The sequence below is a fragment of the Pleurodeles waltl genome, chromosome 6 (genome assembly GCF_031143425.1).
Source record: "Pleurodeles waltl isolate 20211129_DDA chromosome 6, aPleWal1.hap1.20221129, whole genome shotgun sequence".
Lineage (NCBI taxonomy): Eukaryota > Metazoa > Chordata > Amphibia > Caudata > Salamandridae > Pleurodeles > Pleurodeles waltl.
In genome coordinates this window covers 999,911,273-999,983,361 of record NC_090445.1, presented here as the reverse complement: position 1 = coordinate 999,983,361, position 72,089 = coordinate 999,911,273, and positions in this window count along the sequence as shown.

Genomic DNA, 72,089 nt, shown 5'->3' with positions numbered 1-72,089 from the left:
GCCCGCGACAGGAAACGCCCCAAAGCGCAACGTGGACACAGCCAAATTGGTGAAGGAAAACAGAGGTGTTTATTGCAAAGTGCCTACCTGTAGATTTTGGCCTGTAGCTCAGCCGCCACCTAGGGAAACCTACCAAACCTGTGCATTTCTGAAAACTAGAGACCTAGGGGAATCCAAGATGGGGTGACTTGTGTGGCTCGGACCAGGTTCTGTTACCCAGAATCCTTTGCAAACCTCAAAATGTGGCTAAAAAAACACATGTTCCTCACATTTCTGTGGCAGAAAGTTCTGGAATCTGAGAGGAGCCACGAATTTCCTTCCACCCAGCGTTCCCCCACGTCTCCCGATAAAAATGATACCTCACTTGTGTGGGTAGGCCTAGGGCCCGCGACAGGAAACGCCCCAAAGCGCAACGTGGACACAGCCAAATTGGTGAAGGAAAACAGAGGTGTTTTTTGCAAAGTGCCTACCTGTAGATTTTGGCCTGTAGCTCAGCCGCCACCTAGGGAAACCTACCAAACCTGTGCATTTCTGAAAACTAGAGACCTAGGGGAATCCAAGATGGGGTGACTTGTGTGGCTCGGACCAGGTTCTGTTACCCAGAATCCTTTGCAAACCTCAAATTGTGGCTAAAAAAACACATGTTCCTCACATTTCTGTGGCAGAAAGTTCTGGAATCTGAGAGGAGCCACGAATTTCCTTCCACCCAGCGTTCCCCCACTTCTCCCGATAAAAATCATACCTCACTTGTGTGGCTAGGCCTAGCGCCCGTGACAGGAAACGCCCCAAAGCGCAACGTGGACACAGCCAAATTGGTGAAGGAAAACAGAGGTGTTTTTTGCAAAGTGCCTACCTGTAGATTTCGGCCTGTAGCTCAGCCGCCACCTAGGGAAACCTACCAAACCTGTGCATTTCTGAAAACTAGAGACCTAGGGGAATCCAAGATGGGGTGACTTGTGTGGTTCGGACCAGGTTCTGTTACCCAGAATCCTTTGCAAACCTCAAAATGTGGCTAAAAAAACACATGTTCCTCACATTTCTCTGGCAGAAAGTTCTGGAATCTGAGAGGAGCCACGAATTTCCTTCCACCCAGCGTTCCCCCACGTCTCCCGATAAAAATGATACCTCACTTGTGTGGGTAGGCCTAGCGCCCGCGACAGGAAACGCCCCAAAGCGCAACGTGGACACAGCCAAATTGGTGAAGGAAAACAGAGGTGTTTTTTGCAAAGTGCCTACCTGTAGATTTTGGCCTGTAGCTCAGCCGCCACCTAGGGAAACCTACCAAACCTATGCATTTCTGAAAACTAGAGACCTAGGGGAATCCAAGATGGGGTGACTTGTGTGGCTCGGACCAGGTTCTGTTACCCAGAATCCTTTGCAAACCTCAAAATGTGGCTAAAAAAACACATGTTCCTCACATTTCTGTGGCAGAAAGTTCTGGAATCTGAGAGGAGCCACGAATTTCCTTCCACCCAGCGTTCCCCCACGTCTCCCGATAAAAATGATACCTCACTTGTGTGGGTAGGCCTAGCGCCCGCGACAGGATACACCCCAAAGCGCAACGTGGACACAGCCAAATTGGTGAAGGAAAACAGAGGTGTTTTTTGCAAAGTGCCTACCTGTAGATTTTGGCCTGTAGCTCAGCCGCCACCTAGGGAAACCTACCAAACCTGTGCATTTCTGAAAACTAGAGACCTAGGGGAATCCAAGATGGGGTGACTTGTGTGGCTCGGACCAGGTTCTGTTACCCAGAATCCTTTGCAAACCTCAAAATGTGGCTAAAAAAACACATGTTCCTCACATTTCTGAGGCAGAAAGTTCTGGAATCTGAGAGGAGCCACGAATTTCCTTCCACCCAGCGTTCCCCCACGTCTCACGATAAAAATGATACCTCACTTGTGTGGATAGGCCTAGCGCCCGCGACAGGAAACGCCCCAAAGCGCAACGTGGACACAGCCAAATTGGTGAAGGAAAACAGAGGTGTTTTTTGCAAAGTGCCTACCTGTAGATTTTGGCCTGTAGCTCAGCCGCCACCTAGGGAAACCTACCAAACCTGTGCATTTCTGAAAACTAGAGACCTAGGGGAATCCAAGATGGGGTGACTTGTGTGGCTCGGACCAGGTTCTGTTACCCAGAATCCTTTGCAAACCTCAAAATTTGGCTAAAAAAACACATGTTCCTCAAATTTCTGTGGCAGAAAGTTCTGGAATCTGAGAGGAGCCACGAATTTCCTTCCACCCAGCGTTCCCCCACGTCTCCCGATAAAAATGATACCTCACTTGTGTGGGTAGGCCTAGCGCCCGCGACAGGAAACGCCGCAAAGCGCAACGTGGACACAGCCAAATTGGTGAAGGAAAACAGAGGTGTTTTTTGCAAAGTGCCTACCTGTAGATTTTGGCCTGTAGCTCAGCCGCCACCTAGGGAAACCTACCAAACCTGTGCATTTCTGAAAACTAGAGACCTAGGGGAATCCAAGATGGGGTGACTTGCGTGGCTCGGACCAGGTTCTGTTACCCAGAATCCTTTGCAAACCTCCAAATGTGGCTAAAAAAACACATGTTCCTCACATTTCTGTGGCAGAAAGTTCTGGAATCTGAGAGGAGCCACGAATTTCCTTCCACCCAGCGTTCCCCCACGTCTCCCGATAAAAATGATACCTCACTTGTGTGGGTAGGCCTAGCGCCCGCGACACGAAACGCCCCAAAGCGCAACGTGGACACAGCCAAATTGGTGAAGGAAAACAGAGGTGTTTTTTGCAAAGTGCCTACCTGTAGATTTTGGCCTGTAGCTCAGCCGCCACCTAGGGAAACCTACCAAACCTGTGCATTTCTGAAAACTAGAGACCTAGGGGAATCCAAGATGGGGTGACTTGTGTGGTTCGGACCAGGTTCTGTTACCCAGAATCCTTTGCAAACCTCAAAATGTGGCTAAAAAAACACATGTTCCTCACATTTCTGTGGCAGAAAGTTCTGGAATCTGAGAGGAGCCACGAATTTCCTTCCACCCAGCGTTCCCCCACGTCTCCCGATAAAAATGATACCTCACTTGTGTGGGTAGGCCTAGCGCCCGCGACAGGAAACGCCCCAAAGCGCAACGTGGACACAGCCAAATTGGTGAAGGAAAACAGAGGTGTTTATTGCAAAGTGCCTACCTGTAGATTTTGGCCTGTAGCTCAGCCGCCACCTAGGGAAACCTACCAAACCTATGCATTTCTGAAAACTAGAGACCTAGGGGAATCCAAGATGGGGTGACTTGTGTGGCTCGGACCAGGTTCTGTTACCCAGAATCCTTTGCAAACCTCAAAATGTGGCTAAAAAAACACATGTTCCTCACATTTCTGTGGCAGAAAGTTCTGGAATCTGAGAGGAGCCACGAATTTCCTTCCACCCAGCGTTCCCCCACGTCTCCCGATAAAAATGATACCTCACTTGTGTGGGTAGGCCTAGCGCCCGCGACAGGAAACGCCCCAAAGCGCAACGTGGACACAGCCAAATTGGTGAAGAAAAACAGAGGTGTTTTTTGCAAAGTGCCTACCTGTAGATTTTGGCCTGTAGCTCAGCCGCCACCTAGGGAAACCTACCAAACCTGTGCATTTCTGAAAACTAGAGACCTAGGGGAATCCAAGATGGGGTGACTTGTGTGGCTCGGACCAGGTTCTGTTACCCAGAATCCTTTGCAAACCTCCAAATGTGGCTAAAAAAACACATGTTCCTCACATTTCTGTGGCAGAAAGTTCTGGAATCTGAGAGGAGCCACGAATTTCCTTCCACCCAGCGTTCCCCCACGTCTCCCGATAAAAATGATACCTCACTTGTGTGGGTAGGCCTAGCGCCCGCGACAGGAAACGCCCCAAAGCGCAACGTGGACACAGCCAAATTGGTGAAGGAAAACAGAGGTGTTTTTTGCAAAGTGCCTACCTGTAGATTTTGGCCTGTAGCTCAGCCGCCACCTAGGGAAACCTACCAAACCTGTGCATTTCTGAAAACTAGAGACCTAGGGGAATCCAAGATGGGGTGACTTGTGTGGTTCGGACCAGGTTCTGTTACCCAGAATCCTTTGCAAACCTCAAAATGTGGCTAAAAAAACACATGTTCCTCACATTTCTGTGGCAGAAAGTTCTGGAATCTGAGAGGAGCCACGAATTTCCTTCCACCCAGCGTTCCCCCACGTCTCCCGATAAAAATGATACCTCACTTGTGTGGGTAGGCCTAGCGCCCGCGACAGGAAACGCCCCAAAGCGCAACGTGGACACAGCCAAATTGGTGAAGGAAAACAGAGGTGTTTATTGCAAAGTGCCTACCTGTAGATTTTGGCCTGTAGCTCAGCCGCCACCTAGGGAAACCTACCAAACCTATGCATTTCTGAAAACTAGAGACCTAGGGGAATCCAAGATGGGGTGACTTGTGTGGCTCGGACCAGGTTCTGTTACCCAGAATCCTTTGCAAACCTCAAAATGTGGCTAAAAAAACACATGTTCCTCACATTTCTGTGGCAGAAAGTTCTGGAATCTGAGAGGAGCCACGAATTTCCTTCCACCCAGCGTTCCCCCACGTCTCCCGATAAAAATGATACCTCACTTGTGTGGGTAGGCCTAGCGCCCGCGACAGGAAACGCCCCAAAGCGCAACGTGGACACAGCCAAATTGGTGAAGAAAAACAGAGGTGTTTTTTGCAAAGTGCCTACCTGTAGATTTTGGCCTGTAGCTCAGCCGCCACCTAGGGAAACCTACCAAACCTGTGCATTTCTGAAAACTAGAGACCTAGGGGAATCCAAGATGGGGTGACTTGTGTGGCTCGGACCAGGTTCTGTTACCCAGAATCCTTTGCAAACCTCAAAATGTGGCTAAAAAAACACATGTTCCTCACATTTCTGTAGCAGAAAGTTCTGGAATCTGAGAGGAGCCACGAATTTCCTTCCACCCAGCGTTCCCCCACGTCTCCCGATAAAAATGATACCTCACTTGTGTGGGTAGGCCTAGGGCCCGCGACAGGAAACGCCCCAAAGCGCAACGTGGACACAGCCAAATTGGTGAAGGAAAACAGAGGTGTTTTTTGCAAAGTGCCTACCTGTAGATTTTGGCCTGTAGCTCAGCCGCCACCTAGGGAAACCTACCAACCCTGTGCATTTCTGAAAACTAGAGACCTAGGGGAATCCAAGATGGGGTGACTTGCGTGGCTCGGACCAGGTTCTGTTACCCAGAATCCTTTGCAAACCTCAAAATGTGGCTAAAAAAACACATGTTCCTCACATTTCTGAGGCAGAAAGTTCTGGAATCTGAGAGGAGCCACGAATTTCCTTCCACCCAGCGTTCCCCCACGTCTCCCGATAAAAATGATACCTCACTTGTGTGGGTAGGCCTAGCGCCCGCGACAGGAAACGCCCCAAAGCGCAACGTGGACACAGCCAAATTGGTGAAGGAAAACAGAGGTGTTTTTTGCAAAGTGCCTACCTGTAGATTTTGGCCTGTAGCTCAGCCGCCACCTAGGGAAACCTACCAAACCTGTGCATTTCTGAAAACTAGAGACCTAGGGGAATCCAAGATGGGGTGACTTGCGTGGCTCGGACCAGGTTCTGTTACCCAGAATCCTTTGCAAACCTCAAAATGTGGCTAAAAAAACACATGTTCCTCACATTTCTGAGGCAGAAAGTTCTGGAATCTGAGAGGAGCCACGAATTTCCTTCCACCCAGCGTTCCCCCACGTCTCACGATAAAAATGATACCTCACTTGTGTGGGTAGGCCTAGCGCCCTCGACAGGAAACGCCCCAAAGCGCAACGTGGACACAGCCAAATTGGTGAAGGAAAACAGAGGTGTTTTTTGCAAAGTGCCTACCTGTAGATTTTGGCCTGTAGCTCAGCCGCCACCTAGGGAAACCTACCAAACCTGTGCATTTCTGAAAACTAGAGACCTAGGGGAATCCAAGATGGGGTGACTTGTGTGGCTCGGACCAGGTTCTGTTACCCAGAATCCTTTGCAAACCTCCAAATGTGGCTAAAAAAACACATGTTCCTCACATTTCTGTGGCAGAAAGTTCTGGAATCTGAGAGGAGCCACAAATTTCCTTCCACCCAGCGTTCCCCCACGTCTCCCGATAAAAATGATACCTCACTTGTGTGGGTAGGCCTAGCGCCCGCGACAGGAAACGCCCCAAAGCGCAACGTGGACACAGCCAAATTGGTGAAGGAAAACAGAGGTGTTTTTTGCAAAGTGCCTACCTGTAGATTTTGGCCTGTAGCTCAGCCGCCACCTAGGGAAACCTACCAAACCTGTGCATTTCTGAAAACTAGAGACCTAGGGGAATCCAAGATGGGGTGACTTGTGTGGTTCGGACCAGGTTCTGTTACCCAGAATCCTTTGCAAACCTCAAAATGTGGCTAAAAAAACACATGTTCCTCACATTTCTGTGGCAGAAAGTTCTGGAATCTGAGAGGAGCCACGAATTTCCTTCCACCCAGCGTTCCCCCACGTCTCCCGATAAAAATGATACCTCACTTGTGTGGGTAGGCCTAGCGCCCGCGACAGGAAACGCCCCAAAGCGCAACGTGGACACAGCCAAATTGGTGAAGGAAAACAGAGGTGTTTATTGCAAAGTGCCTACCTGTAGATTTTGGCCTGTAGCTCAGCCGCCACCTAGGGAAACCTACCAAACCTATGCATTTCTGAAAACTAGAGACCTAGGGGAATCCAAGATGGGGTGACTTGTGTGGCTCGGACCAGGTTCTGTTACCCAGAATCCTTTGCAAACCTCAAAATGTGGCTAAAAAAACACATGTTCCTCACATTTCTGTAGCAGAAAGTTCTGGAATCTGAGAGGAGCCACGAATTTCCTTCCACCCAGTGTTCCCCCACGTCTCCCGATAAAAATGATACCTCACTTGTGTGGATAGGCCTAGGGCCCGCGACAGGAAACGCCCCAAAGCGCAACGTGGACACAGCCAAATTGGTGAAGGAAAACAGAGGTGTTTTTTGCAAAGTGCCTACCTGTAGATTTTGGCCTGTAGCTCAGCCGCCACCTAGGGAAACCTACCAACCCTGTGCATTTCTGAAAACTAGAGACCTAGGGGAATCCAAGATGGGGTGACTTGCGTGGCTCGGACCAGGTTCTGTTACCCAGAATCCTTTGCAAACCTCAAAATGTGGCTAAAAAAACACATGTTCCTCACATTTCTGAGGCAGAAAGTTCTGGAATCTGACAGGAGCCACGAATTTCCTTCCACCCAGCGTTCCCCCACGTCTCCCGATAAAAATGATACCTCACTTGTGTGGGTAGGCCTAGCGCCCGCGACAGGAAACGCCCCAAAGCGCAACGTGGACACAGCCAAATTGGTGAAGGAAAACAGAGGTGTTTTTTGCAAAGTGCCTACCTGTAGATTTTGGCCTGTAGCTCAGCCGCCACCTAGGGAAACCTACCAAACCTGTGCATTTCTGAAAACTAGAGACCTAGGGGAATCCAAGATGGGGTGACTTGTGTGGTTCGGACCAGGTTCTGTTACCCAGAATCCTTTGCAAACCTCAAAATGTGGCTAAAAAAACACATGTTCCTCACATTTCTGTGGCAGAAAGTTCTGGAATCTGAGAGGAGCCACGAATTTCCTTCCACCCAGCGTTCCCCCACGTCTCCCGATAAAAATGATACCTCACTTGTGTGGGTAGGCCTAGCGCCCGCGACAGGAAATGCCCCAAAGCGCAACGTGGACACAGCCAAATTGGTGAAGGAAAACAGAGGTGTTTATTGCAAAGTGCCTACCTGTAGATTTTGGCCTGTAGCTCAGCCGCCACCTAGGGAAACCTACCAAACCTATGCATTTCTGAAAACTAGAGACCTAGGGGAATCCAAGATGGGGTGACTTGTGTGGCTCGGACCAGGTTCTGTTACCCAGAATCCTTTGCAAACCTCAAAATGTGGCTAAAAAAACACATGTTCCTCACATTTCTGTGGCAGAAAGTTCTGGAATCTGAGAGGAGCCACGAATTTCCTTCCACCCAGCGTTCCCCCACGTGTCCCGATAAAAATGATACCTCACTTGTGTGGGTAGGCCTAGGGCCCGCGACAGGAAACGCCCCAAAGCGCAACGTGGACACAGCCAAATTGGTGAAGGAAAACAGAGGTGTTTTTTGCAAAGTGCCTACCTGTAGATTTTGGCCTGTAGCTCAGCCGCCACCTAGGGAAACCTACCAAACCTGTGCATTTCTGAAAACTAGAGACCTAGGGGAATCCAAGATGGGGTGACTTGTGTGGCTCGGACCAGGTTCTGTTACCCAGAATCCTTTGCAAACCTCAAAATGTGGCTAAAAAAACACATGTTCCTCACATTTCTGTGGCAGAAAGTTCTGGAATCTGAGAGGAGCCACGAATTTCCTTCCACCCAGCGTTCCCCCACGTCTCCCGATAAAAATGATACCTCACTTGTGTGGGTAGGCCTAGCGCCCGCGACAGGAAACGCCCCAAAGCGCAACGTGGACACAGCCAAATTGGTGAAGGAAAACAGAGGTGTTTTTTGCAAAGTGCCTACCTGTAGATTTTGGCCTGTAGCTCAGCCGCCACCTAGGGAAACCTACCAAACCTGTGCATTTCTGAAAACTAGAGACCTAGGGGAATCCAAGATGGGGTGACTTGTGTGGCTCGGACCAGGTTCTGTTACCCAGAATCCTTTGCAAACCTCAAAATGTGGCTAAAAAAACACATGTTCCTCACATTTCTGTGGCAGAAAGTTCTGGAATCTGAGAGGAGCCACGAATTTCCTTCCACCCAGCGTTCCCCCACGCCTCCCGATAAAAATGATACCTCACTTGTGTGGGTAGGCCTAGCGCCCGCGACAGGAAACGCCCCAAAGCGCAACGTGGACACAGCCAAATTGGTGAAGGAAAACAGAGGTGTTTTTTGCAAAGTGCCTACCTGTAGATTTTGGCCTGTAGCTCAGCCGCCACCTAGGGAAACCTACCAAACCTGTGCATTTCTGAAAACTAGAGACCTAGGGGAATCCAAGATGGGGTGACTTGTGTGGCTCGGACCAGGTTCTGTTACCCAGAATCCTTTGCAAACCTCAAAATGTGGCTAAAAAAACACATGTTCCTCACATTTCTGTGGCAGAAAGTTCTGGAATCTGAGAGGAGCCACGAATTTCCTTCCACCCAGCGTTCCCCCACGTCTCCCGATAAAAATGATACCTCACTTGTGTGGGTAGGCCTAGCGCCCGCGACAGGAAACGCCCCAAAGCGCAACGTGGACACAGCCAAATTGGTGAAGGAAAACAGAGGTGTTTTTTGCAAAGTGCCTACCTGTAGATTTTGGCCTGTAGCTCAGCCGCCACCAAGGGAAACCTACCAAACCTGTGCATTTCTGAAAACTAGAGACCTAGGGGAATCCAAGATGGGGTGACTTGCGTGGCTCGGACCAGGTTCTGTTACCCAGAATCCTTTGCAAACCTCAAAATGTGGCTAAAAAAACACATGTTCCTCACATTTCTGAGGCAGAAAGTTCTGGAATCTGAGAGGAGCCACGAATTTCCTTCCACCCAGCGTTCCCCCACGTCTCACGATAAAAATGATACCTCACTTGTGTGGATAGGCCTAGCGCCCGCGACAGGAAACGCCCCAAAGCGCAACGTGGACACAGCCAAATTGGTGAAGGAAAACAGAGGTGTTTTTTGCAAAGTGCCTACCTGTAGATTTTGGCCTGTAGCTCAGCCGCCACCTAGGGAAACCTACCAAACCTGTGCATTTCTGAAAACTAGAGACCTAGGGGAATCCAAGATGGGGTGACTTGTGTGGCTCGGACCAGGTTCTGTTACCCAGAATCCTTTGCAAACCTCAAAATGTGGCTAAAAAAACACATGTTCCTCACATTTCTGTGGCAGAAAGTTCTGGAATCTGAGAGGAGCCACGAATTTCCTTCCACCCAGCGTTCCCCCACGTCTCCCGATAAAAATGATACCTCACTTGTGTGGGTAGGCCTAGCGCCCGCGACAGGAAACGCCCCAAAGCGCAACGTGGACACAGCCAAATTGGTGAAGGAAAACAGAGGTGTTTTTTGCAAAGTGCCTACCTGTAGATTTTGGCCTGTAGCTCAGCCGCCACCTAGGGAAACCTACCAAACCTGTGCATTTCTGAAAACTAGAGACCTAGGGGAATCCAAGATGGGGTGACTTGCGTGGCTCGGACCAGGTTCTGTTACCCAGAATCCTTTGCAAACCTCAAAATGTGGCTAAAAAAACACATGTTCCTCACATTTCTGAGGCAGAAAGTTCTGGAATCTGAGAGGAGCCACGAATTTCCTTCCACACAGCGTTCCCCCACGTCTCACGATAAAAATGATACCTCACTTGTGTGGGTAGGCCTAGCGCCCTCGACAGGAAACGCCCCAAAGCGCAACGTGGACACAGCCAAATTGGTGAAGGAAAACAGAGGTGTTTTTTGCAAAGTGCCTACCTGTAGATTTTGGCCTGTAGCTCAGCCGCCACCTAGGGAAACCTACCAAACCTGTGCATTTCTGAAAACTAGAGACCTAGGGGAATCCAAGATGGGGTGACTTGTGTGGCTCGGACCAGGTTCTGTTACCCAGAATCCTTTGCAAACCTCCAAATGTGGCTAAAAAAACACATGTTCCTCACATTTCTGTGGCAGAAAGTTCTGGAATCTGAGAGGAGCCACGAATTTCCTTCCACCCAGCGTTCCCCCACGTCTCCCGATAAAAATGATACCTCACTTGTGTGGGTAGGCCTAGCGCCCGCGACAGGAAACGCCCCAAAGCGCAACGTGGACACAGCCAAATTGGTGAAGGAAAACAGAGGTGTTTTTTGCAAAGTGCCTACCTGTAGATTTTGGCCTGTAGCTCTGCCGCCACCTAGGGAAACCTACCAAACCTGTGCATTTCTGAAAACTAGAGACCTAGGGGAATCCAAGATGGGGTGACTTGTGTGGTTCGGACCAGGTTCTGTTACCCAGAATCCTTTGCAAACCTCAAAATGTGGCTAAAAAAACACATGTTCCTCACATTTCTGTGGCAGAAAGTTCTGGAATCTGAGAGGAGCCACGAATTTCCTTCCACCCAGCGTTCCCCCACGTCTCCCGATAAAAATGATACCTCACTTGTGTGGGTAGGCCTAGCGCCCGCGACAGGAAACGCCCCAAAGCGCAACGTGGACACAGCCAAATTGGTGAAGGAAAACAGAGGTGTTTTTTGCAAAGTGCCTACCTGTAGATTTTGGCCTGTAGCTCAGCCGCCACCAAGGGAAACCTACCAAACCTGTGCATTTCTGAAAACTAGAGACCTAGGGGAATCCAAGATGGGGTGACTTGCGTGGCTCGGACCAGGTTCTGTTACCCAGAATCCTTTGCAAACCTCAAAATGTGGCTAAAAAAACACATGTTCCTCACATTTCTGAGGCAGAAAGTTCTGGAATCTGAGAGGAGCCACGAATTTCCTTCCACCCAGCGTTCCCCCACGTCTCACGATAAAAATGATACCTCACTTGTGTGGATAGGCCTAGCGCCCGCGACAGGAAACGCCCCAAAGCGCAACGTGGACACAGCCAAATTGGTGAAGGAAAACAGAGGTGTTTTTTGCAAAGTGCCTACCTGTAGATTTTGGCCTGTAGCTCAGCCGCCACCTAGGGAAACCTACCAAACCTGTGCATTTCTGAAAACTAGAGACCTAGGGGAATCCAAGATGGGGTGACTTGTGTGGCTCGGACCAGGTTCTGTTACCCAGAATCCTTTGCAAACCTCAAAATGTGGCTAAAAAAACACATGTTCCTCACATTTCTGTGGCAGAAAGTTCTGGAATCTGAGAGGAGCCACGAATTTCCTTCCACCCAGCGTTGCCCCACGTCTCCCGATAAAAATGATACCTCACTTGTGTGGGTAGGCCTAGCGCCCGCGACAGGAAACGCCCCAAAGCGCAACGTGGACACAGCCAAATTGGTGAAGGAAAACAGAGGTGTTTTTTGCAAAGTGCCTACCTGTAGATTTTGGCCTGTAGCTCAGCCGCCACCTAGGGAAACCTACCAAACCTGTGCATTTCTGAAAACTAGAGACCTAGGGGAATCCAAGATGGGGTGACTTGCGTGGCTCGGACCAGGTTCTGTTACCCAGAATCCTTTGCAAACCTCAAAATGTGGCTAAAAAAACACATGTTCCTCACATTTCTGAGGCAGAAAGTTCTGGAATCTGAGAGGAGCCATGAATTTCCTTCCACACAGCGTTCCCCCACGTCTCACGATAAAAATGATACCTCACTTGTGTGGGTAGGCCTAGCGCCCTCGACAGGAAACGCCCCAAAGCGCAACGTGGACACAGCCAAATTGGTGAAGGAAAACAGAGGTGTTTTTTGCAAAGTGCCTACCTGTAGATTTTGGCCTGTAGCTCAGCCGCCACCTAGGGAAACCTACCAAACCTGTGCATTTCTGAAAACTAGAGACCTAGGGGAATCCAAGATGGGGTGACTTGTGTGGCTCGGACCAGGTTCTGTTACCCAGAATCCTTTGCAAACCTCCAAATGTGGCTAAAAAAACACATGTTCCTCACATTTCTGTGGCAGAAAGTTCTGGAATCTGAGAGGAGCCACGAATTTCCTTCCACCCAGCGTTCCCCCACGTCTCCCGATAAAAATGATACCTCACTTGTGTGGGTAGGCCTAGCGCCCGCGACAGGAAACGCCCCAAAGCGCAACGTGGACACAGCCAAATTGGTGAAGGAAAACAGAGGTGTTTTTTGCAAAGTGCCTACCTGTAGATTTTGGCCTGTAGCTCTGCCGCCACCTAGGGAAACCTACCAAACCTGTGCATTTCTGAAAACTAGAGACCTAGGGGAATCCAAGATGGGGTGACTTGTGTGGTTCGGACCAGGTTCTGTTACCCAGAATCCTTTGCAAACCTCAAAATGTTGCTAAAAAAACACATGTTCCTCACATTTCTGTGGCAGAAAGTTCTGGAATCTGAGAGGAGCCACGAATTTCCTTCCACCCAGCGTTCCCCCACGTCTCCCGATAAAAATGATACCTCACTTGTGTGGGTAGGCTTAGCGCCCGCGACAGGAAACGCCCCAAAGCGCAACGTGGACACAGCCAAATTGGTGAAGGAAAACAGAGGTGTTTATTGCAAAGTGCCTACCTGTAGATTTTGGCCTGTAGCTCAGCCGCCACCTAGGGAAACCTACCAAACCTATGCATTTCTGAAAACTAGAGACCTAGGGGAATCCAAGATGGGGTGACTTGTGTGGCTCGGACCAGGTTCTGTTACCCAGAATCCTTTGCAAACCTCAAAATGTGGCTAAAAAAACACATGTTCCTCACATTTCTGTGGCAGAAAGTTCTGGAATCTGAGAGGAGCCACGAATTTCCTTCCACCCAGCGTTCCCCCACGTCTCCCGATAAAAATGATACCTCACTTGTGTGGGTAGGCCTAGCGCCCGCGACAGGAAACGCCCCAAAGCGCAACGTGGACACAGCCAAATTGGTGAAGAAAAACAGAGGTGTTTTTTGCAAAGTGCCTACCTGTAGATTTTGGCCTGTAGCTCAGCCGCCACCTAGGGAAACCTACCAAACCTGTGCATTTCTGAAAACTAGAGACCTAGGGGAATCCAAGATGGGGTGACTTGTGTGGCTCGGACCAGGTTCTGTTACCCAGAATCCTTTGCAAACCTCAAAATGTGGCTAAAAAAACACATGTTCCTCACATTTCTGTGGCAGAAAGTTCTGGAATCTGAGAGGAGCCACGAATTTCCTTCCACCCAGCGTTCCCCCACGTCTCCCGATAAAAATGATACCTCACTTGTGTGGGTAGGCCTAGGGCCCGCGACAGGAAACGCCCCAAAGCGCAACGTGGACACAGCCAAATTGGTGAAGGAAAACAGAGGTGTTTTTTGCAAAGTGCCTACCTGTAGATTTTGGCCTGTAGCTCAGCCGCCACCTAGGGAAACCTACCAAACCTGTGCATTTCTGAAAACTAGAGACCTAGGGGAATCCAAGATGGGGTGACTTGTGTGGCTCGGACCACGTTCTGTTACCCAGAATCCTTTGCAAACCTCAAATTGTGGCTAAAAAAACACATGTTCCTCACATTTCTGTGGCAGAAAGTTCTGGAATCTGAGAGGAGCCACGAATTTCCTTCCACCCAGCGTTCCCCCACGTCTCCCGATAAAAATTATACCTCACTTGTGTGGCTAGGCCTAGCGCCCGTGACAGGAAACGCCCCAAAGCGCAACGTGGACACAGCCAAATTGGTGAAGGAAAACAGAGGTGTTTTTTGCAAAGTGCCTACCTGTAGATTTCGGCCTGTAGCTCAGCCGCCACCTAGGGAAACCTACCAAACCTGTGCATTTCTGAAAACTAGAGACCTAGGGGAATCCAAGATGGGGTGACTTGTGTGGTTCGGACCAGGTTCTGTTACCCAGAATCCTTTGCAAACCTCAAAATGTGGCTAAAAAAACACATGTTCCTCACATTTCTCTGGCAGAAAGTTCTGGAATCTGAGAGGAGCCACGAATTTCCTTCCACCCAGCGTTCCCCCACGTCTCCCGATAAAAATGATACCTCACTTGTGTGGGTAGGCCTAGCGCCCGCGACAGGAAACGCCCCAAAGCGCAACGTGGACACAGCCAAATTGGTGAAGGAAAACAGAGGTGTTTTTTGCAAAGTGCCTACCTGTAGATTTTGGCCTGTAGCTCAGCCGCCACCTAGGGAAACCTACCAAACCTATGCATTTCTGAAAACTAGAGACCTAGGGGAATCCAAGATGGGGTGACTTGTGTGGCTCGGACCAGGTTCTGTTATCCAGAATCCTTTGCAAACCTCAAAATGTGGCTAAAAAAACACATGTTCCTCACATTTCTGTGGAAGAAAGTTCTGGAATCTGAGAGGAGCCACGAATTTCCTTCCACCCAGCGTTCCCCCACGTCTCCCGATAAAAATGATACCTCACTTGTGTGGGTAGGCCTAGCGCCCGCGACAGGATACACCCCAAAGCGCAACGTGGACACAGCCAAATTGGTGAAGGAAAACAGAGGTGTTTTTTGCAAAGTGCCTACCTGTAGATTTTGGCCTGTAGCTCAGCCGCCACCTAGGGAAACCTACCAAACCTGTGCATTTCTGAAAACTAGAGACCTAGGGGAATCCAAGATGGGGTGACTTGTGTGGCTCGGACCAGGTTCTGTTACCCAGAATCCTTTGCAAACCTCAAAATGTGGCTAAAAAAACACATGTTCCTCACATTTCTGAGGCAGAAAGTTCTGGAATCTGAGAGGAGCCACGAATTTCCTTCCACCCAGCGATCCCCCACGTCTCACGATAAAAATGATACCTCACTTGTGTGGATAGGCCTAGCGCCCGCGACAGGAAACGCCCCAAAGCGCAACGTGGACACAGCCAAATTGGTGAAGGAAAACAGAGGTGTTTTTTGCAAAGTGCCTACCTGTAGATTTTGGCCTGTAGCTCAGCCGCCACCTAGGGAAACCTACCAAACCTGTGCATTTCTGAAAACTAGAGACCTAGGGGAATCCAAGATGGGGTGACTTGTGTGGCTCGGACCAGGTTCTGTTACCCAGAATCCTTTGCAAACCTCAAAATTTGGCTAAAAAAACACATGTTCCTCAAATTTCAGTGGCAGAAAGTTCTGGAATCTGAGAGGAGCCACGAATTTCCTTCCACCCAGCGTTCCCCCACGTCTCCCGATAAAAATGATACCTCACTTGTGTGGGTAGGCCTAGCGCCCGCGACAGGAAACGCCGCAAAGCGCAACGTGGACACAGCCAAATTGGTGAAGGAAAACAGAGGTGTTTTTTGCAAAGTGCCTACCTGTAGATTTTGGCCTGTAGCTCAGCCGCCACCTAGGGAAACCTACCAAACCTGTGCATTTCTGAAAACTAGAGACCTAGGGGAATCCAAGATGGGGTGACTTGCGTGGCTCGGACCAGGTTCTGTTACCCAGAATCCTTTGCAAACCTCCAAATGTGGCTAAAAAAACACATGTTCCTCACATTTCTGTGGCAGAAAGTTCTGGAATCTGAGAGGAGCCACGAATTTCCTTCCACCCAGCGTTCCCCCACGTCTCCCGATAAAAATGATACCTCACTTGTGTGGGTAGGCCTAGCGCCCGCGACAGGAAACGCCCCAAAGCGCAACGTGGACACAGCCAAATTGGTGAAGGAAAACAGAGGTGTTTATTGCAAAGTGCCTACCTGTAGATTTTGGCCTGTAGCTCAGCCGCCACCTAGGGAAACCTACCAAACCTATGCATTTCTGAAAACTAGAGACCTAGGGGAATCCAAGATGGGGTGACTTGTGTGGCTCGGACCAGGTTCTGTTACCCAGAATCCTTTGCAAACCTCAAAATGTGGCTAAAAAAACACATGTTCCTCACATTTCTGAGGCAGAAAGTTCTGGAATCTGAGAGGAGCCACGAATTTCCTTCCACCCAGCGTTCCCCCACGTCTCACGATAAAAATGATACCTCACTTGTGTGGATAGGCCTAGCGCCCGCGACAGGAAACGCCCCAAAGCGCAACGTGGACACAGCCAAATTGGTGAAGGAAAACAGAGGTGTTTTTTGCAAAGTGCCTACCTGTAGATTTTGGCCTGTAGCTCAGCCGCCACCTAGGGAAACCTACCAAACCTGTGCATTTCTGAAAACTAGAGACCTAGGGGAATCCAAGATGGGGTGACTTGTGTGGCTCGGACCAGGTTCTGTTACCCAGAATCCTTTGCAAACCTCAAAATTTGGCTAAAAAAACACATGTTCCTCAAATTTCTGTGGCAGAAAGTTCTGGAATCTGAGAGGAGCCACGAATTTCCTTCCACCCAGCGTTCCCCCACATCTCCCGATAAAAATGATACCTCACTTGTGTGGGTAGGCCTAGCGCCCGCGACAGGAAACGCCGCAAAGCGCAACGTGGACACAGCCAAATTGGTGAAGGAAAACAGAGGTGTTTTTTGCAAAGTGCCTACCTGTAGATTTTGGCCTGTAGCTCAGCCGCCACCTAGGGAAACCTACCAAACCTGTGCATTTCTGAAAACTAGAGACCTAGGGGAATCCAAGATGGGGTGACTTGCGTGGCTCGGACCAGGTTCTGTTACCCAGAATCCTTTGCAAACCTCCAAATGTGGCTAAAAAAACACATGTTCCTCACATTTCTGTGGCAGAAAGTTCTGGAATCTGAGAGGAGCCACGAATTTCCTTCCACCCAGCGTTCCCCCACGTCTCCCGATAAAAATGATACCTCACTTGTGTGGGTAGGCCTAGCGCCCGCGACAGGAAACGCCCCAAAGCGCAACGTGGACACAGCCAAATTGGTGAAGGAAAACAGAGGTGTTTTTTGCAAAGTGCCTACCTGTAGATTTTGGCCTGTAGCTCAGCCGCCACCTAGGGAAACCTACCAAACCTGTGCATTTCTGAAAACTAGAGACCTAGGGGAATCCAAGATGGGGTGACTTGTGTGGTTCGGACCAGGTTCTGTTACCCAGAATCCTTTGCAAACCTCAAAATGTGGCTAAAAAAACACATGTTCCTCACATTTCTGTGGCAGAAAGTTCTGGAATCTGAGAGGAGCCACGAATTTCCTTCCACCCAGCGTTCCCCCATGTCTCCCGATAAAAATGATACCTCACTTGTGTGGGTAGGCCTAGCGCCCGCGACAGGAAACGCCCCAAAGCGCAACGTGGACACAGCCAAATTGGTGAAGGAAAACAGAGGTGTTTATTGCAAAGTGCCTACCTGTAGATTTTGGCCTGTAGCTCAGCCGCCACCTAGGGAAACCTACCAAACCTATGCATTTCTGAAAACTAGAGACCTAGGGGAATCCAAGATGGGGTGACTTGTGTGGCTCGGACCAGGTTCTGTTACCCAGAATCCTTTGCAAACCTCAAAATGTGTCTAAAAAAACACATGTTCCTCACATTTCTGTGGCAGAAAGTTCTGGAATCTGAGAGGAGCCACGAATTTCCTTCCACCCAGCGTTCCCCCACGTCTCCCGATAAAAATGATACCTCACTTGTGTGGGTAGGCCTAGCGCCCGCGACAGGAAACGCCCCAAAGCGCAACGTGGACACAGCCAAATTGGTGAAGAAAAACAGAGGTGTTTTTTGCAAAGTGCCTACCTGTAGATTTTGGCCTGTAGCTCAGCCGCCACCTAGGGAAACCTACCAAACCTGTGCATTTCTGAAAACTAGAGACCTAGGGGAATCCAAGATGGGGTGACTTGTGTGGCTCGGACCAGGTTCTGTTACCCAGAATCCTTTGCAAACCTCAAAATGTGGCTAAAAAAACACATGTTCCTCACATTTCTGTGGCAGAAAGTTCTGGAATCTGAGAGGAGCCACGAATTTCCTTCCACCCAGCGTTCCCCCACGTCTCCCGATAAAAATGATACCTCACTTGTGTGGGTAGGCCTAGGGCCCGCGACAGGAAACGCCCCAAAGCGCAACGTGGACACAGCCAAATTGGTGAAGGAAAACAGAGGTGTTTTTTGCAAAGTGCCTACCTGTAGATTTTGGCCTGTAGCTCAGCCGCCACCTAGGGAAACCTACCAAACCTGTGCATTTCTGAAAACTAGAGACCTAGGGGAATCCAAGATGGGGTGACTTGTGTGGCTCGGACCAGGTTCTGTTACCCAGAATCCTTTGCAAACCTCAAATTGTGGCTAAAAAAACACATGTTCCTCACATTTCTGTGGCAGAAAGTTCTGGAATCTGAGAGGAGCCACGAATTTCCTTCCACCCAGCGTTCCCCCACGTCTCCCGATAAAAATTATACCTCACTTGTGTGGCTAGGCCTAGCGCCCGTGACAGGAAACGCCCCAAAGCGCAACGTGGACACAGCCAAATTGGTGAAGGAAAACAGAGGTGTTTTTTGCAAAGTGCCTACCTGTAGATTTCGGCCTGTAGCTCAGCCGCCACCTAGGGAAACCTACCAAACCTGTGCATTTCTGAAAACTAGAGACCTAGGGGAATCGAAGATGGGGTGACTTGTGTGGTTCGGACCAGGTTCTGTTACCCAGAATCCTTTGCAAACCTCAAAATGTGGCTAAAAAAACACATGTTCCTCACATTTCTCTGGCAGAAAGTTCTGGAATCTGAGAGGAGCCACGAATTTCCTTCCACCCAGCGTTCCCCCACGTCTCCCGATAAAAATGATACCTCAATTGTGTGGGTAGGCCTAGCGCCCGCGACAGGAAACGCCCCAAAGCGCAACGTGGACACAGCCAAATTGGTGAAGGAAATCAGAGGTGTTTTTTGCAAAGTGCCTACCTGTAGATTTTGGCCTGTAGCTCAGCCGCCACCTAGGGAAACCTACCAAACCTATGCATTTCTGAAAACTAGAGACCTAGGGGAATCCAAGATGGGGTGACTTGTGTGGCTCGGACCAGGTTCTGTTACCCAGAATCCTTTGCAAACCTCAAAATGTGGCTAAAAAAACACATGTTCCTCACATTTCTGTGGCAGAAAGTTCTGGAATCTGAGAGGAGCCACGAATTTCCTTCCACCCAGCGTTCCCCCACGTCTCCCGATAAAAATGATACCTCACTTGTGTGGGTAGGCCTAGCGCCCGCGACAGGAAACACCCCAAAGCGCAACGTGGACACAGCCAAATTGGTGAAGGAAAACAGAGGTGTTTTTTGCAAAGTGCCTACCTGTAGATTTTGGCCTGTAGCTCAGCCGCCACCTAGGGAAACCTACCAAACCTGTGCATTTCTGAAAACTAGAGACCTACAGGAATCCAAGATGGGGTGACTTGTGTGGCTCGGACCAGGTTCTGTTACCCAGAATCCTTTGCAAACCTCAAAATGTGGCTAAAAAAACACATGTTCCTCACATTTCTGTGGCAGAAAGTTCTGGAATCTGAGAGGAGCCACGAATTTCCTTCCACCCAGCGTTCCCCCACGTCTCCCGATAAAAATGATACCTCACTTGTGTGGGTAGGCCTAGCGCCCGCGACAGGAAACGCCCCAAAGCGCAACGTGGACACAGCCAAATTGGGAAGGAAAACAGAGGTGTTTTTTGCAAAGTGCCTACCTGTAGATTTTGGCCTGTAGCTCAGCCGCCACCTAGGGAAACCTACCAAACCTGTGCATTTCTGAAAGCTAGAGACCTAGGGGAATCCAAGATGGGGTGACTTGTGTGGCTCGGACCAGGTTCTGTTGCCCAGAATCCTTTGCAAACCTCAAAATGTGGCTAAAAAAACACATGTTCCTCACATTTCTGTGGCAGAAAGTTCTGGAATCTGAGAGGAGCCACGAATTTCCTTCCACCCAGCGTTCCCCCACGTGTCCCGATAAAAATGATACCTCACTTGTGTGGGTAGGCCTAGGGCCCGCGACAGGAAACGCCCCAAAGCGCAACGTGGACACAGCCAAATTGGTGAAGGAAAACAGAGGTGTTTTTTGCAAAGTGCCTACCTGTAGATTTTGGCCTGTAGCTCAGCCGCCACCTAGGGAAACCTACCAAACCTGTGCATTTCTGAAAACTAGAGACCTAGGGGAATCCAAGATGGGGTGACTTGTGTGGCTCGGACCAGGTTCTGTTACCCAGAATCCTTTGCAAACCTCAAAATGTGGCTAAAAAAACACATGTTCCTCACATTTCTGTGGCAGAAAGTTCTGGAATCTGAGAGGAGCCACGAATTTCCTTCCACCCAGCGTTCCCCCACGTCTCCCGATAAAAATGATACCTCACTTGTGTGGGTAGGCCTAGCGCCCGCGACAGGAAACGCCCCAAAGCGCAACGTGGACACAGCCAAATTGGTGAAGGAAAACAGAGGTGTTTTTTGCAAAGTGCCTACCTGTAGATTTTGGCCTGTACCTCAGCCGCCACCTAGGGAAACCTACCAAACCTGTGCATTTCTGAAAACTAGAGACCTAGGGGAATCCAAGATGGGGTGACTTGTGTGGCTCGGACCAGGTTCTGTTACCCAGAATCCTTTGCAAACCTCAAAATGTGGCTAAAAAAACACATGTTCCTCACATTTCTGTGGCAGAAAGTTCTGGAATCTGAGAGGAGCCACGAATTTCCTTCCACCCAGCGTTCCCCCACGCCTCCCGATAAAAATGATACCTCACTTGTGTGGGTAGGCCTAGGGCCCGCGACAGGAAACGCCCCAAAGCGCAACGTGGACACAGCCAAATTGGTGAAGGAAAACAGAGGTGTTTTTTGCAAAGTGCCTACCTGTAGATTTTGGCCTGTACCTCAGCCGCCACCTAGGGAAACCTACCAAACCTGTGCATTTCTGAAAACTAGAGACCTAGGGGAATCCAAGATGGGGTGACTTGTGTGGCTCGGACCAGGTTCTGTTACCCAGAATCCTTTGCAAACCTCAAAATGTGGCTAAAAAAACACATGTTCCTCACATTTCTGTGGCAGAAAGTTCTGGAATCTGAGAGGAGCCACGAATTTCCTTCCACCCAGCGTTCCCCCACGTCTCCCGATAAAAATGATACCTCACTTGTGTGGGTAGGCCTAGGGCCCGTGACAGGAAACGCCCCAAAGCGCAACGTGGACACAGCCAAATTGGTGAAGGAAAACAGAGGTGTTTTTTGCAAAGTGCCTACCTGTAGATTTTGGCCTGTAGCTCAGCCGCCACCTAGGGAAACCTACCAAACCTGTGCATTTCTGAAAACTAGAGACCTAGGGGAATCCAAGATGGGGTGACTTGTGTGGCTCGGACCAGGTTCTGATACCCAGAATCCTTTGCAAACCTCAAAATGTGGCTAAAAAAACACATGTTCCTCACATTTCTGTGGCAGAAAGTTCTGGAATCTGAGAGGAGCCACGAATTTCCTTCCACCCAGCGTTCCCCCACGTCTCCCGATAAAAATGATACCTCACTTGTGTGGGTAGGCCTAGCGCCCGCGACAGGAAACGCCCCATAGCGCAACGTGGACACAGCCAAATTGGTGAAGGAAAACAGAGGTGTTTTTTGCAAAGTGCCTACCTGTAGATTTTGGCCTGTAGCTCAGCCGCCACCTAGGGAAACCTACCAAACCTGTGCATTTCTGAAAACTAGAGACCTAGGGGAATCCAAGATGGGGTGACTTGTGTGGCTCGGACCAGGTTCTGTTACCCAGAATCCTTTGTAAACCTCAAAATGTGGCTAAAAAAACACATGTTCCTCACATTTCTCTGGCAGAAAGTTCTGGAATCTGAGAGGAGCCACGAATTTCCTTCCACCCAGCGTTCCCCCACGTCTCCCGATAAAAATGATACCTCACTTGTGTGGGTAGGCCTAGCGCCCGCGACAGGAAACGCCCCAAAGCGCAACGTGGACACAGCCAAATTGGTGAAGGAAAACAGAGGTGTTTTTTGCAAAGTGCCTACCTGTAGATTTTGGCCTGTAGCTCAGCCGCCACCTAGGGAAACCTACCAAACCTGTGCATTTCTGAAAACTAGAGACCTAGGGGAATCCAAGATGGGGTGACTTGTGTGGCTCGGACCAGGTTCTGTTACCCAGAATCCTTTGCAAACCTCAAAATGTGGCTAAAAAAACACATGTTCCCCACATTTCTGTGGCAGAAAGTTCTGGAATCTGAGAGGAGCCACGAATTTCCTTCCACCCAGCGTTCCCCCACGTCTCCCGATAAAAATGATACCTCACTTGTGTGGGTAGGCCTAGCGCCCGCGACAGGAAACGCCCCAAACCGCAACGTGGGCACAGCCAAATTGGTGAAGGAAAACAGAGGTGTTTTTTGCAAAGTGCCTACCTGTAGATTTTGGCCTGTAGCTCAGCCGCCACCTAGGGAAACCTACCAAACCTGTGCATTTCTGAAAACTAGAGACCTAGGGGAATCCAAGATGGGGTGACTTGTGTGGCTCGGACCAGGTTCTGTTACCCAGAATCCTTTGCAAACCTCAAAATGTGGCTAAAAAAACACATGTTCCTCACATTTCTGTGGCAGAAAGTTCTGGAATCTGAGAGGAGCCACGAATTTCCTTCCACCCAGCGTTCCCCCATGTCTCCCGATAAAAATGATACCTCACTTGTGTGGGTAGGCCTAGCGCCCGCGACAGGAAACGCCCCAAAGCGCAACGTGGACACAGCCAAATTGGTGAAGGAAAACAGAGGTGTTTTTTGCAAAGTGCCTACCTGTATTTTTTGGCCTGTAGCTCAGCCGCCACTTAGGGAAACCTACCAGACCTGTGCATTTCTGAAAACTAGAGACCTAGGGGAATCCAAGATGGGGTGACTTGTGTGGCTCGGACCAGGTTCTGTTACCCAGAATCCTTTGCAAACCTCAAAATGTGGCTAAAAAAACACATGTTCCTCACATTTCTGTGGCAGAAAGTTCTGGAATCTGAGAGGAGCCACAAATTTCCTTCCACCCAGCGTTCCCCCATGTCTCCCGATAAAAATGATACCTCACTTCTGTGGGTAGGCCTAGCGCCCGCGACAGGAAACGCCCCAAAGCGCAACGTGGACACAGCCAAATTGGTGAAGGAAAACAGAGGTGTTTTTTGCAAAGTGCCTACCTGTAGATTTTGGCCTGTAGCTCAGCCGCCACCTAGGGAAACCTACCAAACCTGTGCATTTCTGAAAACTAGAGACCTAGGGGAATCCAAGATGGGGTGACTTGTGTGGCTCGGACCAGGTTCTGTTACCCAGAATCCTTTGCAAACCTCAAAATGTGGCTAAAAAAACACATGTTCCTCACATTTCTGTGGCAGAAAGTTCTGGAATCTGAGAGGAGCCACGAATTTCCTTCCACCCAGCGTTCCCCCACATCTCCCGATAAAAATGATACCTCACTTGTGTGGGTAGGCCTAGCGCCCGCGACAGGAAACGCCCCAAAGCGCAACGTGGACACAGCCAAATTGGTGAAGAAAAACAGAGGTGTTTTGTGCAAAGTGCCTACCTGTAGATTTTGGCCTGTAGCTCAGCCGCCACCTAGGGAAACCTACCAAACCTGTGCATTTCTGAAAACTAGAGACCTAGGGGAATCCAAGATGGGGTGACTTGTGTGGCTCGGACCAGGTTCTGTTACCCAGAATCCTTTGCAAACCTCAAAATGTGGCTAAAAAAACACATGTTCCTCACATTTCTGTGGCAGAAAGTTCTGGAATCTGAGAGGAGCCACGAATTTCCTTCCACCCAGCGTTCCCCCATGTCTCCCGATAAAAATGATACCTCACTTGTGTGGGTAGGCCTAGCGCCCGCGACAGGAAACGCCCCAAAGCGCAACGTGGACACAGCCAAATTGGTGAAGAAAAACAGAGTTGTTTTTTGCAAAGTGCCTACCTGTAGATTTTGGCCTGTAGCTCAGCCGCCACCTAGGGAAACCTACCAAACCTGTGCATTTCTGAAAACTAGAGACCTAGGGGAATCCAAGATGGGGTGACTTGTGTGGCTCGGACCAGGTTCTGTTACCCAGAATCCTTTGCAAACCTCAAAATGTGGCTAAAAAAACACATGTTCCTCACATTTCTGTGGCAGAAAGTTCTGGAATCTGAGAGGAGCCACGAATTTCCTTCCACCCAGCGTTCCCCCACGTCTCCCGATAAAAATGATACCTCACTTGTGTGGGTAGGCCTAGCGCCCGCGACAGGAAACGCCCCAAAGCGCAACGTGGACACAGCCAAATTGGTGAAGGAAAACAGAGGTGTTTTTTGCAAAGTGCATACCTGTAGATTTTGGCCTGTAGCTCAGCCGCCACCTAGGGAAACCTACCAAACCTGTGCATTTCTGAAAACTAGAGACCTAGGGGAATCCAAGATGGGGTGACTTGTGTGGCTCGGACCAGGTTCTGTTACCCAGAATCCTTTGCAAACCTCAAAATGTGGCTAAAAAAACACATGTTCCCCACATTTCTGTGGCAGAAAGTTCTGGAATCTGAGAGGAGCCACGAATTTCCTTCCACCCAGCGTTCCCCCACGTCTCCCGATAAAAATGATACCTCACTTGTGTGGGTAGGCCTAGCGCCCGTGACAGGAAACGCCCCAAACCGCAACGTGGACACAGCCAAATTGGTGAAGGAAAACAGAGGTGTTTTTTGCAAAGTGCCTACCTGTAGATTTTGGCCTGTAGCTCAGCCGCCACCTAGGGAAACCTACCAAACCTGTGCATTTCTGAAAACTAGAGACCTAGGGGAATCCAAGATGGGGTGACTTGTGTGGCTCGGACCAGGTTCTGTTACCCAGAATCCTTTGCAAACCTCAAAATGTGGCTAAAAAAACACATGTTCCTCACATTTCTGTGGCAGAAAGTTCTGGAATCTGAGAGGAGCCACGAATTTCCTTCCACCCAGCGTTCCCCCATGTCTCCCGATAAAAATGATACCTCACTTGTGTGGGTAGGCCTAGCGCCCGCGACAGGAAACGCCCCAAAGCGCAACGTGGACACAGCCAAATTGGTGAAGGAAAACAGAGGTGTTTTTTGCAAAGTGCCTACCTGTATTTTTTGGCCTGTAGCTCAGCCGCCACCTAGGGAAACCTACCAGACCTGTGCATTTCTGAAAACTAGAGACCTAGGGGAATCCAAGATGGGGTGACTTGTGTGGCTCGGACCAGGTTCTGTTACCCAGAATCCTTTGCAAACCTCAAAATGTGGCTAAAAAAACACATGTTCCTCACATTTCTGTGGCAGAAAGTTCTGGAATCTGAGAGGAGCCACGAATTTCCTTCCACCCAGCGTTCCCCCATGTCTCCCGATAAAAATGATACCTCACTTCTGTGGGTAGGCCTAGCGCCCGCGACAGGAAACGCCCCAAAGCGCAACGTGGACACAGCCAAATTGGTGAAGGAAAACAGAGGTGTTTTTTGCAAAGTGCCTACCTGTAGATTTTGGCCTGTAGCTCAGCCGCCACCTAGGGAAACCTACCAAACCTGTGCATTTCTGAAAACTAGAGACCTAGGGGAATCCAAGATGGGGTGACTTGTGTGGCTCGGACCAGGTTCTGTTACCCAGAATCCTTTGCAAACCTCAAAATGTGGCTAAAAAAACACATGTTCCTCACATTTCTGTGGCAGAAAGTTCTGGAATCTGAGAGGAGCCACGAATTTCCTTCCACCCAGCGTTCCCCCACATCTCCCGATAAAAATGATACCTCACTTGTGTGGGTAGGCCTAGCGCCCGCGACAGGAAACGCCCCAAAGCGCAACGTGGACACAGCCAAATTGGTGAAGGAAAACAGAGGTGTTTTGTGCAAAGTGCCTACCTGTAGATTTTGGCCTGTAGCTCAGCCGCCACCTAGGTAAACCTACCAAACCTGTGCATTTCTGAAAACTAGAGACCTAGGGGAATCCAAGATGGGGTGACTTGTGTGGCTCGGACCAGGTTCTGTTACCCAGAATCCTTTGCAAACCTCAAAATGTGGCTAAAAAAACACATGTTCCTCACATTTCTGTGGCAGAAAGTTCTGGAATCTGAGAGGAGCCACGAATTTCCTTCCACCCAGCGTTCCCCCACGTCTCCCGATAAAAATGATACCTCACTTGTGTGGGTAGGCCTAGCGCCCGCGACAGGAAACGCCCCAAAGCGCAACGTGGACACAGCCAAATTGGTGAAGAAAAACAGAGTTGTTTTTTGCAAAGTGCCTACCTGTAGATTTTGGCCTGTAGCTCAGCCGCCACCTAGGGAAACCTACCAAACCTGTGCATTTCTGAAAACTAGAGACCTAGGGGAATCCAAGATGGGGTGACTTGTGTGGCTCGGACCAGGTTCTGTTACCCAGAATCCTTTGCAAACCTCAAAATGTGGCTAAAAAAACACATGTTCCTCACATTTCTGTGGCAGAAAGTTCTGGAATCTGAGAGGAGCCACGAATTTCCTTCCACCCAGCGTTCCCCCACGTCTCCCGATAAAAATGATACCTCACTTGTGTGGGTAGGCCTAGCGCCCGCGACAGGAAACGCCCCAAAGCGCAACGTGGACACAGCCAAATTGGTGAAGGAAAACAGAGGTGTTTTTTGCAAAGTGCCTACCTGTAGATTTTGGCCTGTAGCTCAGCCGCCACCTAGGGAAACCTACCAAACCTGTGCATTTCTGAAAACTAGAGACCTAGGGGAATCCAAGATGGGGTGACTTGTGTGGCTCGGACCAGGTTCTGTTACCCAGAATCCTTTGCAAACCTCAAAATGTGGCTAAAAAAACACATGTTCCTCACATTTCTGTGGCAGAAAGTTCTGGAATCTGAGAGGAGCCACGAATTTCCTTCCACCCAGCGTTCCCCCACGTCTCCCGATAAAAATGATACCTCACTTGTGTGGGTAGGCCTAGCGCCCGCGACAGGAAACGCCCCAAAGCGCAACGTGGACACAGCCAAATTGGTGAAGAAAAACAGAGGTGTTTTTTGCAAAGTGCCTACCTGTAGATTTTGGCCTGTAGCTCAGCCGCCACCTAGGGAAACCTACCAAACCTGTGCATTTCTGAAAACTAGAGACCTAGGGGAATCCAAGATGGGGTGACTTGTGTGGCTCGGACCAGGTTCTGTTACCCAGAATCCTTTGCAAACCTCAAAATGTGGCTAAAAAAACACATGTTCCTCACATTTCTGTGGCAGAAAGTTCTGGAATCTGAGAGGAGCCACGAATTTCCTTCCACCCAGCGTTCCCCCACATCTCCCGATAAAAATGATACCTCACTTGTGTGGGTAGGCCTAGCGCCCGCGACAGGAAACGCCCCAAAGCGCAACGTGGACACATCACATTTTTTCATTGAAAACAGTGCCTACCTGTAGATTTTGGCCTCTAGCTCAGCCGGCACCTAGGGTAACCTACCAAACCTGTGCATTTCTGAAAACTAGAGACCTAGGGGAATCCAAGATGGGGTTACTTGTGTGGCTCGGACCAGGTTATGTTACCCAGAATCCTTTGCAAACCTCAAATTCTGTCTAAAAAAACACATTCTCCACACATTTCGGTGACAGAAAGTTCAGGAATCTGAGTGGAGCCACAAATTTCCTTCCACCCAGCGTTCCCCCAAGTCTCCCGATAAAAATGATACCTCACTTGTGTGGGTGGGCCAGGTGCCTGCAACAGAATAAGGCCCAAAACTTGTAGAGATAGAGGGGATAGCACAGCAAGTTTATAAGGACATATTCTTTTATACATCTTTAGACTGACTCTGCTTTGGGGACCCACATAAGTGAGGTGTCATTTTACTTGGGAGGCTGAGGGGAACACTGGGGAGTAGGAATTTTGTGCTGGAGTGGTGATCCTACGAAGAAAAGTCAGGAAAATATGCTTTTTTTAAGCACATTGAGGTTTACAGAGGAGTCTGGGTAAGAAAATGTTGGGGGATCCACGCAAGCCACACCTCCCTGGACTCCTTGGGGTGTCTAGTTTTATAAAATGTCTGGGTTTGGTAGGTTTCCCTAGATGAAGGCCGCACACAGGACCAAAAACATAGGTGCCCTCTCCCCCCCAAACACAGGTAGTTTTGTAATATATCGTTTTGATGTGCCCACATACGTCCATGATGTGCCAAACACTAAAATTTTGAAAAGAAACACAGTTAGGTTATGTGAAAAAGACCCCTCACCCACCAACCAAGTTGGTGGCATGCTTCATCATCGGGGTCCCACCTGAGGCACCTAGCGTGTCACAGGTGTGCTGCGACGCCTGATTACAGCGGAGAAGGTTTTGTCATTTTTACCACACATACTGGTTGGATTTGGCACGAGGGTGAGTGATGGTTCAGTGGATCAAATTTTACTAACAAGAGCTTTCACAAAAATGAAATGCACTGTTAGTAACTGAAAGGCAAAAAACTGAACCAATGACTCACAGCTCGTGAGCTGTAAAGCCGCGACAAGGCACCAACCGCTTTACAGTCCATTCACACAACTTTCATACATGACACACACAAGGCCATTCACACCGCCAGCCACGGGCCCAGCACATTACAACACTCACATCGACAGACAGCGCCACTCAAGGGCCCATCACTTACATACGCCCACGTGCCTGATACAACAATCACACCAGCTGATGGGAGTGTGTGGACTGGTGTTTGGCTGGCAGTGTGTTGCAGTAGCCAACAGCAAGTCAATATGTACACTCTCAGCCAAGCCCCACTCCACCCACAATGGCATCATTTTTTTTTTTTTTTTTTTAACAGAGGAACCCCTAACTAAGTAGAAAGAATTACAAAACTACAAACACAAAAGCTCTAACTAAGAACATGACAGAAATGCTAACCATGAAACTAAACACATGAAAATACAAAACAGACATGAGTTTACACTCATGGTTGTTCCCAGAAATTCTTCTGGGTGTGGTAATTCTTAAAACAAGCACCAACACACAGCCCAGGCTTTGAAGGACAATCCGGGCAGTACATTCGAGACTCCCTCCGGATACCTCTTCGAAAACACACTCTACATTTCTTAGCTGGAAAGTCTTTTTTGGGTGTGGGAGGAATGTGCTCAGCAAAGTGGCGATCTTTCAATCTAGCCACATCCTCCACCACTGCTTCTCTAGGAACTCTGGCCTGTTCCACCACAATAAGGCTCTCTATCACTGACTCCTGAAATTTCACAAATGTCATCTTTGACTCTGGAGACCTATCCCTAAACACAATAAAAGCATTGAAGGTTGCTAAGTGGAAGAGGTGAAGTGCTAACTTCTTATACCAAACGTAAGACTTACGAATAGCAGTATAAGGTTCCAACCTCTGGTCAACTCTATCTACACCTCCCATGTGCTTATTATAATCTAAAATGCACACAGGTTTGCGCACTTCAGCAACCTGGCCCCAAACAGTCACAGGGGAAGTACTCTCATCATGGATGGTACTTAGCATGTAGACATCCCTCTTATCTGAAAATTTCAAAGCTAGCAGCTCCTCGTTCCGCAAGGCACAGCACTGTCCTCTCTCAAGTTTTTTACAGACAAGCTCCCTTGGATAGCCTTTCCGGTTAGAACGGATTGTGCCACAAGCAACTGTGTCCACTCTAAACAATTCCTTGAACAATTGCACACCAGTGTAGAAGTTATCTACATACAAATGGTGACCTTTGTTGAACAGTCGTCTACCAAGATCCCACACAATTTTCTCAGTAACTCCAAAAGTGGGAGGACAACCAGGGGGGTTAATATTGGAATCCCTACCAGTGTACACACGGAAACTATACACATATCCTGTCCTACTTTCAGACAACATATACAATTTAATTCCATATTGTGCCCTTTTGCTAGGAATGTACTGCTTAAAAACCAAACGACCCTTGAAGAGGACCAAAGACTCGTCCACACTTAACTCTTTGCCTGGAACATAGACCTCCGAAAACCGATCTACAAAATGATCAAGGACAGGCCTAATCTTAAAAAGACGGTCAGAATCTGGGTGATCTCGTGGCAAGGCTAATGCATTGTCAACAAAATGCAGCATCCTAAGAAGAAGCAAATACCGATTACGACTCATGGTCGCTGGAAATATAGCTGTTGCCATCAAGGGACTAGTAGACCAATAAGAAGCCAGTGACGGCTTCCTTATCAACCCCATCAAAAAAGTCAAACCCAAAAACTTTTTTAACTCCTCCAAATTAGTGGGAATCCACTGGGCAGCTCTAGAGTGTGGCCTAAGTCTAGCAGCGTTGTCCCTCAAATGCTGCTCCGCATACAAATTAGTCTGCTCAACAATCTCTTCCAAAAACACATCATCCATGAATAACTCAAAGAAATTGATAGGCATAAAGTTCTCTGTATTGGCGTTACACCCTGGGAGACCAGTAAAGGCAGGCAACTCTGGCTGCTGCATGTTTGGGGCAACCCAGACATCAGGGGCCATATTTATACTCCGGTTGCGCCGAATGTGCGTCAAAAATTTTGACGCACATTCAGCGCAAATGATGCCCCATATTTATACCCTGACGCCCGATGCGGCGCACAAGGGGAATGGCGCTATGTGCGTGAGTTTTTGGAAGCGGCACCCCGCCCTGCGTTAATGACATGCAGGGTAGGCGTTCCCGTCCAAAAACCCACGCATACAGCGGTGCGTCGTATTTATGCTTCCGGGCAAAAATGTCTCCCGGGCCGTAGGCGGCGCAAAAAAATGACGCAAAGCACGAATAGCGTTAAATTTTAACGCCTGGGTCAGGGCAGGCGTTAAAATGGGGCAAACACACCTGTACTTAAGCAGAACACACAGAACAAACAACAGAGCAGCAGAGCAGCAACAGGGAGCTATGGAGGTGCTTTTTCTTCAACGTGCACGTAGACGCAGAGCCCTGCAGCAACAACAGCAGCTACAACAACAACAGCAGGGACCCCAAAGACAGCGCAGAAGGCAGGACAGGATATTCCGCCCAAGAACAACCCTGCATGGCCTCAGGGAACGGGACATCATCCAGAGGTACCGGTTGAACTGGCAGGCCATTCAGCAGCTGCTGGCAAATATCGAACAACAGTTGGCCCCCACTTTAGTGACACCCCGCACTATCCCAACTGAAACAAAGCTGCTTGCCGTACTACACCTGCTGGCAAGTGGCTCCTTTCAGACAACTGGTGCCCTGGTTGGTGGAATATCCCAACCATCATTCTCTGCATTCCTGCCTAAAGTCCTGGATGCCATCATTCGCCTGACACCCCGCCACATCTGCTTCCCTAACACACTGCAGAAGCAGCAGGAAATTAAACAGGGGTTCTACGCCATCAGTGGCTTCCCGCACGTCCTTGGTGCAATCGACTGCACACACGTACGCCTTGTGCCACCTGCTGATTCAGAACACCTCTACCGCAACAGGAAGCACACACATTCAATCAACGTGCAGGCCATAGTCGATCACCAAGGACTGATCACCAACATCGTGGCCAAATATCCTGGGAGTGTACATGACGCATTCATCTTCCGTCACTCCACCATCAACCAACACTTCCAGGATGGACGCTATGGCAATGGACTACTTGTTGGAAAGGACAAAAAACAAACCCATACACACACCGCACACAAACCCTCTAGGACAAACAACACATACACCACAATAGCAACACCTAGCCAGGAACACACTGAGGTACTCACATCACTAGCCATGTGTCAGAAGTCAACATTTAACCTGTCACACATTGGAATTTAATCCACAGCCTAATGTGAAGACATCAATGAGTGTGGTTGGCCAAATGTCACTTTACAGATTGGAAGTCTCAAAATAACCTGTACACTAATACAATGCATAAGTCAAAAGGTATGGGATGGCCTGGGCTCATACACATGAAGGTGTCAAATACACTTTCACGTTTTAACTCGGCATGGAACTAACATCACACCCCCAGTGAGGACACACAGACAACTGTATCACTAGTCACAATGCTAGGGAGGGAACACTCTACTGCAACAACAAAAACAGTCCTTCTGACAAACGGTTAGCCAACAAACACTTGCTCAGCCAAGGGAAAATATATCAAAGCAAAGTTTTCAATAACAACCATAGGTTGGAACATTAGTACACAAAAGAGTCACAGACAACACAAGACAACTACAGCCATCAAAGATCCGTACAACACTGCCTCCTACATCTAATTCAATCCATTCTCTTTCTCTTTCAGCTGATCAGGGGTATGGCATCCAGCCTTGGGTGATGACACCATTCGGGAACCCAATCACTGCTGCAGAGCGGGCATACAATGACGCCCACAAGAGGACCCGCAGCATTGTGGAGAGGACCTTTGGGATCCTAAAGTCTAGGTTCCGCTGCCTTGACATCACTGGCGGGAGCCTACTCTATTCCCCAGAGATGGTGTGCAAAATCATCCTCACTTGTGCCATATTGCACAATATATGTGTCCAGAGGAACATTCCCCTCCTTGAACTGGACCCAGGCATGCCTGAGGATGACGAAGAGGAGGATGCTGGGCCGCAACAGGAGGGGGGACAACCCAACACGGCAGCAGGACAGCGTAGGCGCCAGCAGCTTGTAAATAATTTTTTTGCTTAATGTATAATAATCACCTGTATTACACTATTGTAAATAAACACAGATATCAAACACCACATCATGCTTTGGTCCATGCATTACTGAGCACCTTTACTTATAAAATGCTGACGAAGAATGTGGTCTCCTTGACCAACAATGCCATAACAATCATCACAACAAAAAAGAACATTTCAATTGTATGCACAGAGGGTAGGATGTGACATGATACATTGCCATACACAGAGGCCCACATGAGTACAAATGTGGCAAATCCACATGCTACATCAAAACACCTGAGACAGTCTTGCACCCAGACAAAAAAAGTAGATCATGAGAAAGTCACATCACATGTGGTCAGAGACAGGGTGGGACCATCCATGTGTACGTCACCATGTCATCAATGGCTTCTCTCCAGTGGGTGATATGAGCAAAACACAATTGGGACAACATTAGCTGCCACTAACTCAGGAGGAGACCTGGATGTCACAGTGACAACATACACCCAGACAGGTGATAGTGGATCCACATACCAACACACATGTACACATATGTCATACAATCAACCAAATTATTGAAAGTAGACCATCACAGTCGGGTCCCAGTTTGAACCTAGCAGGAAGAATGTGACATGCCACTTAACCAGTTAATGCAGAAAGGGACACAGACACCCACTAAAGAATATTCCCCAGAACATCAGGAACGCTCAGAGTCTTCCAAACATAGTCATTGGGAAATGGTAGGCATGTCAGCTCAAAATCATCATTACTGCAAACTTCTAATGGGCTAATGAGATGAATGAATGGTCAACAGTCATACATACCATATGGCCTTACATTAGCCTGCTGCTGCAGGTTTCCCATAAAATATTAAGCCAAGCCATGGATACTGTAACTAATCAGGATGGTCAAATCCTAGGGTGCTGGGGGCCTAAGTCCACTTCTACGGTCCCACAAACATACACAAATCCTGTACTTGTGAGCCAAACACATGCATAAGGTACATGTGTGGCCTACATGTCAAGAGTAGAACACAAAGCACAAACACAAAATGAGGCTAGGACATGGTTAGCCCCATAATAACTGTAAGTGACCATTGCACTCCCTGTTAGGACTCCAGATAAAAGCATCACCATCATAAGTGTGGACCAAATTTGGAGAAGGAATACATCATGGTATCCCATCCATCATTTCCAAACAGCCATCAGCAATTGCCACAAATATGTTGACAAATATGGAAAAGACATTATGTAACGTATCCACACCATTACTGTGTGAATGCCTGCCATACATACAACAATGGACATGTGGCATATCCAAACACAAATGTGTATCACATTGCCCCGTTTGACCCTGACAAATCACCTTCCCCAAGTTAAAAACATGAAGACGTAACAAAAAGATTTGATCATAATTCTACGCATACAGCATGGGTGTCATATTTTGGTCACGTACATGAGTGCACAGAATGCAGAGTCAAATCTGAATGTATACAAAAATTTCACAGATTTAGACAGCAAAATATAAGTAACATCATATTTCAGATTTGACTCAGCAGCATGTGCATTCCTGTACGTTTCAAAAATATGACGCCCATCATGTATGCGTCGGAAAAAATGACGCAACATGCACATATTTTCGTACATCTCGTACAGTAAATGAATATTAATATTCATATCATATTTTTTCACTCAGCAGCATTAGCACTCCTGTAGGTGGATAAAATATGACGCCCATCATGTATGCGTCGGAAAAAATGACGCAACATGCACATATTTTTGGACATCTCGTACAGTAAATGAATATTAATATTCATATCATATTTTTTCACTCAGCAGCATTAGCACTCCTGTAGGTGGATAAAATATGACGCCCATCATGTATGCATCGGAAAAAATGACGCAACATGCACATATTTTTGGACATCTCGTACAGTAAATAAATATTAATATTCATATCATATTTTTACACTCAGCAGCATGTGCAATATTATGCGTCATAAAAAATGACGCGAAATTATGTATGCGTGAAAATACGACGCAAACCGCGATTAAAAAACGGCGGCCATTTTATGCAGGAAGTGATGTAATAGGATATCCTGTTTGCCAAATCTGTATTGGAAGTTGACTTTCACTTTCACTTTTCAGTCTCAGATTTTTCTAGACTGTGTGGTTCAGTGAAGAGTGTTGTCCTGTGAATTACTGCTTTGTTGTCCTGTGTAGCTTGTCTTTTGTACTTTGTTCAGTCTAATATTGTTGTGTATCATTGTCTCAGTCTGTTAAGTCTAGTTTTGTCCATTCCTGTATTTGTTTGTATTGTCTGTGGGAGTCTGTTTTGGCTAGGGTAGTTATTGGGGTTAGTTGGGCTATTTTCTCCTTTTCTTAACTTCACACCTCTACCTTTCCCCATTTCCTACTTTATTTTTTCTGTTAGTCATCAGTCATAATGTCAGGGAGGCCTCGCCTGTCCAGGATGGGCGAAGATGAATTGGGGGGATTTATCTGGCTAGTGTGCCATTTCCTCCCGCTGATGCTGGAGGCTGGGGGCCGTGTGATACAGGGGTATCACACGGAGGCCCGGAAAATTCGCTGGGAGAAGGTGCGCCATCACATGGTCCGGGTCCATGGGACCATGCGGAATGTCCATCAGTTGAAACACCGCTGGGCCGATCTGATCACGAGGGAACAGGACCTGCTGGACCACCTGGGAGTCAGGATTGGTGGCCATGTTGGTGAGTAGCAATCAATTACATGGACATGATAGTAATCTGTGTGTGAACATGTGATGAATGTTACCCAATCTGCTAGATAAGGAGCTGCCTATGTGTAATGCTAGGGAAACCTAGGCCCTTGTCAATATATATTGATATCCCCAAATTGGCTACACTTTTTCTCCCTCAAACAGCAGAAACTTAATACATATATCTGTATTTGGCAGGTGTGGCCCATCTCTGCGTGATGCAATGATGCAAATGCTGCCTTACTAATGTTTATATATGTGCCCTAATGTGTACGTGTTGCACAATGTGTATGAAGACCTATGCTAGCAGTCAGATGGCTCAGTTGTTCTACACATACCAGATGGCTGTAGCTGTATGTAATGTAGTGTAGCATTTGTGTCAGACAAGCAACACGTTAATGGCTCTATTTGTACTCTACATGTCATAATGGGCAATGAGTAAGTCATGTCGAAACAACATACCTACATATGTAGACCCCATCGCTCGAAATCTGATTTGAATCCCATGATGATGATATACATGTGTGTTTTATGCACGTCACATGAAGTCAGATATGTTTTCCACAGATATGTCACATGTGTGTGTGGTTGCTGTGTGTTGAACATGTCCACATAGGCTGTTTGACTGTGAGTGGTCATGCAGTCCTCATGGAACAAGTGTCTGGATGTCTCTCTGGAATGCACATGCTGAGATGTTTGGATAACAATATTGTCGGGGCATAATTATTGTGAGTAAACTTGGACGACACCTGACTGTCCTGGCCACTGCATGTGTGTAGTAGGGTGTGTAACTGTAGCAGGAGAATCATCCAATGTTAATGTTGAATACAAACTCATCCATGCAGTATGAGCATGTGTGAAAGTGTATCATTACCATGTCATATTCTCACAGTGTCATTGTAACAGAATTATTTTGTCAGTCCACCCAGTCTGAGTACATTCTTCCTGTCATGCTTTACAGGTGGACCAGAGCCTTACACCGTGGGAGAGGTGGCACACTTCGACGACCCCGATACCTACAGTGAGTGTTGCCTGAGTGCTATTTGATATATTTATTTGCCAATGACGCAAAATGGACTACTGTGTGTTCAAGAGAAATCATGATGTGATGCGCTGGCCGTTCATTGCCATTGTCGTGTTAGTGTGATATCAAATTGGACTTATGTTTCTGTTAAGCAACACCTAGCCATCTCTGAGATTGAGGGGCTGTAGGACATTACAGTTGGGCCGCAATGGGGAATGGGATGAGTTACTTAGAATACACTGGTGAAAGTAAGACTTGGTCGGGGACTTGACATGAACTGAGTCTGCATATCAGACTGACATTCTCCCATATAGCTTAGGCACATGGCTGTGATGAAAAGTGCATCTTCCTAGTTGAGGATGGACTGTGCACACTGTAGGTTGGATCTTCCGGGGGCATGTACTTACACAAGCTGAACTAGGAGTGTGTGTGACTTGAGTGCAATGGCCTATGTGTTCTGTTGAATCATGAGAATGGGTGTTCCACCTCCTCTGTGTGTGTAGTAAAACATGCCTCACTGATAGTATGTCATGTTGGCAAAAGTCATATCATTGTGACATGTGTGGTCCATGGATGTCACAATGTTTGCCTAAGTCCAACGTGTTGCTAGCCATTCATAGGTCTTGTGTGTGAAGGCACATACTTGGTGAACGTTCAATACACTCCTGGGTGTGCATTTCACATGGGATTGGTGGTTGTTCTTCCCACACCACCCTCAACGACTGGGATGTTAATGTGAAACAGGCTACCTTGGACTGTAGCAACCAGTATCTCACACTTACTTGACACCTTTTGTGTCGTGAGTCAGAACCTAGGGCCAGATGTGCCAAACTGTGTACAAGTTGATAAACTCATAATTATTGTGTGTGAGTTGCAAACATCTGTTTCCTATTCCGAAATGTATTAGGTGATCATGAAAATATATGGGAGATTTTATTCCTAATCCTAAATATGAAGGCTTTTTCCAGTCCTATTTGCAACTGACAGTGGTATGCAAGTCCATTTGCAATGGAGTTTGTGGTTGCTAAGTGAGTCGCAGTTATCATCCACTTGAAGTGGATGGTAACCCACTTGCTAGCTGTAAGGGGTCCCCATTGTAACCCATCACCTTTCCGAGTGTACCAAAATAATCCTGTACAAAACAGGCAGTGGTCCAAGGGACCACTGCGGCCCGTATTTATAATTTTTTTGCACCACATTTGCGCAGCTTTTTGACGCCAAAACGGCGCAAACTTACAAATTACAATTGGAATTTGCAAGTTTGCGCGGCTTTTGCGTCAACAAGTGACGCAAATGCGGCGCAACAACAAATATAAATACGGGCCTAAGTGCCTTAAATTATTCAATATTGAAATTGTCGTAATTTATTTCTAAGTGCTGCTCATTTCCTGTTGAGGTAAACGGCCTACACTTGGGGAACATGTTCTGCGTTATTTCCAAGCGGTCACGGACATGGAGGTCTGCTGTTCCCAGCAGGCCTCCATCCCCGTGAGTGCCCATAGTTGCAAAGGTGGAGCAACTTGCAACCCACATCATTGATGTAAATGAGGTGGCTCTTAGCAACCCCATAGCAACTCACAGACGGTGTCAGATACCCCATTCTGCATTGCAGATTGTTCGTCCCATTTCCCATCTTCCTACATCTGGTCCCTAGTGTAGACATTGGGTTATAGCCCATTGGTTCAATCTTAGCACACAACCAATTCCAGATGGCTTAGAGTGAGGAGTGTGATAGTTATCACATATAGTGACATATGTAGTGAAGTAAGTATGCGGAAGAGGTGCAGCCATGATGTACAAAACCGTAGGGATGATTAGGATGAGTAGTGTAGGGTGATGTTATCCATCATGTAGAGACCTGGATATTCTAGGTGTGATATGCCCTTATGTATGCATGCTTCACATGTACTTCCTCTGAGCCCTTCTGTGAACTATGTTGTGACAATTGCTGCAACCTATACATTTCTAGTAATGTACAAATAACCCATTGTGCTATCCCACCCAATGCAAAGCCAAAGGTAAATATCTGCCTTTTCTCTTCACAGCTGCTAACATGAGGGCGGCCGATCGCATCCATTTTGAGCGGCGTGCCATCCGTTACAGGCACATCCTGCAGGTGCAGTCTGGGTATCGGCGGATGGGCCGCAGGTATCACTCCGAAAGGGCCTCCGGGGCGTGGTGGGCCACACCACAGCCTCCAACAAGTGTGCCACCTACAGCCACCAACGACACAGCCACCAGGTCTGGCCCAGTGGTCCCATCTACTTCGGCTGCCATGGACCCGCCGCATGCAGCACGACCTGGACCCAGCCGTGTGCTGGCAGCAGGACAGTCACATGTCCCACCAACAGCTGCCACTAGCTCAACCTCTGCTGGCACACAAACCCTCCCCACAGACCCTCCCGTGGACCCTGCAGCCTTCCAGGCATTGTCCCAGAAAGTGGACAAACTTTTGAGGAAGGTGGACAACCTGACTGATGACATGAACTATGTAAAGACCCGGGTCCGCGACATCAGGCGCACACTAAGGAGTGCAAACGTCTAGTTCGTTTGCCCTCTTAAACTTTTATCCCTCCCCTCTCACCTCTTTCCTTTTTTTCTCCTGTTAGTTGGGCTTTGGGGATTAGTATTAGGATTAGGATAGGTATGTAGCTTAGTTAGTGTTAGGGAAGAGGGTGGGGGGTCCTTGTTATTTTTCTCAAATATTTGTGTGTGGGTGGGTGGGTGGGGGGCAATGTTGGGATTCATGTTTAATAAAAAAAAATAAAAAATAAAAAAATTAAAAAAAAATAAAAAATAAAAAATATCTGCTTGTTTAGGATAGTGTAGTATGTGTGTAGGTTAGTATGTTTTGTCCTGCATGTGTCCTGTCTCATAATGGTGGGTGGGGGGTTGATGTTTAGATCGTTTCGTTACATGTGTAGAGTAAGTTTAGCTTAGGTTAGATAGGGACAGTTGTGGGTTATTAGTAGTCAGGTTAGATTAGTGTAGGTGTACCTTTCCCTTAGTTGCCTCTTGTAGTACTAGATATAAATAAATATTTTGTTAACCCTTTACTTGATGCGTTAGGTGCTACTTTATCATGGCCTTGACATCCATGTTGCAGAATGATTTAGTGTGACATTTGTGTCCTATGCTCAGCATCCCCTGGGAATGGATGTTTAACATCCCATCTACCCGTGTGCTCACTTGTTAAGTATCCTCAAATTGGGAGACTCCCCATTGGTAGTGTGCATTGTACACCAAGCTTTTGTTATGATATGTGTCCAACTTCACAAAGAGTGCTTCATTACATGTCAATGTGGGTTAATTGTTAGGTCGGACAGCAGTGTGAAGCTCAGGGAGATCTTTGTAGATGAGGAGTTGTTCACACTCATGTATTGCTGCTTTCATTGCTGAGCTACATCATGTGTGTACTGAAGCAGCATGAATTTCCTTCATGGAAGCCTACTCTGTAAGGGAAGTTAATGCAGTGTGATTTGTACACGATTCATTACATTAAGCGGCATCCATTCTTATTTAAGTCTTGCATGGAGCCTACATTTCCCAGCCACCATTTGCTCTCTGGAATAGCGATAGATGGTGCATCATTCTGACCAACACAGCATGATTGTGTGTGCTTAGTTCCTTCCTCAGTTATTTCCCTCAGTCTGGTAGGGCTATGATGCAATCCTGGCCAATGCACAGATGGATCTGAATATATGACATCAGGACAGTAGTATAGAGATTCAACAGGGTTGCCACACAGCCACTTTGGAGTTAGGTACTGCACAGTTGAAGTGTGAAATGACACAGAGACACAATAGGTGAGCAAGTGCGATTTATTTACAGGTGTTGTAGTGCAAATTGTCCATTCAACATTTTGGCTGAGTCCGTTCTGGGGCATCATTTCTTGGTGAGCCTATAGAAGGTGTCAGTGCAGAGGGACAGGATTACCAAATTGTAGGAGAGAGACATTCACTGGCACTGTGGACAAGTCAAACAGTGGATTGCCAAACAGTCATTGAGTGTAGGTGTTCAGAAACTGGGCTTTGACTAAACGCAGGACCTTGGTCAGAGTAGGCCATGGTGCAGGGACTAGGGCTTCCGGGTACTCCTCCGTGTGAAGGTTATCTGTTCCACGTCTTCTTCTTCTGATGTGTGTGTTGCCTCCTCTGTCCTTGTTGTTGGTTGTGAAGGGGCAACACACACCTCAGTGTTAGAAGACATGGAGGCAGACATCCCGGGGGCTAGTCCCTGTGGACTTAGGAAGGGCAATACTGCAGCAAGGAGGGCCTGCTGGTTTCTCAGAATGGCAGCCACATCCCGATGGTAGGCAGCCAGGTCAGCCCTGAGGGGTTCGATGTTGCATTCGTGCACCCGTTGACTGGCTTGCATTCTTAGTTGTTCCGTCAACTGGATGACAGCTGTGGCGATTTGCTTTTGTGTTTCTACAAGTTCCTGCATGTGCGATGTTAGTGCTTGCATCACAGCTGTCTGATCAGCAGGAGGGATCATGCACGAACGCACCCCCTCAAGGCTGGCTGCCATAGTTTGCATCCCCACCACCACCTCCTTGGCCAGCTCCCGCTGGACCCCAACGACGGTTCTTTCAAAGCTGGTTCCAGTGTCGTCGGAGTCCTCAGCTGTGTTGGAGCTGGCAGGTATTACATTTGGGGTGGCAGGTGGGTCTACTGGGGTGGCTGCTTCTTCTGGGCTCCTCCTTGGGACTGAAGGTGGGGTTTGGAGGCTTCCTAAGACCATGTTGAGGGTTTGTGGGGAGAGGTTGATGGGGTCGTCATCGATGTCATCAGGGAAATCAGGGTCAGGCATATCGGCAGGAGATCCATGTTCCTCTGCAATGAAACAGGGTACAATTAGTGTGTCTGTGTTGTAACAAGTTTGCAAACAGTTACAGGCGTTTGGATGCCTTATCTTTGGTGTCTGTTTTTTTCTGGGTATCTGCTGTCCTTCATATGGGCATTGTTGTAGGCCTATGGCCCACCTGTGTGTCACATGTGTGATGTGGAGCTACCAGACTTGTCTGCCTAATTGCCGCTAGGTGTTGCTTTGTAACATTTTGTGAATAGGCATCTTTGTGTCCTACTAGTCCCTCCGTGATTAACTATTCTTATGTAGAGACATTTTCGAGGGTGTGTTCTCATTATCCGACCTGAGCTGACTTGCTTACGAGGCAGCAGGATAGCTAATGGTGTGATGGACTGAGTCTGACCCACTTTTAATTGACTCTGTCACCCTGATTCTTTCATTTTGCTCTAGCTAACTAGCATTGGCTCATGTCTCCCACAGCAAAGGAATGATTATACATCCGAGCGCATGACATCTTTGGAACTTTTCAGGGAAGTTGTGGTCACTCAGATCCCAACATCTTCACTCTTTTCCAGTATGAACTCATACACAAAAGTCAAAGACAGTATTTGTTTCATATGATGATCTCTTTGAACAACTGACTTGTCTATATTTAGGTGTGAGCCACAATAACCCAAATACTTCAACATGGTAGACTTGAAATAGTCAGCAGGAGAGTAAGACATTGGTCGAAAGCTATCATGGTGCCTAACAGTTTGTACTCTCCCTCTGCTTGTTCTATTTATAGCACAGCATGTTAAGCTTCTAGCCTGCCTGTCTGAATCACTGGGGAGACTTCATCCGTCATATCTGAGCAATGGCCTGTGATCTGGTTTTGCATCTGCAGCAAGGCAGGCAGCGTCTGGTGTTTCTCTGTTTGGAGACTCCCTCTTGTGTGTCTTGGGACAAGGAAGTGATTTTATAAGTCATAAGTCATGGTGATGAGATAGTTTCCCTACGCAGGAATGGCAAATCAGAACCCCTACCCCATCTATCTGCAAAGTACCAGACTGTATCCTTGACTGGGGCACAGAGTGTATCTGTTCTGGCACACTCCAGTGCAGATGTAGGCAAAACAGTGTGATTGGACTTATTAACAACACCCTAGGACTGGCTATTTGGTATATTTCCTGATAGGAAGGCCAATGAGAAGCATGTAGTGCAAAGTGCTCAGAGGCTCTTAGATGTGAGCATATGCGTAAGAGTACATTCAGGGTAAGGTGCAGAAAGGCCTACAGCCTGAGGCTAATGCGCAAAGTATACATTACACTTGCCAGAATACACATTGACTGACTGTGGGTGTTGTGAGTGCCCTGCCAACACACTTGCCTCTCAGGACCTGCCCCATTCACTTTTGATTCACATTGCATGCAGTGTACATGTTCCGTGCCATTTCCTATGCATGTTCATGTTTGGATGTGGTGTGGATGTAAACATTGTTGATGTTTGAAGATGAAGGTGGGTCATGTGTGTTTGATTGTATAAGCCTGTTTATCGTATGAAGGTCCGATTTGTTTGTCAGACTTTGCAGGTGTGTTTGAGTGACCAGTTGCCTATGTCTCCTCCTCAGGTGTTGTCTGAGCAGTATGACATTAGTGATGTAGCCTTGTTATCCAGGCATGTGAGGGACCCTGACGTATGCAGCATGTGTGTGTGGTTGGTGCTGTGTGGGTCCTATTGCTGTTTACTTTGGCTTATGTATGTGTCAGGTATGGACATTGGGCATTTGAGTGTACTGGTGCGTTTGTATTTTTACACTGACTTGTTGCGGATGTCAATGTCACCCCCTAATTTGTGTATGTATATTCCATGGGGAGGTTGCTGCCATTTGGTACTGTAGCTGCACAGAGATGAGAGGCGTTATTGTAAGGTGTTGTGGCAGTTACATTGCAGTTGTTGCTTTGCCTACTGGGTTACTGATAGGGACCTAGTTGCTGTAGGATAGATTTTACAAAACAAGTGCCTGGATGTGAGTTTGCTGTAGTGGCCTTCCTACCTGTCGCTGCTTTCCCTTGGCTCTATTGTTGTACTTACAGGATGTCCCCATGGGGCTGGACTTGTTGCTGTGTTTGGTGGTGCCCCAGCTTCAGTGTGTGCTAGGCATGCCCCCCTACTGTGCTCCTTTACCCATGCCACTCTATGTATATGCTGACTTACATGCATTGTGTAGTATGTATTCCCCCCCTGGTTGCAGTTAACATTAGTGCATTATAATTCCCCATGCGACTTACCCTGCATGTGCATTGTGTCTTGGTAGTCTGCACTGTCCTGCCCTTGAATCCCTGTGACGATCTCCTCGGGGATGGCGGCTGCAACCATCTCCTCCGTGTGGTCCAGGGCCTCCTGTTGTGCTGGACTCCCACCTCCAGTCTGCATTGCTGCCTTCCTGTTCCTGGCCATTTTCTCTTTGGTCCTGCGTTTACAGTCATGCCAGCGTTTCTTACACTCAGTGACTGTGCGGCGTTCTTCAGCCACACTGTTGATCTTGTCCACTATTTGCTTCCATATGGCCTCTCTCCTACTGAGTGGCAATTTGGATGTAATGAAAAGTTGGTGCTGGTGTTCCGTCACCTCTCTCACCAGGATTTCCTGCTCCTCTTCACTGAAGCGACACTTTCTTTTCTTTTTTTGGTTATCCTGGTTTGTTTGTGGGACCTCTTGGCTGGTTCCTGGTCTGCTGTCATCATCCTGGGCTCTGTTGTGTCCACTGGGATCCATGTTGGCTCTCTGGTAACACTGCAGTTTTCGCGCTAGAATTTGACGCAATTGTGTGAGAAAAACCAGCGCTTTCACGATTGCGCTGTCGTAAATCGGCCCACGGTGATGTGCGTCGCCTTTACGTGGTTTTTCCTTACGACTTGACGCCGCTGTGTGCGTCACAATATCCTGACGCCCACCTGTTGGTTGCGCCGCCGTACGTCAAAGTATAAATTTGACGCCCGCACGGCGCATCCAAATGGCGTTAGACGGCGCAAAATTTTTTGACGCAAAACTGCGTTAGCGCAGTTTTGCGTCAAAAAGTATAAATATGGGCCCAGGTCTTATAACGGGAAACCTTTCAGCCCCAGGTTGCTGCACTATTGGCACATCAATGCCCTCCTCTACAACAGGCCCTTCATCTGCACTGAGTGTGGCTTCATCATCAGAAGATTCCCCTCCAAGAGAAACATCACTGCCAGAATCTCTGACTTCCTCCTCTGCCTCAGATGCAGAGTCTGTCTCATAGTCATGATCAGACTGTGACTGAAAAAGCATACCAACCACCTGCTGAGCGGTCATCCTGCGGCTAGCCATGATATCTCCTGCTAAAATTAACTGGACAAATTCACCACCAACAACCAGCACTGTGTAAGACAAGTGACAAAGTGTAGCTTTGTTAGTAAGAGTTATAAACTCAAAAACTATACCGCTCACTTGCCTGAAAAAGCTTGATTCACCAGCAACTACACAGCAATCACCAATGATATCCCACTAAAAATAAAGAAAGAAAGGCAAATTAGAAATAAGACAAAACAAATATCATTGTGCACAAACCTAAGGACAATTTCACACACAATCCTGCATTTAGTACACCCCCTACAAACATGTCATTCATGCATGGCAACAATACTCCTTTGGAGTAAATTGTTTTTACTTACCTAAAACATGCAACTGTGCAAACTGCAGGTCAACCACCGCCAAAACCGCAAGGAGCCACAGCAAATAAAGCAAAAGCTTTGAACTAGAACAAAAAGGAGGAAAACATTTTTTATCACAAATGCAAAGACTTCTTCAGTTGACAAACACTCCACCATCAAACATTTAGAAATTGGTGCCTAAGTGGATTCTGCCATGGGGCAGATGGGCCTACTAATAAAATAGACCTGTCTACCCCAAGGAAGCCAGAAAATACCTTTAGTAGTGTGTCCCCATGGAGAGCGACCCTTGCCAAAGGGGACAGCCCTAAAAAAAAAAAGCAACAACAAAAAAAAAAAACACACACAACACTATCCCTGGTGCCTAAGTGGCTTCTGCCCCCCTTGGGGGCAGGTGGGCCTAAGAAAATAGGCCCATCTGCCCCCAGGGGGTGTAGAAATGGGCAACAGGTCAATGCCCCCCTTGGGGGGGCGCCCCGTGACCAAGGGGACGCCCCCCCCCACAAAAATAAACAAATAAAAAAAAATCCCTGGCGTTCTAGTAGTTTCTGCCCCCCTTGGGGGCAGACCAGCCTAAAAATAATAGGCTGATCTGTCTCCAAGGGGTGCAGAAATGGCCTGGGTACATGTGCCCCCAAAGTGGGGGGCGACCCTTGCCCAAGGCCCCACCCATCCACTAACACACACACACACACACACACACACTATCCCTGGTGTCTAAGTGGCTTCTGCCCCCCTTGGGGGCAGGTGGGCCTAAGAAAATAGGCCCATCTGCCCCCAGGGGGTGTAGAAATGGGCAACAGGTCAATGCCCCCCTTGGGGGGGCGCCCCGTGACCAAGGGGACGCCCCCCCCACAAAAATAAACAAATAAAAAAAAATCCCTGGCGTTCTAGTAGTTTCTGCCCCCCTTGGGGGCAGACCAGCCTAAAAATAATAGGCTGCTCTGTCTCCAAGGGGTGCAGAAATGGCCTGGGTACATGTGCCCCCAAAGTGGGGGGCGACCCTTGCCCAAGGCCCCACCCATCCACTAACACACACACACACACACACTATCCCTGGTGTCTAAGTGGCTTCTGCCCCCCTTGGGGGCAGGTGGGCCTAAGAAAATAGGCCCATCTGCCCCCAGGGGGTGTAGAAATGGGCAACAGGTCAATGCCCCCCTTGGGGGGGCGCCCCGTGACCAAGGGGACGCCCCCCCACAAAAATAAACAAATAAAAAAAAATCCCTGGCGTTCTAGTAGTTTCTGCCTCCCTTGGGGGCAGACCAGCCTAAAAATAATAGGCTGATCTGTCTCCAAGGGGTGCAGAAATGGCCTGGGTACATGTGCCCCCAAAGTGGGGGGCGACCCTTGCCCAAGGCCCCACCCATCCACTAACACACACACACACACACACACACACACTATCTCTGGTGTCTAAGTGGCTTCTGCCCCCCTTGGGGGCAGGTGGGCCTAAGAAAATAGGCCCATCTGCCCCCAGGGGGTGTAGAAATGGGCAACAGGTCAATGCCCCCCTTGGGGGGGGCGCCCCGTGACCAAGGGGACGCCCCCCCACAAAAATAAACAAATAAAAAAAAATCCCTGGCGTTCTAGTAGTTTCTGCCCCCCTTGGGGGCAGACCAGCCTAAAAATAATAGGCTGATCTGCCCTCAAGGGGGGCAGAAATGGCCCTAAAAGACATGCCCCCCAAAGGGGAGCGACCCTTGCCCATGGGGGCGCCCCCCCATCCACTACACACACAATCCCTGGTGCCTAAGTGGCTTCTGCCCCCCTTGGGGGCAGATGGACCTAAAAAAAATAGGCCGATTTGCCCCCAAGGGGGGCAGGAAAGTCCAACAGTTCTCTGCCCCCTTGGGGGGGGTGCCCCTTGCCCAAGGGGGCACCCCCCCCCACATAAATACACATAAAAATAAAAAACCCTGGTGATCTAGTGTTTTCTGCCCCCCTTGGGGGCAGATCTGGCTAAAAAGTAGCCAATCTGCCCTCAAGGGGGGCAGAAATGGCCCGAAAAGACATGCCCCCCAAAGGGGAGCGACCCTTGCCCAAGGGGGCGCCCCCCCATCCACTACACACACAATCCCTGGTGCCTAAGTGGCTTCTGCCCCCCTTGGGGGCAGATGGACCTAAAAATAATAGGCCGATCTGCCCCCAAGGGGGGCAGAAAAGGCCAACAGTTCTCTGCCCCCTTGGGGGGGGGGCGCCCCTTGCCCAAGGGGGCACCCCCAACACATAAATGCAAAAAAAAAAAATTATCCCTGGTGATCTAGTGTTTTCTGCCCCCCTTGGGGGCAGATCTGGCTGAAAAGTAGCCAATCTGCCCCCAAGGGGGGCAGAAATGGCCGTAGTAATTGCCCCCCTAAAGGGGAGCGACCCTTGCCCAAGGGGCCGCTCCCCGCGTGCCAAAAACAGTAAAAAACAATAAAGAAAACAAATCCCTGCTGTCTAGTGGGCATTCCTGCTGCCCGATCGCAATGCGATCGGGCAGCAGGAATGCTCAAAGAGACACCGGGGAAAAGGAAAAGCCTTTCCTTTTCCCCGGTGCCTCTTTAGCCCCAACCCCCCACCCACCGGGAAGAGATTCTTACCTCTTCTCTAGTCGCCGCACAGGAAGCAAATGGCTTCCTGTGCGGCGAGGATCCCATAATGAAGTCAGCGCGCGATCGCGTGCTGACGTCATTATGGGGGGGTGGGGGGGTCGGGGGTGGAAGGGGAAGGGCTTCCCCTTCCATCCCCGACTTTGGGGGGTGGGAGGGAAGCACACAGAGGGAGCGAGAGCGCTCCCTCTGGGCTGTGTGCCGAGGACGTAGTGGTTACGTCCTCGGCACAGCAGCACTGTGCCGCGGGACGTAACCACTACGTCCCCGGCACAGAAGGGGTTAAAGGGAACCCATTTTGTAAAACATTGAGAGCTAAAGAAACAAGAAACTCCTTAGATAGTATAGGTAATGTTAATATTTCATTAAATATTTTCTGCCACGAACTTACACAAAACATGGGACAAGCAGATGTTGATGAATATAGCAAATATTGAAAGATAGTAGGATAGAAATTATTACAGAAAGTGCAAAAAACTTCTGTCAAGAACCATGTCCACTTTATTCCACATTTGAAAACTGCAAGAGAAGTTTTGCACTCCCTTCATTTAACCCCTTAGCTGCTGGGCATTACCCCCCTCAAGGGGTCATTTGTGTACATCCTACGAGGTGTTTCTAGAGAACGTAACAGGTGAAATAAACAAATATTGAAATTGAGCTAAAAAACAGCCATTTCTGTCCACATTTACTTGTGTAACTTTTTCCATCTATGGCAGGTTTTTTAAAGCAATATACTGTTACGTCTGCTGGACCCTCCATGTTGTAGGGATATATAGGGTTTGTAGGTCCATCAAGAACCCAAGGTACCCAGAGCCATAGATGAGCTGCACCTTGAAATGGGTTTTCATTGTATACCGGGTATACAGAAATTCATTTGGTAAAATATAAAGAGTGAAAACAGGTATAAAGGGAGCCTATGTATTTCCAAAATGGGCACAAGATATGGAGTTTAGAAGGAGTAGTATTTTGCACATCTCTGAATTCAGGGGTACCCATACTAGCATGTGAATTACAGGGCATTTCTCCAAAATTAATTCTCTCTTACACACTGTCTTACATTTGTAAGGCACAGATGTAGAGAAACATAATTGACAATAACACTTGTTCTTCTACTCTGTGATCCCTCAAGTCCCCCGATAAAAATGGTACCTCATTTGTAAGGGTAGACCTAGTGCCTGCGACAGGAAATGCCCCAAAATGCAATGTGGACTCTTTACATTTTTCCACTAAAACTGACTCGATTTTGGCAAAGTGCCTAGCTGTGAATGTTGGCCTCTCGCTCAGCTACCACCTAGGGCAACCTTGCAAACCTATGCATTTTTTAAACCTAGACACCTAGGGAAATCCAGAATAGGGTGACTTGTAGGGGCTCATGAGGTTCTGTCACCCAGAATCTTTTGCAAACCTCAAAATGTGTCTAAAAAAACACATTTTCTCACCTTTCAGCTATAAAAAATGCTGGAATCTAAGGGGAGCCACAAACTTCCTTCCATACGGCATTCCCCCAAGTCTCCCAATAAAAATGGTATCATACTTGTTTGGATAGGCCTAGTGCCTGCGACAGGAAACACCCGAAAACACAACATGGACACATCACATTTGTTTCAAATAAAAAATGCGTTTTTTTTCAAAGTGCCTGGTTGTAGGTTTTGGCCTCTAGCTCAGCCAGCACCTAGGGAAACCTAGCAAACATATACATTTATTAACACTAGACACCTAGGAGAATCCTGAATGGGGAGACTTGTCGGGCTCTCACCAGGTTCTGTCACTCAGAAACCTTTGCAAACCTCAAATTTTGTCTAAAAAACACTTGTTCCTCACATTTCAGCACTGCAAAGTTCTGGAATCTGAAGGGAGACACAAACTTCCTTCCACCCAGCATTTCCCCAAGTCTCCCAATTAAAATGGTACCTCACTTGTGTGGGTAGGCCTAGTGCTCGCGACAAGAAATGCCCTAAAACAAAAGATGGACACATCACATTTTTCCAATGAAAACTGATGCATTTTTTGCAAAGTACCTTGCTATAGATTTTGGCCTCTAGCTCAGCCAGCACCTAGGGAAACCTAGCAAACATATACATTTATGAAAACTAGACACCTAGGAGAATCCTGAATGGGGAGACTTGTCGGGCTCTCACCAGGTTCTGTCACTCAGAAACCTTTGCAAACCTCAAAATTTGTCTAAAAAACACTTCTTCCTCACATGTCAGCACTGCAAAGTTCTGGAATCTGAAGGGAGCCACAAACTTCCTTCCACCCAGTATTTCCCCAAGTCTCCCAATTAAAATGGTACCTCACTTGTGTGGGTAGGCCTAGTGCTCGCGACAAGAAATGCCCTAAAACAAAACATAGACACATTACATTTTTCCAATGAAAACTGATGCAATTTTTGCAAAGTACCTTGCTATAGATTTTGGCCTCTAGCTCAGCCAGCACCTAGGGAAACCTAGCAAACATATACATTTTTGAAAACTAGACACCTAGGAGAATCCTAAATGGGGTGACGTGTCGTGCTCTCACCAGGTTCTGTCACTCAGATACCTTTACAAACCTCAAACGTTGTCTAAAAAACACATTTTCCTCACATTTCAGCGATGCAAAATTCTGGAATCTGAGGGGAGCAACAAACCTCCTTCCATCCAGCATTACCCCAAGTCTCCCAATAAAAATTGTACCTCACTTGTGTGGGTAGGAATAGTGTCTGCGACAGGGAAGGTCCCAAAACGTATTGTGGAGATAATGATAATTAAGGTGTGTGTACTGACTAGTCCTGAGATCGGGAACCATTTAGGGAAACCTGTTGAACCAAGACATTTCTGAAAAGTGGACATCAAGGGAAATCCAGGGAGGTATCTCTTGTGTTGATTTACCAAAGCTTTTTCCCCCAAAATGCCCTGTAAAGGATAAAACGTTGAATAAAAGCACAATTTTTCCTTGCATTTTTGTGATGTAAACTACAGGAATATACAGGGTTCCACAAACTGCTCACCACCCAGCGTTCCTCAACTTGTCCCAATGAAAATGCTACCCCACTAGTGTGCCTGGGCTTAGTGCACGTGACAGGAATGGATCACACAGCCGTCAATGGTAGTCCTTACATGAGGACTACTGTTGACCCGGGTGTGATCCATTGCTGTTGCAGGCACTAGGCACAGGCACACAAGTGGGAGAGTGTTTTTTTTTTGACAAAATGGGGAAAATCTGGATGGTAGGAATTTTGTGGACCCCTGCATATTCCTGTAGTTTGCATGACAGAAATGCAAGGAAAAATAGAGTTTTTATTAAATGTTTCACCTTTGCAGAGTATTCTGGGTAAGAAAATGTTGGGGAATCCACACAAGTCACACCTCCGTGGACTTCCCCAGTTGTCTAGTTTTTAAAAATGTCTGGGTTTGGCAGGGTTCCCTATATGGCCAGCCAGACCAGGACCTAAAAGGCAGGTCTCCGCCTTACAAAACCAGGTTGTTTTGGAACAGATAATTTTGATGATTTCACAGTACGACTTGGGCCCTTCCCTGTTGCGACCCTGTGCGAAGATGGGGGTTACCCAAACAATGAAATTCGTCCAATAGGACTGCAAAGTGGGTTTCTACACTAACCCCATTTTGAAAGTAAGGCCCAAAACGTATCTTCAACTCCTCCAGCAAAGTGGGAGTCCACTGGCTTGCCCTAGAACAGGGCCCTAGAGTGCCTTCATGCTCCCTCAGAAATTGTTCTGCACACAAATTTGTTTTCTGCACAATTTGCTGAAGGATTTCAACATCCAAAAAGATATGGATGTAGACGACTGGAAAAAAGTTGGCTGTATCGACTTTACATACAGCATCACCAGTAAAAGGTGGAATTTGGGGCTGAACTAAATCGGGGGCTGCCAAGAGAGCATTCTGTCTGTGCTTGCTGCCACACAAACCTGCTCTCTGGGTTTGACTAACCCGCTGTTGTCCCGCTGCACAGACCGTGCTTGCCAAGGGACAGCACGACTGTCCTCATCGCCTCCCTCAGACTCACTGGAAGAAAAGTTATCAGATGAGATTCCTCTGACTGAAAAATCACTCCCAGAGTCTGCTCCATTGTACTCTCCTCCAGATGCTGTCCCTGTTTCTGCTGTCTCAGTCTCTGATGCTGAATCAGAGCTGTCATCCATAACCCGAGTTAGGGCTTGAGCAGCAGTCATCCAACGAGACGCCATCTCTGCTACTGGCTAAACTGTCCATCTAAAACACAAAATTGCTAATGGGTGTGTGTGTGTGATGTGTGCAACAGTAAATGTCAGTCACCTTACCTTTGCTTCTTCCCTCAATCTATAGGTTCTCTGAAGACACTGAAAAAAACAAAAAAGGCACACTATTACTTCACCTTGCCACATACCCATCATCGCAGTCTTTAGCACCTGTGGCACCCAGTCTGACAATAAGTTTTGGTGTTCCCACTCCCATGACCTCCTCCTTAGATTCCCTCACTATCACCCAGCAAAAGTGCCCTTCATCTCTCCATTGCCCCCCTCGCACATACATTTAATTTCTTTAGAAGTGCAGGTAATGGCTGGCTTTACTAATCTACTCAGCTAGCTTGACATTTTTATTGTTGCCTAAAATTTAGGTCTGAAACGCTTCTGTTGGAGTATGTGGATTGCTTTCAAGACGTGCACTGCGAGACAACCAGTGGCGAATACATATATTAGCGCCATTTTTTGAATGCGTGAACCCACCTTGCGTCAATGAGATGCAAGGTAGGCGTTCCCATCCAAAAAATGACTCTAAGCCCGTAGCACCATATTATCCCCTCGTGCAAAAATGGCGCATGGGTGGGAGGCGGACCTAAATAATGGCACTAAGTCTGCTTATCGCCGGTTCTGCGTCGGAAATGGGAGGGATGGGTGGGATCTCTGGAGGAGATGGACTGGAATGAAGCACTGGCAGCTCCTCATAACTTAACGATGACGACTCGTCTCCGACTAATACAGACTATTATCTCCATGCAGCCTACCTTACACCCGCCAAACTGTATAAGGCGGGCCTCCGACCCACAGATGATTGCCCCCGATGTATGAGTCCAGATGCCGACTTTTTCCATATGGTGTGGGTGTGCCCAGTGATTAAAACATACTGGGGGACTATATCGCAAGAGATTTCAGCGGTCTTGCAGGTAGATACGGAGTTGACACCATTGACATTCCTACTAGGTGTCATGGAGGACTCCGGGCTGAGAAGACCAGAACGAACCTTCCTAGGGGTGGCATGCCTAGTAGCCAAAAGAGACATCATGGCGGACTGGAAGGCAAAGAAAGCACCAGCTCTGGCGAAATGGAAACGGGGGGTGGACTGGTGTGCGCAGTGTGAAAAACTAATATACGAGGCTAGGGGTTCCCCTGGAAAATATAACAAGATATGGTGGAAGTGGGAAGCCACGATAGATTACCATGCCCCACAAACTGAATGACACACCAAGAGGGTGAGCCGGAACACACACCACCTTCCTCCTCTCCTATGCGGGACGAGTTACTTACGAAATACAACAACGTAGAGATGCACAATCTAAGCGTACAGGGGTTGTCTGGGACATTGGGATTGACCACTGTTTAGTGCCCGTTGGCACCAATTCATCAATATGTATAAATGTTTTATTGTTTTTTTAAATTTTGCAAAATCAATAAAATTTCTTTATAAAAAAATAAAAAAAAGTCTGCTTATCTCCATTATTTAACACTTGGGTCAGACCAGGCATTAGGGGACCTGTGGACCCATTTCAATGGCCAAACACCATGGAATGGGCCCACAGGTGCCCACCCAAGCCCCAGAAACACCCCACCCACTCCAGAGGGACACCAGAGGACAGGGGACCCCATCCCAGGTGAGTAAGGTAAGTATTTTTTTAATTTTATTAAAGTGCGATTGGGGGCCCTTACATGGACCCTCCTGTCTGGCACTGGGTGTAATGGCCATGCCCAGGGGACACTGGTCCCCTGTGCTGGCCATTGGGGTTGTGGGCATGACTCCTGTCTTAACTAAGAAAGGAGTCATTTTTGGGTGGGTGTGCATCAGGAAATGACGGTAGTCGGGTTACCATCATTTTCTGTTGCACAACCTCCTTTTCCCATATCACCACCCTCACCCGGCTAGCATCTTTTTTTGTGTTGGTATCATAAGCTTAGCACCGGCTTGCGCCATTCCTTAAATATGGTGCCTGACTGGCACTGTAGAATGACGCAATCTGGTGCTATACTTTTTAATGCAAAACTGCGTAAACGCAGCTTTGCGTCAGAAAGTATAAATCTGGGCCTATATTTGCTGCTAGTGTCTATCGTTTGCCCTTTAAAAAAGCATAACAGGCAAAAAGAACAGATGATGGGCGGAATGCTGAACAATGCAAACATTCACCCCCAGACACAGAGATCTGGGTTTAATCCATTGCCCACCACGTCAGCCTTGTTTAGACCCAGTCATATGCAAATCGATCTTGACCCTGCTCCCCATGGGAACAGTCCAGCTGAAACTGCCAGGCCAGAACCTCCATAGAATGGAATCAAGCATCCTGGGACCGGTTTTGGGGTATCACCTCTCATCAGCCAGGCCTGCTTGCATCTGGTGGCACAGCAAGCACGGGACCCACGTCTGGGCATACACTTTTCATGTAGGGTGACAAATGCAAAAAAGCAGATGTTAGACGGAATGGGGAACAAATCAAACATTCATCCCCACTCATAGATCATAGTTTAATCTATCAGTTTTTTTGCTCATCATGCCATTCCAGTTTGGGCCCAGCTATATCGAAATCAGTCGTTTTAAGTGGTGGTAGCCGTTTAGTTCTAGAATAAAATAACTCACTTCCGGGAGTGCGGCCGTCGGGTAGGTCTCCAGAATCGGACCGCGCTGAGCATAGCGACGTTAGTCCAGTGGCCAGTGGCCTGCATTTTCCAAAGGAACCCGGTCCTAAACTCGCCTATTTAGGCCTAGAGCTGTGTATCTTTTTGATGTAAGTCACTTTTGCCCTTGTAAAATTTAGAGCTTAGAAGTATGTGTTTTGGTCCTGATGAAGCACCGTGTGATGTGTTTGGACCCTTGAGGCGCGAAACATGTTGACCCTATATTGTAGCTAGAAGGGACGTGTCCTTGATAGCTCCCTCTCCCCCCCTTGGGATGAGTAGTGTGGCAGAGGATTATTCCCTACCCACTCCATGTGTTTTCTTAATCTTGACCAAGATCCTTATAATCTAAATTAAATAATTTTTGTTGAGGTCCTTGAGCCAATTTTAAGTAACTTTTTCTCTCTCTCCTGGTTTTTTCAAACCGCAGCTTTACTTTACTCCTACTGCATCTGTCACTGCACACACTTCGGCAAAGAGCCCCCTAGTGGTGCCCGCCAGACATTGCAGCGCCGGTCTGACGAGGAGCTAGCCCTATGGTGAAGCATGACATCCATCGAATGTGTGAGGGCTTTCGCTGCTAACTTTGTAAGTGTCTTGAGGACCCATGCTCTTGCTTCTTCTTCTGCTAGGAACAGTGTACCTTATTTCTTTTCGTTATAGTCAGGGAGGCTGTACACTGGACCTCATTAAATTCCCCTCCCCCTATTGTTTGACTAGTTCTAGAATAAGCCATAGCACATGATCTAGTGGCCTTCACTAGGGTTGTGAAGCAGCAGCAAGCAGCATCTGCCTGGGTACGAAGCTCAAACCCACCTACTTCCTTATGTTTACCTCCATAGCTGAGCCAAGCCACTGGTAGCTGGAACCAGGATCTTTTATTTGATGCTTTCAATCAATTTTATTCTTTTTAAGACAAATTCAATTTATGGACAAAAAGAACACACCGGAAGCCAGAATGAAGGTGTTTGGGGGAATGGGTTTATGCAGCACACTCGTCATGCCCCTTGCCCAAAATGGCAGAACCTACAGACAGGGCCACTGGAATTATGTTGCAGGGTTGAACCAAATGATATGGACAGGAAAGGCAGGTTATGCGGCATAATGCTACATAATGTGTGATAGTATTTCTTTGTTATTTCATAATTTTGGCACATGTTAACACTGTCTGGGCAAAGGTTTCACCTCCTTAATACTAGTTCAACACCCAGATACAGCAATAAACAACTGAGAGGTGACCAATCATCCTTTGCAAAGGGTCTTTGCTCAAGTAGCACATGTCAGTGATTTCAGTCTTTTAATCCTTTTGAGCTAGAAATATTTTTTCGTTAAAATCTGCAGATTATGTAGAAGATGATGGATTATGTGGCAAATGTAGCAAATCCATATTTATGGAGAAAACATATCGGCTGCAAAATCACATAATTCCATTGTCACGGCCTATAGAATGCAAGGTACGCACAAAGGTATGTATGAGTGCATATCTCAGCAGAGAGAGGTGTTTCACAAAGCAAAGGAAGTGAGTACCTTAGACCTACAGGTACCTAATGGCTGGCTCATCTTGTGGAACGTCTGCGCTTACCCACACCCCAGGTTTTTGTGGACTTGGCAACACCTAACAGCATGCACCATTTAAAAATATAAAACCAACATATTGACATGTCTTTTGAGTGCAAGGCTGCACGCAGAATCTGTATTGTGGCCAGTGGGGTCAAAATCACATAGCAAATCCAAATTCGCTGTCAGTTAACACAGAAGAGTTGGATTGGATTGCGTGTGCATACTGCCATAGTCTCCCCACAGCAACTTTAATACAAAGCCACAAACATCACCCTATGGAGGAATTCCTGCGTTGTACCATAATTGCACTCCTAAAGTTGTTGCAGACAGGTGTAATGCGGTCAACAAGTACGGGCTATCAGAGATTACTGCTTTGCATTTTGGTGTGGTTAGTTTTCGGGGGTGTAGCTTCAGAGGGGTTATTTGGGGTATATTTTCTGAAGAATAGTTGGGTACAATTGCTTTCAGTCAGGTATGGTGAGGTGTCTGTCGGATTTCACCAGGAATTTATGTACACACACTGGTAATGTAATGGTGAATTTATTGTTTTAGTTAGTAAAACCATAACAAAACATTATTTGCAAACTTGCAAGTAAGAGCTTAAAATAAAAACAGTCCCAGCATCACAACTATTTTCTATAATAGCATAAAAGGAGACTGCCCAAATTTCCAAATTCAATTGCCTTATTGTAGGAAAGTATCCTCTTCTTGGCATGGTTACCCCCATTTTCTGCCTATTGTCAGTGTGTTTCACTTTATCTACCGGGATTCTGCTAACCAGGACCCCAGTATATATGCTCTCTCCTGTAAACTGTACCTTTTTCTTCCCACAATTGGCATACTGGTCCCCCCATGTAAGCCCCTAGTACATGGTATCATAGGTACCCAAGGCATTGAGGTCCCAGGGGATCCCTATGGGCTGCAGCAATTATTCTGCCACCCATAGGGAGTCCATGCAAAGAGTTCTGCAGGCCTGCCATTGCAGTCTGCGTGAAATGGGTTCATGCACCCGTTTTCACTACAGGTCACTGCACCAGGTCACTGTAAGTCACCTCTATGATAGGCCCTCTCAGCTCAGAGGGAAGGGTGCAGGTAACTGTGTGTGAGGGCACCCCTGCACCAGCAGAGGTGCCCCCACAAAGTCACAAGAAGAAGAAGGAATCTCCCTTGAAGTGAAGGAGTCACTCCCCTGCAACCGTAGGCACCTACAGCAAACGACGACAGGCTGCATCGATCTCCCCTCATCTTGAGCTGCGTGGATCCTGCATCACGGGTCGTAGTCTGGAGTAGTTCTCTTGGTCCTCTCTGCCAGCTGTCCAACTTTGGTGGAGGTAAGCCTTTGCCTTCCCACGCAGGACAGTACCCTCATGCACTGCGTCTTTTGCAGCTGCCGAGGCTTGTTGGCATCTCCTCCAAGGAATCTTCAGGCTACATGCAGCGCAAGCCCCCAGCACTCCTTCCTGCAAAGCACAGCCTTCTACGTGGTTCTCTGGAGGTGTGGGATCCTCTTTTGTAGTGTTGCATGGGCTCCTTCTGCGACTCCTGTGTCCCCATCCTATGGGACTCCTGTAGGTGCTGCCTTTGCTCCTGTGGACTCTCTGTGACATTGAGGGTCCCCTGTGACTTCCCCTCCTGGGCTGAGTCCTCCTGGGCCTTGCTGGTCCCCGGCAGCACCATTTTCCCACTAACTGCAAGTTTGCCTTTGCCAAGGCTTTTTGATGGAATTCCTGCACCTACACCCATCTGCACACTTCACTCCAGCTTGGGACATCTTCTGCATCCATAAGGAACTCTTCTCCAGCTCCAGGGCTGCAGTGCTGTCCTGTTCTTCCTCACCGTTGACCAACTCCTGCAAGTACAGCTGGGTGGGTAGTAGCTACTACTCCTCCTGGACTCCTGTCTCCACATGTCTTCTGTCTTCAGGAATCCACCCCTGCTTTCTTGCAGTCTTGTCTGGGTGTCTTCTTTTTCTTCTTTTCCTCCTCTTGGGTGATTTGGGAAAAATCCAGTGATTTACTCCTGCATTCCTGGTCGCTGGGGGTACAATGTTACTAACCTCTGTGGTTTTCTATTACTCCAAGCTCCCCTCTACACATTCCACTTACCTAGTTTGGGGTACTCTGTTCGCATTCCATTTTTTTAGTATATGGTTTGGGAACCCGCCTAGGGTCACAAACTGTTTTCTAACCTTTTCTATGCCTATTTTTGTCTATTTAGTGTATTACTTACCTCCTATTGGAGGGTTGCCCCTCTAGTATTTTGTTGTATTGTGTTCCAAAAATAAAGTACCTTTAGTTTTGTACAACTGAGTGTTTTCTTTCATGTGTGCTGTGTGACTACAGCAGTATTGCATGAGCTTTGCATGGCTCTGAGATACGCCTTGGCTGCTCATCCACAGCTACCTCTAGAGAGCCTGGCTTCTAGACACTGCCTACACTTCACTAAGAGGGGATACCTGGACCTGGTATAAGCTACAAGTACCTCAGGTACCCACCACACACCAGGCCAGCTTCCTACATTGGTGGTGCAGCAGTGGGATAAGCACTTGCATTTGCCTTACCACTCTGTCAGTTGGTACTTTCCACAGGAAAGACCACTTACTAGCTAGGGATCAGCACTTATCCTATTTTTCAGGACATATGCCCTCATTATGATATTGGCGGCAAATGCCGCCTACCGCCACGGCGATTGCCGCCAACATACCGTCGCCGTGGCTACCAGCCACCAACTGCATTATGACCATAGATGGAATACCGCCAGAAGGCTGGCAGAATTCCGTTGACGGTCACGCCTGCGGATGGCAGTAAGGAAGCACTGCTGTCAACAGCAGCCCCACGTCACACCAGCAAAACACCACCGACTGTATCATGTTCCATGATACGGACTGGTGGTGTTCTGCTGGCAGACGCTGCTGCTGGCAGCAGCACCGCATCCCGTCTCCTGCCGGACGACCCCCCTGCAAGCAAATAAGTCGGGTTCTCCGACAGGAGAGGGGGGTGCAGGGACTGGTGGCGCCCTGTGCGACAGTTTATTGTGGCGCCATCCACCCCATGACCTCCTCCTCGGTTTCACTCACTACCACCCAGCAAATGTGCCCCTCATCTCTCCATCGCTCCCCTTTCACATACATCCATGTGTTTTAAAGCACTTGAGAAGGCTGGCTTTACTCATCCACTCAGCTAGCCACATAAAATATAGGGGCATATTTAAGAGCCCCTAGCGCCATTCTAACGCAACATTAGCGTCATTTTTGTATGCTAATGTGGCGTTAGAAGGCCAAAAACATTGTGCCATATTTACAAAGTGGCGCAATGCATGCATTGCGCCACTTTGTATCACTTTGTGTTACATTATGCCTGTGCCAGGCATAATGTGTGCAAAGGTGGCATTCCCTCTTTAGGGAGGGCCCAAAAAATGGCGCAAAGAAATCTGACAGATTTCTTTGTGCCGTTTTTTTCCGGCACTTTTCATGCCTGCTCAGAGAAGGCGTTAAAAGGAGGATTCTGTTGGTTACAAGGGGCCTCTGGGTGCTTTGCAGGATTAGCATCAACATTTTTTACGCTAATCCTGCCAAGCGCCGGACTAGCATAAAACATTCTGAACGCTAGTCCCCTAACTACCGCCATTTTGTGCCATATTTTAAATACAGTGCACACATGGTGGTGTTAGGGGAGCACTAAGGGGTACAAGAAAAGAGGTGCAGCACTGTGTGCAGTGCCACTTTTTTCAAATATGCTCCATAGGGGCATATTTAAGAGCCCCTAGTGCCATACTAATGCCACATTAGTGTAATTTTTTTAAGATAATGTGGCGTTAGAAGACCAAAAACAGTGCCCCATATTTAGAAAGTGGTGCAATGCATGCATTGCACCACTTTGTAAACTTTTGAGCTACATTATGCCTGTGCCAGGCATAATGTATGCAAATGGGGCATCCCCCCGTTAGGTGGGGCCAAAACAATGGCGTAAAGAAATATGACAGATTTCTTTGCGTCATTTTTTTCCAGTACTTTTTAATGCCTGCTCACAGTCGGCATTAAAAGGAAGCTTCCATTGGTTACAATGGGGCCTCGGGCATTTTGCAGGATTAGCGTCAACATTTTTTATGCTAATCCTGCAGAGCCCTGGGCTAGCATAAAAAATTATGACGCTAGTCCCCAAACTACCCGCCATGGTGCGCCATATTTTAAATATGATGCACACATGGTGGCATTAGGGGGGTGCTAAAGCGCGCAACAAAAGTGGTGCAGCACTGTGTGCAGCGCCACTTTTTTCAAATATGCCCAATAGGGCAGTGCTTAACTTGTAAGTAAAAAGTGTTGGTGCCCAAAGCGCTCCTTTTAACCTCTTGCGGCTGCTGCAGTGAAATGTGTGAACACGAAATACAGAGGCAGCGTAATCCTGAAGCCATCTCGGGCCTCTTCAATCGATTTACAGGCACTCCCTGCCCCTTCAGCTCACTCTTGCGGATTTCTGCTTTTTCCCATTGTGACACTTTTTCGTTTTTCTCTTCCTCCATCTTTCCCATATGTGTCTTTTTCTCGCAGTAAATGCTTGAGGCAGAAAAATAAGCGCTGGCCCTCAAAAATAAGTGCTGGTGCTCTGCACCGGAAACAACAAGCACACATTAAGCACAGCCATAGGGGTATATTTAAGAGCCCCTAGTGCCACTCTAACACCACACTAGTGTCAATTTTTTACACTAACGGGCGTTAGAAGGCCAAAACACTACGCCATATATACAAAGAGGGCGCAATGCCTGCATTGCGCCACTTTGTGACACTTTGCGCTACATTATGACTGCGCCAGGCTTAATGTATGCAAAGGGGACTTCCCCCCATTAGTGGGGGGTCAAAAAATTGGCGCAAAGAAATCTGTTGGATTTCTTTGCATCATTTTTTCTGGCACTTTTAACGCCTGCTCGGAGCAGGTATTAAAAGGAGGCATCCCTTGGTTACAATGGGCCCTCTGGGTGCTTTGCAAAATTAGCATAAAAATGTACGCTAATCCTGCAAAGCGCCGGACTAGCGTAAAAAATTCTTACTCTAGTCCCCTATCTACCGCCATGGTGCACCGTATTTTAAATATGACGCACACATGGTGGCGTTAGGGGGCACTAAGGGGTGCAAGAAAAGTGGCGCAGCACTGTGTGCATCGCCACTTTTCCTAAATATGCCCATAGTTCTGTTTTTTGCAGTGGGCATATTAACCCTCTATGCTACTTTATGATGAGTCAAAGCTGCCACTAGGCAAAACTCCCATCTCTCTCTCTAGCAGGAACACTAATCACAAGAGGTATTCTTGACATTATAATTGTTTCTTGAAGGCTAAACGCACAAGGAACTTTTCAGCAGGTGCTTTTAAATCGCAAGTTTCTGAAGTTATTGATAAACACAGCACCCCCCCTGAGGTCATCGCCTGGGGCAGTCGCACCGCTCACACTGCCCAAAAGCCCGCCCTGAGGGGGTAGGGGGTGGTGTGTGTGTGTGGGGGGTGTGACTGTGTGTGGGGGTGGTGTTTGTCTGTTTTGGTATGCGTGCATGTGGGTGTGAGTCGCGTGGAATGCGTGTGTGTATGACTGAATGTGAGTGTATGTGTCTGTTGTGTGTTGTGAATGCGTGTGTGTGACAATGTATGTCAGTGTGTGGGTATGTATGTGTGCATGCGTGGGTGGATGTGGGTATGCGTGTGTGTATGAGTGTGTATGTGTGCGTGTGTGTGGATGTTGGGGGGGAGGAAGGGGGAGGGGGTTGTGAGGGAGGACTCTGGGGAGGGGGAGGGGGAGACCCCTTTCAGTGCCAGGGAAGGAATTCCCCGGCACTGATAGTGCCTACCGCCACGGTTTTTCTGGCAGTAAGATTGCCACAAAAACCATGGCGGTAGGTGGGGTCATAATCCTAAGTGAGGTATTGTGACTGAAGTCTCCAGCCTGGCGGCTGTTACCACCCTGGTGGGCGGAGCAGTACATTGGCGGTTTGGTTTGAACCAAACAGCCAATGTCATAATTTGGGAAAAGATACCGCCAGCCTGTTGGCAGTACCTTTCTCCAAATTACTGCCGTCCGCCAGGGTCGTAATGACCCCCACAGTCTCTGGAGTTTGGGTAAGGGAGGGGTCTAGGCATAGCCCTTGCTCCAAACTTCTCTAAGAGAGACTACAAGTTAGGGAGGTTAGGAACACCCTATACCACTCTAACACAAACATGTCTTCAGGACCTAGCACATCTCAGACCATGGGTTCTCCTTATGAGAATCTTACCTTTCAGGAACTGAGGGAAGTGTGTAAGGGTAGGAAATTGAAGACAAGTAGGAACCCTAACAAGAGTCTGCGTCTTCCTTCTCCTCCAGGCTGACCAGGGCCATACTGGTGGCCAGGATGGGAGGGTGGAGGATGTAGAATCAAGCCCCCCCAGTGTTAGAAAGAGAAGATCTAGACACTGAGTAAGGTCAGGAGGGTCCCTGAGAGGATCTCAGGGTCACTAGTAAAGCCCCTAGTGTAGCTGGGAGCACTACAGGTAGTGTGAGGGGAAGCCATGTTAGTAGGCCCCCCTTTGTGCCCAGAGGGCTAGTTCAGAGGGTTAGTGACACTAGGGACAAATCCTCCTCTGCCCACTCTCATGTCACCTCAGTATCTGAGGGGACATGCTGCTCAACTCCAGAAGGGCACTCCTAAGAAAGGGAGCTCAGGAAACTGAGGCTGGAGGAGGCCAAGCTGAGGCTGCAACAGCAAAGGCTAGCCCTAGATAGGGAGGCCTTGGCTGTAGAGAGTGAGAGGCAGGGGTTTGGGTTAGCACCCCAGGGTGGCAGCAGCTTTGGTTTCAGGGAACCTAAGGTCAGGGAGGACTTATTTAATTCTAGAAACATTAGAAAGGTTGTCCCCTCTATAAGGTGGGGGAAGACATTCACAAGTAGTTCTTTGCTCTGGAAACAGCCTGCAAAGTTCAGATGGTCCCCAGAGACAGTGGGCTGCTACCCCTTGGCTCTCCTTCTCTGACAAGGGTAGGGATAGACTCCTTACTGTCAGAGAGGAGGATGCTGAATATTACACTGTGTTAAATTCTGCTCTTTTGGATGGGTTTGGTCTTACCACTGAATAGTGCAGAATCAAGTTCAGGGAGACCAGGAAAGAATCCTCCCAAGATTGGCTTGATTTTGTGGATTGCTCTGTGAAGGCTTTGGAAGGCTGGGTACATGGTACCAAGGTCACTGATTTGAAGGCTTATGCAATCTGAATCTGAGAGAGCATATATTTAATAATTGTGTGTCTGATTTGTTGCACCAGTACTCGGTAGACTCAGATCTGACCTCTTCCCAAGAATTGGGAAAGAAGGCAGACAAATGGGTCAGAACAAGGGTGAGCAGAAAAGCGCACACAGGGAATGACAAAGACAAGAAAAACGAAGCAGTTAAGTCTCAGGACAAGGATGGGAACAAAAACAAACCTAAAGATTCTTCATCGGGGACAAAATTCCTCTGGAGGTGGGTCCAAAACCTCTTCCTCTTCCCATAACAAAAAGCCTTGGTGCTATGTCTGTAGGAACAAAGGCAGCTGTAGGAGACAGCTCCTGCCCTAAGAAAAGCATCAAACCACCCACCACTACAACCCCCACCTCTACCACTAGTGCCCCGAGTAACAGCAGTAGTGGTGGGTCAGGTAACAACAGCCATTTCAAGGGTGTAGCTGAGCTCACTTTAGGAAGTATGGTGGGGGCTGGCTTGGTTAGGGAGACTACTAAGGCTGTTTTAGTCTCAGATGGGGGCATTGTTTTTGCCACCCTTGCTGCTTGTCCCCTTAACATGGGTATGTACAGGCAACTGCCTTTAATAAATGGTGTTCAGTCGGAGGCCTACAGGGACACAGGTGCCAGTGTCACTATGGTGACTGAAAAGCTGGTGTCCCCTGAGCAACACCTACTTGGTCTTCAGTGCCAAGTGATCGACGCCCACAACAACACTGTGTGCCCGCCATGGCAGCTGCTGATTTCAGCTGGGTGGCGTTACTGGCCCAAAGAAAGTTGTAGTGTCCACAGACCTACCTGTAGAGTATCTCTTGGGGAATGACTTGGAGAATTCAGCTTGGGCTGCAGTGGAGTTGGAGGCCCGTGCAGCAATGATGGGCATCCCAGGGCATATTTTTGCTTCAACCAGAGCACAGACCAAAAAGCAAAAAGAGAAAGCAATCTAGGAGTCTGGAACAATGGCCGAAGAGGCTCCCAAAGCCAACGGTAGAAAAGGAAAAAAGTTGCCCCTTATCTCACCCTCAAGTGAGGATTCCCCCTTTGAGGAGGAACAATCCACTCCCTTGGTAGAACCTACACCTGAAGAGTTAAAAGCTGACATAGCTGAACTCTTAGGTGCAGTTGGGCCTGCCAGGGAAGAATTCAGTATGGCACAGAAAACCTGTCCCACACTGGAAGGGCTAAGACATCAAGCTGTCCTTCAGGAAGCAGGGGGTGTCAGTGGCACCTACGCAGTGTATTGGGAAGACAACCTCTTATACTCAGAGCCAAGGGAACCCAAACCTAGTGCCACCAGGAGGTTGGCAGTACCTTTGCAGTACATAGACTTTTTCTTGACCCTTGCTCATGACATACCCCTAGCAGATCACCTGGGGCAAAACAAGACCTGAGACAGGATTGTCCCACACTTTTACTGGCCCCATATGTCTAAAGGTACAAAGGAGTTTTGTTGCTCCTGTGTCACCTGCCAAGCCAGTGGCAAGACAGGTGGCAAGCCCAAAGGCCCCCTTAATCCCACTACCATTGGTTGGGGTTCCCTTTGAGAGGGTTGGGTGGATATTGTCATTCCCCTAGACCCGCCCACTGCCTCTGGAAACAGATTCATACTGGTGGTGGTGGTGGACCATGCCACCAGGTATCCAGAGGCTATACCTCTAAGGACCACAACAGCTCCTGCAGTGGCAATAGCCTTCCTGGGAATTTTCTCCAGGGTGGGCTTCCTAAAAGAGGTGGTATCAGACAGGGGTACAAACTTTATGTCTGCATACCTTAAGGCCATGTGGAAGGAATGTGGGGTAACTTATACGTTCACCACACCTTACCACCCCCAAACCAATGGTTTGGTAGAGAGGTTTAACAAAACTCTCAAGGGCATGATCATGGGACTCTCTGAAAAACTCAGGAGGAGATGGGATGTCCTACTGCCATGCCTCCTTTATGCCCACAGGGAGGCTTCCTCAGGAGGGAGTGGGCTACAGCCCCTTTGAACTTCTGTTTGGACACCCTGTTAGGGGTCCACTTGCTCTTATAAGGGAGGGCTGGGAGCAACCTCTCAAGCCCCCTAAACAAGACATTGTGGATTATATACTTGGCCTCAGATCCAGAATGGCCGAATACATGAAAAAGGCCACTAAACACGTTCAGGCCAGCCAAGAGCTGCAAAAGAGGTGGCATGACCAGAAGGCTGCCCTAACTGTGTATCAGCCAGGGTAGAAAGTGTGGGTCTTGGACTCTGTAGCTCCCAGGGCACTCCAAGACAAGAGGAGTGGCCCCCATACTATAGTGGAGAAGAAAGGTGAGGTCACCTATTTGGTTGAACTAGCTACTCCCAGAAGCCCCCTCAGGGTGCTTTATGGTAACCGCCTTAAGCCCTACTATGACAGGGCTGACATGACCCTGCTCATGGCCACTGACAGGAAGAGAGTGACCCTCTCCCTGACCTCTTCTCCACCATTGCAGCTGATGTCTCAGTGGATGCAGTTGTCCTAGCAGACTGTCTTTCTGAGTGTCAGAAAGAGGACTGCAGGAATGTCCTAGAGCAGTTCTCTCTCTGAACTGTTTTATCTGACACCTGGCCAGATAACATGGTGTGAAGACACCATTGGCACAGGAGACAGTTTGCCTATTAAAAGTAAAATTTAGTGGCAAGCTGAACATGTTAGAGACTGCATCAAAGCAGAAGTGCAAATGATGTTAGACCTAGGAGTGATTAAGCACTCTGACAGCCCCTAGGCTCGTCCAGTGGTGCTGGTACCAAAACCTCACTCCCAAATTGGGAAAAGAAAGATGAGATTCTGTGTGGATTAAAGAGGGCTCAACACAGTCACAAAGACTGATGCCCACCCTATTCCTAGGGCAGATGAGCTGATAGATACACAGGCATCTGCCAAGTATCTAAGCACGTTTGACTTGACTGCAGGATATTGGCAGATAAAATTGTCAGATGATACAAAACCAAAGACTGCATTTTGAACCATCGGAGAGCATTATCAATTCACTGTTATACCCCTTAGTTTTGAAAAATGCACCTGCCACTTTTTAGAGGCTGGTGAATACAGTCCTCCAAGGTTTGGAAGCCTATAGTGCAGTCTATCTCGATGACATAGCTGTCTTTAGCGCCACCTGGGATGACCTCCTGGTCCACCTCTGGAATGTTTTGGAGGCTCTGCGAAAAAGCAGGCCTCACTATCAAAGCCTCTATCTGTCAGATAGGACATGGGAGGGTTGAGTATCTGGGCCACCTGTTTAGTGGAGGCCAGATTGAACCACACTACAAGGGAATATCAAAACTATTTTAGATTGGACTCTCCCTACTACACAGGCCCAGGTAAGAGCCTTCTTAGACCTCCCTGGGTACTACAGGAGGTTCATTAAGAATTATGGCTCCATTGTAGCCCCTCTTAATGACCTCACACCTAAACGTATGCCCAAAAAAGGTTTATGGACAACGAGCTGCCAAAAAGCTTTTGAGGATCTCAAAAAGACCATGTGCTCAGCACCTGTGTTTAAAAATAAGTCGTAGTCCAGACTGATGCTTCTAAGGTAGGGGCAGTTCTTTCACAGATCAACACTGAGGGCCTGGATCAACCAGTTGCTTTTATAAGCAGATGGGTGACCCTCCAGAGAGAGGTGTTGGTCAGCTATAGAAAGGGAGACCTTTTCTGTTGTTTGGGCCTTGAAGAAGCTGAGGCCATATCTGTTTGGCACTCACTTAATTGTTCAAGCAGACCACAAGCCCCCTCTAAGGCTCAAACAGAGAAAACCCCAATTTGTTGATGTGGTCCCTACTCCTACAGGGAATATACTATACAGTGGAACATAGACCTGGTAGTGACCACTAAAATGAAGACTCATCAGGGCAAGGTTAGCCTCTTGTCATTAATTTTTTTTTGGGGGGGGGGGGCAGTGTAGGAAATTACCCTCTTTCTTGGCATGGTTACCTCCATTTTCTGCCTGTTGTCAGTGTGTTTGACTGTGTCTACCTTGGATCCTGCTAACCAGGACCCTAGTAGTTATGCTCTCTCCTGTAAACTGTACCCTTTTCCTCCCACAACTGGCATACTGGTCCCCCCATGTAAGGCCCTAGTATATAGTACCTAGGTACCAAGGGCATTGGGGTTCCAGGGGATTCCTATGGGCTGCAACAGTTATTCTGCCACCCATAGGGAACCCATGCAAAGGGTTTTGAGGGCCTGCCATTGCAGTCTGTGTGAAACGGGTGAGTGCACTACAGATCACTGCACCAGGTCACTGTAAGTAATCCAGTGGTAGGAGCTCTCAGTCCAGAGGGCAGGGTGCAGGTACCTGTGTGTAAAGGCACCCCTGCACTAGCAGAGGTGCCCCCTCAAACTCCAGATCCATTTTCCTGGACTTTGTGAGTGTGGGGACGCCATTTTACTTGTATACTAGACAGAGGTTTGGGCTCCCCCTAGGGTCACTATTGGTTATTGCTATTTGCACTTTTTTCTAAACTTTTCTATGCCTATTTCTGATTACTAGTGTATATGTTTAGTGTATTACTTACCTCCTATTGGAGGGTTGCTCTTCTAGTATTTTGTGGTGTTGTGTTCCAAAAATAAAGTACCTTTATTTTTGTACAACTGAGTGTTTTCTTTCATGTGTAAGTGCTGTGTGACTGCAGTGGTACTGCATGTTGTATGTCTCCTAGATACGCCTTGGCTGCTTATTCACAGCTACCTCTAGAGAGCCTAGCTTCTAGACACTGCCTACACTTCACTAAGAGGGGATACCTGGACCTGGTATAAGGTGCAGGTACCTCAGGTACCCACCACACACCAGGCCAGCTTCCTACACAAAGAAAAAAGAAAGTATAGTACAAAGCATCATACTAAAACTGAACTAAAATACAACAAACTGTTATACTGTGCAATGCACCCCCACCCAAAGTTGGAATGTACTGTCATGGAAACACTTGGGCCTTTCAAGGCAACCCAGAGTAAACTTTGGCTTGCATTAATTATATTTTTGTTTAGAGGGTGCTTAAGGTCCTGATCTTGTTTCTCGTGTTAGGTCTGCTGGCGTAGCATAAAATATGGCAGAATCCCCCCAGTGCACTCAATCATGAATGAGAGGAATTTTCAATGCAACAGTGCCATTGCTTGTCTGGAATGACAGAGATAAAGTGCATTGTGCCAAAATTCTGCCCCATACCGGGCTGAAACTAATCAGATAAGAACAAGGCTAGAGAGAATTATGCAAAGGTTCTGCCCCAAACCGGATAGAAAAGTTCTATCTCGGCCACTTATATTTTATGAAAGTACTCTGTTATAAGTCTTTGTCTGACCATTGCATTTTTCAACTTTGGGGTGGAGGCATAGGAGATTCCTAAGCTCCCTCACGTATTTAGCACACCTGGCTAGGACCGTCGGGTTATTCCTAGAGAAGCAAAGAGGCCTCTTGGCAGGTGCGCACCCCCTCTGTGAGAAAAATGGGTTTCAATAAGGACTTTCTATGTGTGTCCAAGGCAGGACAACAGCCCAGTAGGTGCAGTCAGGACTCTTGTTTAAAGTTGCACAACTGAAAAGCCCCTCCCTGATGTGCAATGGGCCAGGCTGGGTTAAAATCGTTTATCGGGAGCCCCAGAAGTCTCATATTCAAGATGTCGGTCCGTGCCCAAGAGTTGTATCAGGAGTTTATTGTATCAGCGAGCTAGGGTTGCGGGCTCCCAACCAAATAGGAGGCGTTCAGAGGGAGAGAAATATCCAAGGCGTTCAGTGAAGCAGTGTCTTGCTGAAAGGAAATAATGCAGCACTGCCGATTGATCGCTCCTTTTTTACACCAAAAAATGGGATGGTTTTCAGTGCTAAAGCTGAGTCAACAATTTGGAATATTTGTACTGCTTTCTGCAGGTGGTCGTGCCATGGGTTCCCTGGGCATTGGAAGGGGTCCTTTAGACAGGCCCTTAATGAGTTCTCAGGGGCCTTCAGAACCCTCAAGTAATACTTCAGAATTTCTGCTTCACAGGTTAGCTCTTGCCAAAACAGGCCAAATTCTAAAAAAATTCTGGATCTCCCTAGAAGTCTCGGTAGGTGGAACATCATTTTGTAGCCTGACTGAACTTTTTCTAACATAGCTGAACAAGCCCCCGGGTAAGCCAATTGCCCATAGCATAATGCAGGGAGCAGAGTGGCATTGGTGACTTTCAAAATTGGTACAGTAGAGAGACTCTTTATGCTCTGAATTACGGCGCCCTAAGCTATGCTTTATTTCCATAGCTTTCTTTTTGATAGGGGCTACCTGGGAGGCTGGTTTTGCAGATTCAGAGGTAACTATACTTTACTACAGATTTAATTGTCTGTGGCCCAAGACTCCAGGAGTGCGATTTCTTCTTCCTGTAAGTTCCGAAGATAACAACCTTCAACTTATCCTAGTTTGCGGTTAGGTAGTTCTTGGTGTTTGTTAGAAATAGGGGTTTTTAGTTGGCAATGAGTTTACACCCTATTCAAATAGGGACCCTCACTCCAGTTGGGGTAAGCGAGATACCCCGCTCAGATAACCCCTGCTCACCCCTTTGGTAGCTTGGCACAAGCAGTCAGGCTTATCCCAGAAGCAATGTGTGAAGCATTTGCACATAACACACAGTAATACAGTGAAAACACTACCAAAGGACACCACATCATTTTTTTTTTTAAATAGCCAATATTTGTCTACGTAAAACAATACCAAAATGAGAAAAATCCAACATACATTAATAAAGATATGAAATTTGCAAGAATTACTTAAAATACAGTTCCTTGAAGTCGATAGCTCCATCTGGGGCTATCACAGCATTGTGAACAACAAATTCAACAGGGGTTGCGGGCCAGCTACAGTGTTGGGAAGACCCGCAAACAGTACCTTGGAAATTTGTGGCATTGTGATCCTCGCGATGAGATCGGGAGTGAGGTGTCCCTGGCGTCGGCAGGCGTCGGCGGGCGTCAGTTCCAGAGGTTGGTGCAGGGGTCATCGGGCCCTTGAAGTCACCCGCATTGCAGATCGTACTCTGAGCTGATGACGAAGTCAGGGGCACTGGTGTTGATGCCATCAGGGCTGCGGTGCGAACTGGGAAAATGCGACCTACAGTGCCCACAGGTCACAGTGCAGGCAGCAGCTCGGTGACGACGTCCTGCAGCACTGGTGAGACCAGGGCTGCAGTGTGAAGCGGGGCCGTGCGGTGTCTCAGGTCGCAGTGCAAGCAGAGCCATCGCCGTTGCTGAAGCGCTGTCGCCGGTAGGCAAAGGTGGCAGTACAACGCAGGGCAGTCTCCGTGCGGCGCCCATGGGTCGCAGTGCAGACAGTAGCACCTCTTGATGATGCTGGAGTTGATGCCGCTGGCATTGGTGGACCAGGGTTGCGGTGCAGGATGGGACTATGCTCTCTGTACCTCATGAGTGGTGTCCTCAAGCCACAGTGCAGGCAGCAGTGTTGGTGTCAGCATAGAGCGTCTTCGGGGATACCAAGGCTGTGGTGTGAGCATGGCAATGCGGAGTGCAGTCCCACAGGCCATGGTGTAAGCAGTGGCTCAGTGACGCCGTCAGGAGTCGGCATCCGTCAGAGTTGCAGTGTGAAGCGGGGCACTGCTCCTTGCGTCGTCGTCAATGGCATTGTGGTGGTTTTTCTTCTTTTGCAGCACAAAACACACAGTTACCAGTGTTGTAGGCAGATGAACCTGAGGTCTTTGATATCCCTGGGAATTACAACAGGAGGCAAGCTCTACTTCAAGCCCTCCTTTGGAGAAAATTCTCAAGCAGGATACACAGCCAAGTCCAGTCTTTGTCCTCTTTAAGGCAGAAGCAGCAACTGCAGGCCAACCCAGCAAAGCAAACACAGCAAAGGGGCAGTATCCCTCATCCATCTCTTCAGCTCTTCTCCTTGGCAGAGGTTCCTCTTGATCAAGAAGAATTCTAAAAGTCTGGGGTTTTTGGTCCACTACTTGTACTCACTTCTACCTTTGAAGTAGGCAAACTTCAAAGGAAAGTCTATGTTGTTCACAAGATCCTGCCTTGCCCAGACCTGGCCTCAGACACACTCCAGGGGGTTGGAGACTGCATTGTGTGAGGACAGACACAGCCCTTCCAGGTGCAGGTGTCAGCTCCTCCCTCCCCACTCTAGCCCAGGAAGACTCATAAGGTTATGCAGGGCACAGCTCAGCTCCCTTTGTGTCACTGTCTAGAGGGAATTTACAAACAGCCCAACTGTCAGTCAGACCCAGACATGGATTCCACAGGCAGAGGCACAGAATGGTTAAGCAAGGAAATGCCCACTTTCTAAAAGTGGCATTTTCAAACAGGCAACTCTACCAAAAGATGTATTTTTTAATTGTAAGTTCAGAGACCCCAACCCCCAAATTACTGTCTGCTCCCAATGGAAAACAACACTTAAAAGATATTTAAAGGCAGTCCCCATGTTAACCTATGAGAGAGCTAGGCCTTGCAATAGTGAAAACCGAATTTGGCAGTATTTTCCACCATCAGGACATGTAAAACACACCAGTTCATGCTCTACCCTTTAAATATACTGCACCCTGCCCATGGGGCTACCTAGGGCCTACCTTAAGGGTGACTTACATGTAGTAAAAGGGAAGATTTGGACCTTGCAAGTGGGCACTTTTGCCAGGTCGATTTGCCAGTGCACAACTACAGTGGCAGGTCTGAGACATGGTTACAGGGCTACTTAAGTGGGTGGCACAATCAGTGCTGCAGGCCCACTATTAGCATTTGATTTACAGGCCCTGGGCACACATAGTGCACTTTACTAGCGACTTACTAGT